Source organism: Nicotiana tabacum, chromosome 4, assembly GCF_000715075.1.
Source record: "Nicotiana tabacum cultivar K326 chromosome 4, ASM71507v2, whole genome shotgun sequence".
NCBI lineage: Eukaryota > Viridiplantae > Streptophyta > Magnoliopsida > Solanales > Solanaceae > Nicotiana > Nicotiana tabacum.
Genome location: NC_134083.1, coordinates 46,730,064 through 46,802,152, shown reverse-complemented (window position 1 = coordinate 46,802,152; position 72,089 = coordinate 46,730,064). Strand labels below are relative to the sequence as shown.

Here is a 72,089-nt window from a genome sequence, read left to right as displayed (position 1 = left end):
TCTATCTCATTTAGATCTTCGTACAAATAAATGTGAACAATAAGTTCAAAAGATCATTTATATGCAAAAATGTTGCAAATCAACTGCGAGATGCATTTACTAACCTTTCACAGGTTACTAAATCGCATATTCCAGCCGTAAATCTGGCAGTCCATGAAAAGCTTGATATGCGATTGATGGATGTTATCACAACTGTTACACCCTATATTTTCGTATGTAAAAATGCGTCGTAAGCAAACTAATGTAGGACAAAAAAATGAGATAATATTTAAAAGTATATAAAGTAAGTTAATCATGTTACCTCTGAGGTTACAAATATTGAAGATCATGAACAACAAGTACAAAGAGGGTTGGACAGTTCAGAAGCTAAAGCAATTAAATAAAACAATGTTTCATCGAAAGTCGACAAGTTGGGAATGTTATAACATGTACCTTTGGGGTGAGACTAGGGTGATTAACATGATAAAGAGATTATGTTATGATTTATATTAGTCGTATTACATCCGTGTGTTATGTTTTTAAGTCAAGCGAGTTGTGGAACAAAAGTCGATGAAAGTCATCACAAGTTACATTCATAAGTTTTACTGAAACTTTGGGTCAACTGTAACTGCAATTTTCTCCCAATATACTTAGAGTTATGGTGTGTTCCACCCATCAAATTAAAGATCTATGAGTCTATTTTCCAACGCATTAAACCATTTGTCAATACGACATCGGAGTAGAGAGATATGTGCATTTTTGCAATACTGCGCAAGCTGCTAGGTGACAAGTAGGTGTGTCACCTACTTGCTTAAATGAAAGCCCAAAAATGGGCCATTTCGGGTCGTCCAAAGAGGCCTTTTAAGGGCCTATTTTCTTCATATATTAGACTCAAAATAGAGCATAATAACCAGACATAAGCTCTGCAAAGAATCCTCCCAAAAATTTCCCACAAACCCTAATTGATTTTCTCTCCCTTTCAAGTTCCAATTGGAGGTAAAACTTAGAGTTTGAAGAACCAAGATAGGAGCTGAGTTATCCAACAAATAAGGTGAGTTTACTGCTCTCTTTCATCCATTTTTTCTTCTGTAAATTCAAGGTAAGTCGTTCTATACTTGTAAGAACTCACGGGATGGTGATCGGAAGCCGTGAGTTCGAGTTATTCACTTGTAGCGGACTGTTTTGTGGACTGTTTTGTGTTGCTGTTGGGCTGCGTGTTTTATTACTATTTTGGGGAGTTTTGGAGGAGGAAGGGGTTTATAAACACCATATAAATGTAGGGTGGTTGGCTGGTCGTTCGTCATAACATTTTCGGGTCGTTTGACACTACTACGGTGGTCGTTTTGTGTACGAAGAGATTGGGGTGTGTTGGGCTGTTTTGTAGTATTTGATGGTGTATATAGCGCTGGAAAATGATGTATATATGTTGTTATTGTTCTGTCCTTGTATTGTTGGTGTTATCTTGAAGTTGGAGGAAGGGCATATTATAGGGGAGATGCTGCCCGTTTTAATACAAAATAGGTTTGTCGTTCGTTGTGCGATAGTTGTACCTTTCGTAACTTAACGATAGTATTATTATCATTCTTGTAGATTAAGGTGCGAAGAGGTGAGTTCAACTTGGTGATTGAAAAGATTGTGATAAGGTATGTTAAGGCTAAGCCTTCCTTCATTTTGGCATGATCTCGTAGCTACATGTGTTAGTAATGAGACAAAAGAGAAGTTCATATTCATGAATTTATTCACACTATTCTAGTCTCATAAGTTACAATATTATTCCTTATCGAGACTCTATATTCAATTTTAGTATTGTCTTCTTTCAGTCAAGAGAGCAGCAAGCCTATATATACAGTATTACAGTATTTTCATTACCATCGAGCTATAATCGATGGGCAGGCCCCTATTGGGCAACCTCTGATCAGATGGAAAGTTATATACCGAGCCTACTGTGGCCGAGCGCCTATGAGCGAGCCCAGCATGGTCGAGATACATAGCCTAGTATGGCCGAGCGCCTATAAGCGAGCCTACTATGGCAGAGCAGTTATATATACCGAGCCTTATAAGGCCGTACAATTATTTTACTTACTATATTGAAGGAGTTGAGTCAGTATCAGAAGGTAAGTATATCTCCAGATCATCTTTGACTCCCAGTTAATTTCAGTTATCATATTATCAGTTCAGTTTCAGATTTCAGTTATTTTATTGCCTTACATACTCGGTACATTATTTCGTACTGACGTCCCTTTTTTGGGGGCGCTGCATTTCATGCGTGCAGGTTCAGACAGACAGACGGGTAGACCTCCTCAGTAGGTGTTTTCCGAGTTCCGCCTGATCGGTAAGCTCCACGTCTTTCGGAGTTGCCAGGACTAGAGTTTTGTGTACATCTTATGTATATCTGTATATATGTTATGGGTAGGTCGGGGCCCTGTTCCGATCACAGTACATCTATCAGTAGAGGCTTGTAGGCATATCCTGTTGGTTAGTGCAGTATGTTGGGTTTGTATAAATTGGTGGTTTGTCAGCTGTAGTAGCTATGACGGCCTTGTCGGCCTAGCTTTATATTGATATTTAGTTAGTGCTAGTTTCCATTCAGTTTTATATTTTGCTTCGCAAATTGTCTTGCAAGGTGGCCCCATGGCCAAAGTATGACATTATGTGTTCAGAGTCCCTTAGTCGCAATTTGGTACGCCAGGTTAGGTGAGGCACGGGGTGCTTGTCTCGCTCCTAGGTTCGGGGCGTGACAAACTTGGTATCAGAGCAGTTCTGTCCTAGGGAGTCTACAAGCCGTGTCTAGTAGGGTCTTGTTTATAGATGTGTTGTGCACCACATTATATAAGCAAGGAACTACAGGGCATTTAGGAGTTGGTTACACTTCTTTGAAATCTAAATCGTGCTATAGAACTGAGTTATAGGAAATTTGAATTAAACTTATGTGTTGGTGTTTGCATGCACAGATGACGGTGACTAGGAAGACTACGGCTAGCCAGAGAAGAGATACAGTAGTAGGTGAGGGGACCAACAGAGTACCCCCAGTAGATGGGGCCCAGTCTGAGGCTCAAGGCGAGACCCCTACTCAGCCATTACCGGCTCCTCCACCAACTACGGAGATTCCTAGGGAAACCGCACATCCAGTTCCCCCTCCACTTCCATCAGATCAGGACTTAAGGAGTGCGGTGCATTTGTTGACACAGTTGGTAGCTACCCAGCAACAGGCTAGGGCATCAGCTAGTGCAGGAACTTCTTAGGGGTCTGGGAGTTCAAGGGTCCGAGAGTTTATTGCTTTGAGTCCCCCAGAGTTCACGGGGACAGATCAGAGGGAGGACCCGCAGGATTTCATAGATCAGCTTCACAGGATCTTTCGTGTTATGCATGCCACGGAGAAAGAGGCAGTTGAGCTAGCAGCTTTTCGACTCCGAGATATAGCCATCCTTTGGTACGAGGGATGGGAGAGGTCCAGGGGACGTGATGCACCTCCAGCTATTTGGGAGAATTTTTCAGATGCCTTCCTTGACCAGTACTTACCACGGGAGATCCGACAGGCTCGAGTCGATCAGTTTCTAGCCCTCAAGCAGGGTAATATGAGTGTTCGAGAGTATAGTCTCCATTTTGACTCATTGGCCAGATATGCACCATCCATAGTTGCTACTATGCGGGACAGGATTCACAGGTTTATAGCAGGGTTAGCCCCAGAGTTAACCGAGGCATGTGCCACCGCTGCATTGCAGGATAGTATGGATATCTCCCGGATTCAGGCATTCGCCCAGAATATAGAAAGGGGTAGGCGTCGGCAGCAGGGTACAGAGAGGGCTGAGCAAGGGCAACGTAAGAGGATGAGATTTCCTAGGTCTCAGGAGCAATCTCAGGGTAGTTATAGGACCTAGTACTTCGAACGGCCACCTAGGCCTCCGCCACCTCAGTTACAGGGTTACGGGTATGACCGCTATACTCAGTCAGGACCAGGTGAGAGCTCACGGGCGTCGGGTTTGCAGCGACAACGAGGTTCTGCGCAGACATGGTCATTTCCTCCGCGGTGTGACATCTGTGGTAGAGGACACTTGGGTCAATGCCGAGCAGGTTCTGATGCTTGTTATACATGTGGGCGTCTGGGGCATATGATGCGAGATTGCCCAAATAGAGATTCTGGGGGAATGGCACAACCAGCGAGTTCAGCAACAGGATCGTCTATGTCCGTGCATCCTTCAAGGCGTGAGTCTTAGTCTTCGGCTGGTAGAGGTCGAGGCAGAGGTAGAGGTTCCAGTTCAAGTGGTAATCAGAACCGTATCTATGCTTTAGCGGGTCGACAGGACCAGGAGTCTTCACCAGACGTTGTGACAGGTATATTAACCATTTTCTCTCACGATGCTTATGCTTTGATAGACCCAGGATCTACTTTATCGTATATTACCCCATTTGTCGCGAGGAAGTTTGGTATAGTGCCTGAAATACTAAGTGATCCTTTTGCGGTATCTACACCGGTCGGAGAATCGATTATTGCTAGACGGGTTTACCGAGGTTGTACGGTGACAATTTGTAGTCGTCAGACCTCAGCTGACCTAGTTGAGCTAGAGATGATGGACTTTGATGCTATCATGGGCATGGACTGGTTGGCAGCTTGCTATGCCACAGTTGATTGCCGAGCAAAGGTAGCCAAATTTCATTTTCCGGGTGAGCCAGTCCTTGAATGGGTAGGTAATACACCAACACCCAGAGGTAGGTTTATTTCCTATCTGAAGGCGAGGAAAATGATCGCAAAAGGGTGCATTTATCATATTGTGCGAGTTAGAGATGCAGATGCTGAGATACCTACACTTCAGTCTATTCCCATAGTCAAAGAGTATGCAGATGTGTTTCCAGATGAGCTTCCAGGTATTCCTCCAGAGCGAGAGATTGATTTTAGCATCGATTTGCTTCCAGGAACTCAACCAATATCCGTCCCTCCGTATAGAATGGCACCTGCCGAATTGAAGGAGTTGAAGGAGCAGTTAAAAGATTTGCTGGAGAAAGGTTACATTAGGCCCAGTACCTCACCTTGGGGTGCACCGGTACTATTTGTGCGGAAGAAAGACGGCTCGCTGAGGATGTGTATCGATTATAGGCAGTTGAACAAGGTAACTATTAAGAATAAGTATCCACTTCCAAGGATCGATGACTTGTTTGATCAGTTGCAGGGAGCTAGATGCTTTTCCGAGATTGATTTGAGGTCGGGGTACCACCAGGTCAGAGTTCGGGAAAAAGATATTCCGAAGACAGCCTTCAGGACCCGATATGGCCACTTCGAGTTCCTTGTCATGTCCTTCGGGTTGACTAATGCACCCGCTGTATTTATGGACTTGATGAATAGCCTATTCCGGCCATTTTTAGATCTGTTCGTGATAGTATTTATTGATGATATTCTGGTTTATTCCCGTTCAGAGGATGAGCATGCGGACCACCTGCGAGCGGTACTCCAAACCATCCGTGATCGTAAGTTGTATGCTAAGTTTTCTAAATGTGAGTTCTGGTTGAAGTCTGTAGCATTCTTGGGGCATATTGTATCAGATGAAGGGATAAAGGTGGACACTCAGAAGATTGAGGCCGTGAAATCTTGGCCTAGACCTACCACTCCGACAGAGGTTCGTAGCTTTCTAGGCTTAGCAGGATACTATCGGAGGTTCGTAGAGGGTTTTTTCTTCCCTTTCGGCACCATTGACGAAGTTGACACAGAAAGAAACTAAGTTTCAATGGACAGAGGCTTGTGAGCGGAGTTTCCAAGAGCTTAAGAACAAGTTGACCTCAGCTCCAGTTCTAACACTTCCAGAGGGTCTAGAGGGTTATGCCGTGTATTGTGATGCATCAGGTGTCGGGTTAGGATGTGTCCTGATGCAACATGGGAAGGTAATTGCATATGCTTCAAGGCAGTTGAGGAAGCACGAGAGGAATTATCCGACCCACGACCTCGAGTTAGCTGCGGTTGTCCATGCACTTAAGATATGGCGGCATTATTTATATGGTGTTCATGTTGATATATTTACTGATCATAAAAGCCTACAATATATTTTCAAGCAGAAAGAGTTGAATTTGTGACAGAGGCGATGGCTTGAGTTATTGAAAGATTACGATGTTAACATTCTCTACCATCCAGGGAAAGCTAATGTTGTAGCAGATGCCTTAAGTCGCCGATCTATGGGTAGCTTAGCACATGTAGAGCCCGAGAAAAGACAATTAGCTAGAGATATTCATCAATTGGCTTCGTTGGGGGTTCAGTTAGTAGATTCTGAGGATGGTGGAGTTGTAATCCAAAACACTGCAAAATCATCCCTCATAGCTGAAGTCAAGGAAAGGCAGTACGAGGACCCAGAGTTGGTCGAGTTGAGAGAGCGAGTTCCGCAGCAGAAGAAGCCATTGTTAGAGCTCAAGGGAGATGGGGTTCTCAGATACAAGGGTCGTTTGTGTGTTCCAGATGTAGCAGGGCTACGAGACAGGATTATGTCAGAGGCAAATTGCTGCTATTTATAAAGATTGGCCATGTGTGGCATGCATAGTATATTTCTGGCTGCGTGCAGGTTGGTTTTAACCTAGTGTACGAAGGATACTCTGGAAAAAGTTTCCAAAGTCTCCAAGAGTAAACATTCGAGGACGAATGTTCCCAAGGGGGAGTGATGTTACACCCTATATTTTCGTATGTAAAAATGCGTCGTAAGCAAACTAATGTAGGACAAAAAAATGAGATAATATTTAAAAGTATATAAAGTAAGTTAATCATGTTACCTCTGAGGTTACAAATATTGAAGATCATGAACAACAAGTACAAAGAGGGTTGGACAGTTCAGAAGCTAAAGCAATTAAATAAAACAATGTTTCATCGAAAGTCGACAAGTTGGGAATGTTATAACATGTACCTTTGGGGTGAGACTAGGGTGATTAACATGATAAAGAGATTATGTTATGATTTATATTAGTCGTATTACATCCGTGTGTTATGTTTTTAAGTCAAGCGAGTTGTGGAACAAAAGTCGATGAAAGTCATCACAAGTTACATTCATAAGTTTTACTGAAACTTTGGGTCAACTGTAACTGCAATTTTCTCCCAATATACTTAGAGTTATGGTGTGTTCCACCCATCAAATTAAAGATCTATGAGTCTATTTTCCAACGCATTAAACCATTTGTCAATACGACATCGGAGTAGAGAGATATGTGCATTTTTGCGATACTGCGCAAGCTGCTAGGTGACAAGTAGGTGTGTCACCTACTTGCTTAAATGAAAGCCCAAAAATGGGCCATTTCGGGTCGTCCAAAGAGGCCTTTTAAGGGCCTATTTTCTTCATATATTAGACTCAAAATAGAGCATAATAACCAGACATAAGCTCTGCAAAGAATCCTCCCAAAAATTTCCCACAAACCCTAATTGATTTTCTCTCCCTTTCAAGTTCCAATTGGAGGTAAAACTTAGAGTTTGAAGAACCAAGATAGGAGCTGAGTTATCCAACAAATAAGGTGAGTTTACTGCTCTCTTTCATCCATTTTTTCTTCTGTAAATTCATGGTAAGTCGTTCTATACTTGTAAGAACTCACGGGATGGTGATCGGAAGCCGTGAGTTCGAGTTATTCACTTGTAGCGGACTGTTTTGTGGACTGTTTTGTGTTGCTGTTGGGCTGCGTGTTTTATTACTATTTTGGGGAGTTTTGGAGGAGGAAGGGGTTTATAAACACCATATAAATGTAGGGTGGTTGGCTGGTCGTTCGTCATAACATTTTTGGGTCGTTTGACACTACTACGGTGGTCGTTTTGTGTACGAAGAGATTGGGGTGTGTTGGGCTGTTTTGTAGTATTTGATGGTGTATATAGCGCTGGAAAATGATGTATATATGTTGTTATTGTTCTGTCCTTGTATTGTTGGTGTTATCTTGAAGTTGGAGGAAGGGCATATTATAGGGGAGATGCTGCCCGTTTTAATACAAAATAGGTTTGTCGTTCGTTGTGCGATAGTTGTACCTTTCGTAACTTAACGATAGTATTATTATCATTCTTGTAGATTAAGGTGCGAAGAGGTGAGTTCAACTTGGTGATTGAAAAGATTGTGATAAGGTATGTTAAGGCTAAGCCTTCCTTCATTTTGGCATGATCTCGTAGCTACATGTGTTAGTAATGAGACAAAAAGAGAAGTTCATATTCATGAATTTATTCACACTATTCTAGTCTCATAAGTTACAATATTATTCCTTATCGAGACTCTATATTCAATTTTAGTATTGTCTTCTTTCAGTCAAGAGAGCAGCAAGCCTATATATACAGTATTACAGTATTTTCATTACCATCGAGCTATAATCGATGGGCAGGCCCCTATTGGGCAACCTCTGATCAGATGGAAAGTTATATACCGAGCCTACTGTGGCCGAGCGCCTATGAGCGAGCCCAGCATGGTCGAGATACATAGCCTAGTATGGCCGAGCGCCTATAAGCGAGCCTACTATGGCAGAGCAGTTATATATACCGAGCCTTATAAGGCCGTACAATTATTTTACTTACTATATTGAAGGAGTTGAGTCAGTATCAGAAGGTAAGTATATCTCCAGATCATCTTTGACTCCCAGTTAATTTCAGTTATCATATTATCAGTTCAGTTTCAGATTTCAGTTATTTTATTGCCTTACATACTCGGTACATTATTTCGTACTGACGTCCCTTTTTTGGGGGCGCTGCATTTCATGCGTGCAGGTTCAGACAGACAGACGGGTAGACCTCCTCAGTAGGTGTTTTCCGAGTTCCGCCTGATCGGTAAGCTCCACGTCTTTCGGAGTTGCCAGGACTAGAGTTTTGTGTACATCTTATGTATATCTGTATATATGTTATGGGTAGGTCGGGGCCCTGTTCCGATCACAGTACATCTATCAGTAGAGGCTTGTAGGCATATCCTGTTGGTTAGTGCAGTATGTTGGGTTTGTATAAATTGGTGGTTTGTCAGCTGTAGTAGCTATGACGGCCTTGTCGGCCTAGCTTTATATTGATATTTAGTTAGTGCTAGTTTCCATTCAGTTTTATATTTTGCTTCGCAAATTGTCTTGCAAGGTGGCCCCATGGCCAAAGTATGACATTATGTGTTCAGAGTCCCTTAGTCGCAATTTGGTACGCCAGGTTAGGTGAGGCACGGGGTGCTTGTCTCGCTCCTAGGTTCGGGGCGTGACAACAACCTACTTATATGGCTCATTGGACAATGAAAGTTTTATGAAAATTCCTGAAGGATTTAAAATTTCTGAAGCACATAAAAGTTTAAGGGGAACTTGTTCAATAAAGCTTCAGAAATCCTTATACGGATTAAAGAAATAAAGGAGGATGTGGTATAATTGCTTTAGCGAGTATTTGCTAAATGAAGGGTACAAAAATGACTATATTTGCCCCTGTGTCTTCATTAAGAGGTTTGGATCTGAATGTCACGACCCAAACAGATGGGCCGCGACGGAAACCTGGTACCTTACTCAACCGAGTAACAACGTAATGTATCTTTCGTATCATACTATCATAGGTAATTGAGCCAGAGAGGTATGTCGTGAGATAAGTAGAATAAAACATGAGGAAATACTCAATATAAGGTAACCCAACTTGATATACCGACTTATACATATGACGTACTGGCCTATAAAGCCATACCAGTATCCGTATACCTGACATCTGTCTATAAGCCTCTAAGAGTACATAAATATCATAAAGGTTGGGACAGAGCCCCGCCATACCAAACAATACATATTCAAATCATACTGACCAAATAGGCAACTCCAGAGCAAGTGGAGTGCACAAATACCTTCTGCTGAGCTGATAGCCTACTAGGAGAACTCTCAACCTGTCTATCGGGACCTGCGGGCATAAAACTTAGCGTCCCTAGGAAAAAGGGACGTCAGTACAAATAATGTACCGGGAATGTAAGGAATGAAAATCAGTAAATCATAGACATGAGAGAAACATGGAGTAAAAGACTCGACATATAAGTCTGAATAGCTCTGTGAATCGTTTAATATTATAATGTCATGCATATGCGTATAAATGCCATACCATGCATAGGTATATGCATTCCTAACATCATCAAACCTCTGAGGCATCCCATCATATCATCTCGGCCACTGTGGGCAAATCATCAACGTATACCAGCTGATCAGGTGGTGGTGCGTATATAACGCCATAACCTCTTCCCATATCCCATATACATATAATATATGCGTATATAACTCATTTTGGTCATGGGTCAATGTACATGTATAAATGCATGAAATGCATAAGAAATACGTTAATAAGATTTCTCCAATATCATAAAATCAATATGCCTTTCGAACAAATTTTATCAAATACGTATTTTTCTGAGACCCATGAACAAAGGATATAATAATAATTCACATGGAGAATTAAGAATATAGACATCCCTAGTATTTCTATGAATAGAGTCATTTATGAAAGTTGCGTATTTGCTCGTTTCGTTTGTATCGTACGGATCATGCCAAAAGGAAAGGAGGGATAGCCTTAACATACCTTAAATCCGTTGAGTCCTTAATACCTTCCAAGAAATTCTTCAAACAAATCAATTAAATCTACCACATCATAAGGAGATTCAAAATCAGTGTTGAGTAAAGGCTAAGTCCTCAACTTAAACTAGTAGCTCGTTTACGAAAATTTGGGCAGCATCTCCCCTGTAACTAGGCCCTCCTCCAATACCATATACCAACAGTAACAAGAACACAACAATAACAATATTTAATCATCATTTTCCAACCTTATATCCATCATAATATACCACAAAACATCCCACACACCCTAATCACTTCATACATAAAACGACAACCAAAGTAGTATCAAACAACTTAAATAAACGTAGCGACGAACGACCAGCCCACCATTCCGTCATTATGTGGTATTTATCCACATCATTTTTCCTCCAAAAATCTATTAAATAGTAGAAAAATATACAGCCCAAAGGCAATACAAAACAACCCACAAAATAGTCCACTACAAGTCAAATAACTCGAACTCACGGCTTCCGATCACCGTCCCGTGAGTTCTAACTATTAGAAAATGAATTTATCAACACTACTTGATATTTAAGCACTTAAATACAGAAATTAGGATTTTTATTAACTATTAAATACATTCCAAAATTCAAACTACAAAGAAAAAGAGAGGCGATATAGCGATACTTACGTCGTATGGATCGTTTTAATGTTATCGCTTCTTGATTACGTGCCCGGGATGATAATATTCTTTGAAACACTATTAGAGAGCTCAAATACAGGTTCTATGGTGTTCTGTGGTCGGGTTCTATGTGAAAATGATGAGAGAGACGAGTTAAGACATAGTTATCAACGTTTGAAAAGTCAAAAGGTGCTAGCTTGGCACCCTCTCATTCGCCAATCTTCCGACGCTTATATCTTTTTATCCGAATGTCGTATGAACGAACGGTTAAGTGCATTGGAAACTAAATTCCAAGACCTTAAATTTGGTATATAATATGTCTCATAAAGACCTCATATAATACACAAAATATATTTCTCAAAAAGCTCTATTACCGGGCAAATCCTTAGTCGGGTTTTCCGCAACTTTAATCCGATTTTTTCTAAATTTCATATTTTCTATCCAAACATCATATATAGCTATATTATGACTTTAAAGTCATTTAAATAATGATTAACAAGTCTTCATTACGTCACCTTGGGACGCACAAGATGTAACACTGAATTTGTCATCATAACTTGTATGTTGATGACTTGAATATTATTAGCACTTCTAAAGAGCTTCCAAAGGCCGTAGAGTGTTTGAATAAAGAATCTGAAATAAAATATATTTGTAAGACAAAATTTTGTCTTGACCTATAAATTGAGCATGTAACAAATGGAATTTTTGTCCATCAAACAACATACACTGAAAAGGTTTCAAAGCGATTTTATATAGATAATGCACATCCATTGAGTACCCCAATGGTTGTAAGATCGCTTGACATAAATAAAGATCCATTTCGACCTCAAGAAAATGATGAAGAGCTCGTTGGTAACGAAACTCCATATCTTAGTGCAATTGGGGCACTAATGTATCTTGCCAACAATACCCGACCAGATATTGCTTTTGCAGTAAGCTTATTAGCAAGATTCAGATCATCCCCAACAAGAATACATTGGAATGGTGTTAAGCATATATTTAGATATCTTCGGGGAACTATCGATATGGGATTGCTTTATTCTAATGAATTTAAGTAATAAATGATTGGTTATGCCGATGCAGGTTATTTGTCTGATCCACATAAAGCCCGATCTCAGATAGGCTATTTGTTTACATATAGAGGTACAACTATATCCTGGCATTCAATGAAACAAACAATAGTTGCCACATCTTCAAATCATGTTGAGATAATAGCCATTTATGAAGCTAGTCGGAAATGTGTTTGGTTGAGATCAATGACTCAACATATTCAGGAAATGTGTGGTTTTCCTATGAAAAAAGATAATCCAACTACACTATATGAAAACAATGCTGCTTGCATTGCTTAACTGAAAGGAGGATACATCAAAGGAGACAGAACAAAGCACATTTTACCAAAGTTCTTTTTCAAGCATGATCTTCAACAAAATGGTGAAATTAATGTGCAACAGATTTGTTTATGTGAAAATTTGGTTGATCTGTTCACTAAGGCATTACCTACCTCAACATTTGAGAAGTTGAGACAGAAGATTGGAATGCGCCGTCTTCGAGAAATAAAGTGATGTTTTCATGAGGGGGAGTAAGATACGCGCTATACTCTTTTTTCCTTGGTTTTGTCCCATTGGGGTTTTTAACGAGATAACAAATAAAGGGTATTACAAATATGTGTACTCTTTTTCCTTCACTAAGATTTTTTCCCACATAATTTTTTCTTAGTAAGGTTTTAATGAGACATATTATCTATTTTTGGATATCCAAGGGGGAGTGTTGTAAAACTATTAGTAAATGTGGATATCCATTACTCCCACTACTTTCACCCATGATGTAAATAATCTCCCACTACTCATCACTATTATGATTGTAACTCCTACACCTCCATAATCCCTCCTCATGATCTCAATTGTTAATGTCATGTTTAAGACAATGCTTTTGTAACCTTTTATATAATAGTATAAATAGAGGCATGAAATATGATATGGGACATACTTGAACACTTGATGAAATAAGAAAGTTATCTCTTCTTCTCTTACTCGATTACTTATCTTCTTGTTTTATATTGTTACTTTAAGCTGCATTTCTTAATAGTTATCATTTTTTCTGTTATATTTACTTTTCTATAATACCCTTTTATCTATTAATAGTATGCTCATGTAAAATTTCTAAAATTATCAATAATAAGCCTAAAATTTTAGACCAAATATTTTAAAACTTTAATGCATCACGTATGATAAGAATATTATGTTACTTCCAGAATTAAAGATTTCATTCAATTTTATTAAAAGATATCCTTGTATATGTTTATTTCATTGCACAAAAGTTTAAATCTTTGTCATTTAATTATGAATTTATTAACCATGTATTAGTTTTTTCTGATATTTAAATAATAAAATATGCATATTTTTGAGATTTTAAATTTAAATAATATTTTTATGTTTTATATGTACCATTATGAAAGGAAAAAAGTTAATTTTTGGATAATGTTTTTATAACAATCAAATATATCTAAACTTTAAATGTTATTATGTGTATAACAACCATTTACTATAAAAGCAAAATAAAATATCGAAATAAATGATATGTTATAAAGATGTTTGACTATACTTGATTTTTATAGGAAGGTGGGGAGTTTTTGGAGGGAGAAGAGCTGAGGGTCTATCGGAAACAGTCTCTCTACCCCAGGATAGAGGTAAGGTCTGCGTACACACTACCCTCCCCAGACCCCACTAGTAGGATTATACTGGGTTATTGTTGTTGTTGTCTCTTTTGCTTTATTTTCCAGTAGTACAACAATTCTCCAGATTGAGTAGGTTCGTTTTTCTTTTTAACAATTTTTTTTCTAATACATCGATTGGGATCAAGGAAAGGACAGCTGGCAGTGAAAATTGAAAGCACATGGGAGATGCCCCCAAATCACATACTCTGTAGGTCTTGGTATGGATTTTTTTTGTTTTTGTTTTTGGGTAATACCACGATTAACATAAAAAGGAAAAATAAAAAAAATAAAATATAAAAAGACCAATATGTAAAATAAGCTGGTTAAATGATTGCTTTCAAGATCCATTCTTTCTTTTTCCGTCCAGATTTATTGTATCTTGGAAGTTCAATTAATTTACACATTCATATTTGGAGAAAGCATACAACAAAGTTCTGAGGAAGATCATATGGAGGTGTTTGGAGGTTAGGGGTATTCCGGTGGCTTACACTAGGGTGATTAAGAACATGTATGATGGAGGCAAGACACGAGCGAGGATCGTGGGGGAGGGGGGATTCATACCACTTTTCAGTTGTGATGGGGTTGTACCCCGGGGTCAGCTCTTAGCCCATTCTTATTTGCCTTGGCGTTGGACACACTGACGCGCCACATTCAAGCGGAGGTGCTGTAACGACCCGGCCGGTCGTTTCGAGAGTTATAGCCCCATTTTTCCCATTTCTACTTCTTTCTGTGTTATTCAACTATATTATGTTATATCAGGTTAGTTGGTTCGGGACCGAAGTGATTTCAGAGTAAATTGAGACACTTAGTCTCTTAAGTAAAAACTTAAGTTGGAAAAGTCAACTTGATGTTGACCTATGTGTAAACGATCTCGGATTTGAATTCTGATGGTTCCGTTAGCTCCGTTAGGTTATTTTGAACTTAGGAGTGCGTCCGGAATGTAATTTGGAGGTCCGTGGTAGAATTAGGCTTGAATTGGCGAAATTGAAAATTTGACGATTTTCGGTCGGCAGTGGAAAATTTAATATCCGGGTGGGAATGGAATTCCGAAAGTTGGAGTAGGTTAGTAGTATCATTTGTGACGTGTGTGCAAAATTTGAGGTCATTCAGACGTGGTTTGGTTAGTTTCGGCATCGGTTGCCGAATTTGGAAATTTAGAAGTTCTTATGCTTGAGTTCGAGGGTAATTTGATGTTGTTTTGAGTGATTCGAAGGTTTGACTAAGTTTGTATGTTGATATATGACTTGTAGGTATTTTTGGTTGAGGTCCCGAGGGCCCCGGGTAAGTTTCGGGTGATTAACAGATAGTTTTTGGACTTTGCAACATGGCTGATATGCTGGTATGAACTTTCTGGTTTCCTTATACGCGATCGCATGGGTAGGTCCGCGATCGCGTAGGCTTATTTGGGGGAAGAGGTGAGTTGTTCTGTGCGATCGCAAGATTTGGGACGCGATCGCGTGCGTTTGTGAAGTTTTGCTTTGCGAATGCGTGGACAGTATCGCGTTCGCGTAGAGGTATCGAACTGGTGAAGAGGCGAGGTGATTGCTCTACGCGATCGCCTGAGGTAGGATGCGATCGCGTAGGTTTGAGAGGCAGTGATACGCGATCGCATGGGTAATTCCGCGTTCGCGTAAGGTTAATGTGTGGGCAGCCTGCTTTGTGCTTCTCGATCGCGAGGCCATTTCCGCGATCGCGATTAAGGAAAATCTGGGCAGCAGTGTTAAATTCCAAAATCAAGGGTCCGGACTCATTTGCACATTTTGAGCTAGAGACCACGGATTTAAGCGATTTTTGGAGGGATTTTTAGGGAGTTGATTTGGGTAAAGTATTTCTCACTTGATTTTAGTTAAATTCCATGATTATATCTTGATTTTTATCATCTAAATTATAATTTGGGGTGAAAAATTGGAAAAAAGTGAAAGAATTCTTGAGATGTGATTTTGAGGTTTTGAAGGGGATTTTGTTGTCGAATTTTGGTAAATTTGATATGACTAGACTCGTGAGTGAATGGGCTTTTTAGTTTTGTAAATTTTGTCGGATTTCGAGACGTGGGCCCGGGAGGTCGGGTTTGAGCTAATTTCGGGTTTTTGGGCTAATTTGATAGCTTTCTTGTGGAATTCATTCCATTAGTGTATATTGATGGTATTGTACTGATTGTGAATAGATTCAGAGCATTTGGAGGTCGAGTCCAGAGGCAAGAGCATTACGGGGTAGAGATTTGACCGGTTGGAGGTAAGTAACGATTGTAAATCTAGACCTGAGGGTATAAAACCCCAGATTTTGTATCATTCTACTATTTTTAGTGACACACATACTAGGTGACGGGCGTGTGGGCGTGCACTGTTGGGGATTTGTGACTTGGTCCGTCCCGTAGCAATTGTAAAGTTGCATACTTTGTTGAAAATCATATGATACTTATATGTTGTAGAAAGAATTTCTGTAAATTGGGCTGAATGCCATGTTGGGGCCTTGCGCCAATGCTGTTTGGACCCTTAGGGGATGTTTCTTACCATCCTCTCATTATTTTCAATTGAAAATCTATACTCAGTCATATTTATACTTGTTTACCGCATAACTCAGTTTTATGACTCTATTTTGATGCATATAAATATTTTGGGCCGAATGCCCTGTTTTATTGAAATGCCCAAGTGGCTTGAGAGGTTTATGACTGAGTGAGCCCGAGGGCCTAATTTGTGAGGATGAGTGTGGATCGGGGCTGCCCGCCTGCAACATACTTTATTATTATAGCACATGAGTTGTTCGTGCAGCACGCGAGATGTCCGTGCTGATTATAGCGCTTAAGCTGAAGGAGCCCCTCTGGAGTCTATACACACCCCTAGTGAGCGCAGGTACCTACTGAGTGCGAGTGCCGAGTGCTGAGTGACGGGGAGGCATGATTGTTTGTGAGGTATGCCCGAGTGGCAAGAGTGATTGTGAGGTATGCCCGAGTGGCACGAGTGAATGTGAGGTTTGCCCGAGGGGCGGTATATGAGTGATGTTTTGCCCGAGTAGCTGTTTATGATTTCATCATTTTTGCTCACCTTTGTATTTCTCTCTATTTGAAAACTGTTGAAAAACATCTTTAAATGATTTTTACTGGAACTGGGTTTAAACGAGGTGTTTGATTCAAATTATGATTTTAAAAGCATGTGGTATTTTACTCAGATTTCCTGATATGACCGTTATATGCTTTCTTGCTCGTCACTACTGCTCAGTCTTTATTTATTGTTGTTACTTACTGAGTTGGCATACTCACGTTACTCCCTGCACCTTGTGTGCAGATTCAGGTGTAGCTGGACACGGCAGCGGTTATTGAGTGTTCTGATTGCAGATTTGTTTTGGAGATAGCAAGGTAGCTGTTTGGCGATCGCAGCCCCTGCTCTTCTCCCTCTTATCTTCCTCTAGTTGTATTTAGTTATTTTCCAGGCCGAGTTAGCCTTGATATTGTTAGACAGATTTGAGTAGATGCTCATGACTAATGACATCCCGATTTCGGGCTTTTCTTTTCCGCACTTCTGTTTTCTTTGATTTGAACTCCTTAAATGAAGGTTTTATGTTAAACAGTATTGAAATTACCTTTGAAATGAAAATATCATTTTGTTTGGAAATGAGTCGGCTTGCCTAGTTCCACGATAGGCGCCATCACGACAGGGTTAGTTTTGGGTCATGATAGATTGGTATCAGAGCCTAGGTTACATAGGTCTCACGAGTCATGAGAGGGTTTAGTAGAGTCTTGTGGATCGGTACGGAGACGTCTGTACTTATCTTCGGGAGGCTGCACAACCTTTAGGAAACCCCACATTCTTGAATTCTTGTCGTGCGAATCTGTTGATTATAGTAACTAAACATATGTTGTTTCTTTCTCTCACAGATGGTGAGGACTCGTACTACCGGTCAGGAGGGCCAGCCACCAGTACCACCAGCCAGGGCCGCGAGAGGCCGAGGCCGCGGTAGAGGCCATGGTAGGGGCAGAGGTGCAGCCCGTACAACAGCTGGGGCGGTACCTGCAGATCCACCGGTTGTCCCAGATCAGGACCAGGTTCCAGTTGTTGATGCACTAGCTCAGGCACCACCTGTGCCTATTGTGATTCCAGGCCTTCAGGAGGCCCTAGCTCAGATTCTGACAGCGTGTACTGGCCTTGCTCAGGCGGTCTCTATTTCGACGGCCGCAACCACTTCTCAGGCCAGGGGAGACACTCAGACTCCCGTCGCTCGCACACCAGAGCAGGTTATTCAGGGACTCCAGACACCGGAGGCACCACCAGCCCAGCCGGTTGCTGTTGCTCAGGATTATGTGGTTCCTGCTATGCCTGAGGATGATCAGTGTAGGTTGGAGAGGTTTGGGAGACTCTAGCCACCACCTTTCAGTGGCACAGAGAGAGAGGATTCTCAGGACGTTTTGGACAGGTGTCAGAGGATACTCCGTACTGCTGGTATTTTGGAGACTTGTGGGGTCTTATTCACTACCTTTCAATTTTTTGGGGCTGCACTCAGATGGTGGGAGACTTACGAGAGGCGTAGGCCTGTTAGCGCAGCACCCCTTACTTGGCAGCAGTTCTCCGTGGTCTTTTTGGAGAAGTTCGTGCCTCGATCTCGCAGAGAGGAGCTGCGCAGACAGTTTGAACGGCTTCGCCAGGATGATATGTCTATGACACAGTATGAGATGCGATTCTCTAAGTTGGCCCGTCATAATATCTGGTTAGTTCCCACAGACAGAGAGAGGATCATGAGGTTTATTGATGGCCTCACTTATCAGCTACAGTTGCTCATGACCAGGGAGCGGGTTTCAGGTGCTACCTTTGATGAGGCTGTCGACATTGCTCGGCAGATTGAGATGGTTCGCGGTCAGGAGAGGGTTGAGAGAGAGGCAAAGAGGCCTCGTGGTCAGGGTGGATTCAGCGGTGTTCCTTTTAGGGGTCAGTTCCAGCACGGTAGAGGTCGTCATTTTAGACAGGCTCAGTCAGCTAGGCCATTTCATCGGGGTGCATCATCTGGCCATGGTTCTCACAGTTCTCATCAGGGCCACTCATCACTTAGTGCCCTTCCAGTTCATAGTTCGTCCCGTGCTCCACCTGTTCAGGGCTCTTCCATGCCAGGTTCTTCTACCAGTCATCCCGGTGCTAGGGGTTCCCTTCAGTTTCCGCCGCCAGCACCAGGGAGTTATTTTGAGTGTGTGGAGCTTTGGCCATATGTGGAGGCAGTATCCTCGTCGTCATGGAGGTCTATCTCAACAGAGGAGTCAGCCTTCGACTTCAGCACCAGTTACCTCACCACCCACCCAGTCAGCTCAGGGTGGAGGTCAGTCAACTAGGGGTCACCCTAGAGGGGGAGGCAGATCAGGAGGTGGTCAGGCCCATTTTTATTCTCTCCTTGCCAGACCAGATGTTATTGCTTCAGATGCTGTGATTACAGGTATTGTCTCAGTTTGTCACAGAGATGCCTCAGTATTATTTGACCCTGGTTCCACGTACTCATATGTTTCCTCGTATTTTGCCCATTTTATGGATATTCCCCATGGGTCCTTAGTTTAATTTGTACATGTATCTACTCCTGTGGGCGATACTATTATTGTGGACCGCGTATATCGGTCATGTGTGGTGACTATTGGGGGTCTGGAGACCCGAGTGGATCTATTGTTGCTCAGTATGGTTGACTTTGATGTGATATTGGGTATAGATTGGTTATCTCCATGTCATGTTGTTCTAGATTGTCACGCTAAGACGATGACGTTGGCTATGCCAGGAATTCCGAGGGTTGAGTGGAGCGGTTCTGTAGATTATGTACCTAGTAGGGTGATTTCATATTTGAAGGCTCATCGCATGGTTGAAAAGGGTTGCCTATCTTATTTGGCTTTTGTGAGGGATGTTAGTGCAGAGACTCCTGTCATTGATTCTGTTCCGGTGGTGCGTGATTTTCCGGATGTGTTTCCTACAGACCTGCCGGGCATGCCGCCTGGCAGGGATATTGACTTTGGTATTGATTTGGTGTCGGGCACTCAACCCATTTCTATCCCACCGTATCGTATGGCACCGACAGAGTTGAAGGAATTGAAAGAACAGCTTCAGAAACTCCTTGATAAGGGGTTTATTCGGCCTAGTGTGTCACCTTGGGGTGCACCGGTTCTATTTGTGAAAAAGAAGGATGGTTCCATGAGAATGTGTATTGATTACAGGCAGATGAACAAGGTCACAGTCAAGAACAAGTATCCTTTGCCTCGTATGGATGATTTATTCGACCAGCTTCAGGGAGCGAGGTGTTCTCCAAGATCGATTTGAGGTCCGGTTATCACCAGCTGGAGATTTGGGATTCAGATATTCTTAAGACAACTTTCATGACCCGATATAGCCATTATGAGTTCTTGGTGATGTCTTTTGGGCTGACCAATGTCCCAGCAACATTCATGCATTTGATGAATAGTGTATTCCAGCCCTATTTGGACTCATTCGTCGTTGTATTCATTGATGACATCCTGGTGTACTCTTATAGCCAGGAGGAGCACGCTCAGCATTTGAAGATTGTATTACAGAGATTGAGGGAGGAGAAGCTTTATGCAAAGTTCACCAAGTGTGAGTTTTGGCTCAATTCAGTAGCATTCTTGGGAAACGTGGTGTCCAGCGAGGGTATTCAGGTAGATCCGAAGAAGATAGAGGTGGTGCAGAGTTGGCCTAGACCGTCCTCAGCCACGGAGATTAAGAGCTTTCTTGGTTTGGCGGGTTACTACCGTCGCTTTGTGGGGGGATTTTCATCTATTGCATCGCCCTTGACCAAATTGACCCAAAAGGGTGCTCCATTCAGGTGGTCGGATGAGTGTGAGGAGAGCTTTCAGAAGCTCAAGACTGCTTTGACCACAGCTCCAGTGTTATTTCTGCCATCGGCTTTAGGTTCTTACACCGTGTATTATGATGCCTCGAGGATAGGCATTGGTTGTGTTTTGATGCAGGAGGGTAGGGTGATTGCCTATGCCTCGTGCCAGTTAGAGACCCATGATAAGAACTATCATGTCCATGATCTTGAGTTAGCAGCCATAGTTCACGCCTTGAAGATTTGGCGTCATTATTTGTATGGGGTACTTTGTGAGATCTATAATGATCATCGGAGTCTGCGGTATCTGTTAAAGCAAAAGGATCTTAATTTGCATCAGCAGAGATGGTTGGAGCTTCGTAAAGACTATGATATCACTATTTTGTACCATCCGGGGAAGGCCAATGTGGTGGTCGATGCTTTGAGTCGTCGGGAAGAGAGTTTGGGGAGTTTAGCATATCTTCCAGCAGCAGAGAGACCTTTGACATTGGATGTTCAGGCCTTAGCAGGCCATTTTGTCAGATTGGATATTTCGGAGCCTAGTCGGGTATTGGCTTGTGTGGTCTCCGGGTCTTTTCTTTATGACCATATCAGGGAGCGTCAGTATGATGACCCCCACTTGCTCGTTCTTCAGGATAGGGTTCGGGGAGGTGATTCTAGGGATGTGACTATTGGTGATGATGGAGTGCTGAGAATGCAGGGCCGGATATGTGTCCCTAATGTAGATGGTCTTCGAGAGTTGAATCTTGAGGAGGCCCACAGCTCACGGTATTCCATCCATCCGGGTGCCGCGAAGATGTACCAGGATTTGAGGAAGCACTATTGGTGGAGGTGGATGAAGAAGGATATAGTTGGGTTTGTGGCTCGGTGTCTCAACTATCAGCAGGTTAAGTATGAGCATCAGAGACCGTGTGGCTTGCTTCAGAGATTGGAGATCCCAGAGTGGAAGTGGGAGCGGATCACCATGGACTTCGTAGTTGGGCTCCCACGAACTTCGAGGAAGTTCGATGTTATTTGGGTTATTGTGGATCGGCTGACCAAGTCCGCACACTTCATTCCAGTTGGTACTACTTACTCTTCAGAGCGGTTGGCTGAGGTTTACATCCGGGAGATCGTTCGCCTGTATGGTGTCCCAGTTTCCATCATTTCAGATAGGGGTACTCAGTTCACTCGCAGTTTTGGAGGGCCGTGCAACGAGAGTTGGGTACTCAGGTTGAGTTGAGCACAACTTTTCACCCTAAGATGGACGGGCAGTCTAAGCGTACTATTCAGATATTGGAGGACATGTTACGTGCTTGTGTCATTGACTTTGGGGGTTCAGGGGATCAGTTTATGCCACTCATAGAGTTTGCATATAACAACAGTTATCAGTCGAGTATTCAGATGGCTCCGTACGAGGCTTTATATGGGAGGAGGTGTAGATCTCTGGTTGGATGGTTTGATTCGGGTGAGGCTAGGCTCTTAGGTACAGACTTGGTCCAGGATGCATTAGATAAGGTGAAATTGATTTAGGAGCGGCTTCGCACGGCACAGTCTAGGCAGAAGAGCTACGCGGATAGGAAGGTCCGTGATGTGTCTTTTATGGTTGGGGAGAAGGTTTTGCTGAAGTTATCACCCATGAAGGGTGTTATGAGGTTTGGGAAGAGGGGCAAGTTGATCCCCCGGTTCATTGGGCCTTTTGAGGTGCTTCAGAGGATAGGAGAGATGGCTTATAAGCTTGCCTTGCCACCCAGCTTGTCGAGTGTGCATCCAGTATTTCATGTTTCCATGCTCCGGAAGTATATTGGAGATTCGTCCCATGTTTTGGATTTCAGCACGGTTCAGTTGGAGGGTGATATGACTTATGATGTGGAGCCGGTGGTTATTTTGGATCGGCAGGTTCGAAGGTTGAGGTCAAAGGATATAGCTTCAGTGAAGGTGCAATGGAGAGGTCAGCCTATGAAGGAGGCCACCTGGGAGACCGAGCGGGAGATGCAGAGCAGATATCCACGCCTATTCGAGACTCTAGGTATGTTTTTAGACCCGTTCAAGGACGAACGAATGTTTAAGAGGGGGAAGTTGTAACGACCCGACCGGTCGTTTCGAGAGTTATAGCCCCATTTTCCCCGTTTCTACTTCTTTCTGTGTTATTCAGCTATATTATGTTATATCGGGTTAGTTGGTTCGGGACCGGAGTAGTTTCAGAGTAAATTGAAACACTTAGTCTCTTAAGTAAAAACTTAAGTTGGAAAAGTCAACTGGATGTTGACCTATGTGTAAACGATCTTGGATTTGAATTCTGATAGTTCCGTTAGCTCCGTTAGGTGATTTTAGACTTAGGAGTGCGTCCGTAATGTGATTTGGAATTCCGTGGTAGAATTAGACTTGAATTGGCGAAATTGAAAATTTGGCAATTTTCGGTCGGCAGTGAAAGATTTCATATTGGGGTCGGAATGGAATTCCGGAAGTTGGAGTAGGTTCGTAGTGTCATTTGTGACGTGTGTGCAAAATTTGAGGTCATTCGGACATGGTTTGGTTGGTTTCGGCATCGGTTGCCGAATTTGGAAATTTAGAAGTTCTTAGGCTTGAGTCCGAGGGTAATTTGATGATTTGATATTGTTTTGAGTGATTCGAAGGTTCGACTAAGTTTGTATGTTGATATATGACTTGTAGGTATTTTTGGTTGAGGTCCTGAGGGCCTCGGGTGAGTTTCGGGTGATTAACGGATAGTTTTTGGACTTTGCAAAATGGCTGATATGCTGGTATGAACTTTCTGGTTTCCTTATACGTGATCGCGTGGGTAGATCCGCGATCGCGTAGGCTTATTTGGGGGCAGAGACGAGTTGTTCTGTGCGATCGCAGGATTTGGGACGCGATCGCGTGCGCTTGTGAAGTTTTGCTTCGCGAACGCGTGGATAGTGTCGCGTTCGCGTAGAGGTATCGAGCTGGTGAAGAGGCGAGGTGATTGCTCTACGCGATCGCGTGAGGTATGATGCGATCGCGTAGGTTTGAGAGGCAGTGATACACGATCGCATGAGTAATTTTGCGTTCGCGTAAGGTTAATATGTGGGCAGCCTGCTTTGTGCTTCGCGATCGCGAGGCCATTTCCGCGATCGCGATTAAGGAAAATCTGGGCAGCAGTGTTAAATTCCAAAATTGAGGGTTCAGACTCATTTGCACATTTTGAGCTAGAGACCACGGATTTAAGCGATTTTTGGAGGGAGTTTTAGGGAGTTGATTTGGGTAAGTGTTTCTCACTTGATTTTGGTTAAATTCCATGATTATATCTTGATTTTTATCATCTAAATTGTGATTTGGGGTGAAAAATTGGAGAAAAGTGGAAGAATTCTTGAGATGGGATTTTAAGGTTTTGAAGGGGACTTTGTTGTCGGATTTTGATAAATTTGATATGACTAGACTCGTGAGTGAATGGGCTTTCTAGTTTTGTAAATTTTGTCGGATTTCGAGACGTGGGCCCGAGGGGTCGGGTTTGAGCCAATTTCGGGGTTTTGGGATAATTTGATAGCTTTCTTGTGGAATTCATTCCATTAGTGTATATTGATGGTATTGTACTGATTGTGAATAGATTCAGAGCATTTGGAGGCCGAGTCCAGAGGCAAGAGCATTGCAGGGTAGATATTTGATCGGTTTGAGGTAATTAACGATTGTAAATCTAGTCCTGAGGGTATGAAACCCCAGATTTTGTATCATTCTACTATTTTTAGTGACACATATGCTAGGAGACGGGCGTGTGGGCGTGCACTGTTGGAGATTTGTGACTTGGTCTGTCCCGTAGCAACTGTAAAGTTGCATACTTTGTTAAAACAATATGATACTTATATGTTTTAGAAAGAATTTCTGTAAATTGGGTTGAATGCCATGTTGGGGCCTTGCGCCAATGCTGTTTGGACCCTTAGGGGATGTTTCTTACCATCCTCTCATTGTTTTCGATTAAAAATCTATACCCAGTCATGTTTATACTTGTTTACCGCATAACTCAGTTTTATGACTCTATTTTGATGCATATAAATGTTTTGGGCCGAATGCCCTATTTTACTGAAATGCCCGAGTGACTTGAGAGGTTTATGACTGAGTGAGGCCGAGAGCCTAATTTGTGAGGATGAGTGTGGATCGGGGCTGCCCACCTGCAACATACTTTATTATTATAGCACGTGAGTTGTCCATGCAGATTGTCCGTGCAGATTATAGCGCTTGGGCTGAAGGAGCCCCTCCGGAGTCTGTACACACCCCAGTGAGCGCAGGTACCTACTGAGTGGGAGTGGCGAGTGCCGAGTGCTGAGTGACTGGGAGGCATGAGTGATTGTGAGGTATGCCCGAGTGGCAAGAGTGATTGTGAGGTATGCCCGTGTGGCACGAGTGACTGCGAGGTTTTGCCCGAGGGGCAGTATATGAGTGATATTTTGCCCGAGGGGCTGTTTATGATTTCATCAATTTTGCTCACCTTTGCATTTCTCTCTGTTTGAAAACTGTTGAAAAATATCTTTAAATGATTTTTACTGGAATTGGGTTTAAACGAGGTGTTTGATTCAAATCCTGATTTTAAAAGCATGTGGTATTTTACTCAGATTTCCTGATATGAACGTTATATGCTTTATTGCTCGTCACTACTGCTCAGTCTTTATTTATTGTTGTTACTTACTGAGTTAGCGTACTCACGTTACTCCCTGTACCTTGTGTGCAGATTCAGGTGTAGCTGGACACAGTAGCAGTTATTGAGTGTTCTGGTTGCAAATTTTTCTTGGAGATAGCAAGGTAGTTGTTTGGCGATCGCAACCCCTACTCTTCTCCCTCTTATCTTCCTCTAGTTGTATTTAGCTATTTTCCAGGCTGAGTTAGCCTTGATATTGTTAGACAGATTATAGTAGATGCTCATGACTAGTGACACCCCGATGTCGGGCTTTTCTTTTCCGCACTTTTGTTTTTTTTGATTTGAACTCCTTAAATGAAGGTTTTATGTTAAACAATATTGAAATTACCTTTGAAATAAAAATATCATTTTGTTTGGAAATGAGTCGGCTTGCCTAGTTCCACGATAGGTGCCATCACGATAGGGTTAGTTTTGGGTCGTGATAGGTGCCTTGGTGTATGTTATTTGCAGATGATATTGTTTTGATTGACGAGATGCGAGGCAGAGTTAACGCGAGATTGGAGGCTTGGAGACAGACCCTGGAGTCAAAAATGTTTCAAGTTGAGTAGGACCAAGACTGAGTACTTGGAGTGCAAGTTCAGTGACGAAACTGAGGGTGCGGACGTGAAAGTGAGGCTTGATACACAAGTCATCCATATGAGAACTAGTTTCAAGTACCTTGGGTCTATTATCCAAGAAAAATGGGAGGATGTTACTCATCGTATTGGAGCGGGGTGGATGAAATGGAGACTCGCATCCGGTGTTTTATGTGATAAGAATGTGCCACCTAAACTTAAGGATAAGTTTTACAGAGTGGTTGTCAGACCTACCATGTTGTACGGAGCACAGTGTTGGCCAATCAAGCACTCTCATATCCAGAAGATGAAGATAGTAGAAATGAGGATGTTGAGATGGATGTGCGGACATACCGGGATTGATAAGATTAGAAATAAAAATATTCGGGGCAAGGTAGGAGTAGCCTCGGTGGAGGACAAGATGCGAGAAGTGAGGCTTAGGTGGTTTGGGCATGTGAAGAGGAGAAGCATAAATGCTCCAGTGAGGACGTATGAGAGGTTGGCCTTGGGTGGTCTGAAGAGGGGCAGAGGTATGCCAAAGAAGTATTGGGGGGAGGTTATTAGGTAGGACTTGGCGTTGCTTCAGCTCATTGAGGACATGACTCTTGATATGAAGGTGTGGAGGTCGATGATTAGGGTAGAAGGTTAGTAGGTAGTCGAGTGTGTGTCTTCCCTATACCTGTAATAGTAATTAGTCAGCCTTGTTTTTCGGTTATTGACAGTCTTGATTACTACATGTTTTCTTATTATATTGTTGTTGATAATGCATGTTCTCTTATAATCTTGTTATGGTTAGTGCTTGTTTCTTATTATCTTGTTATGGTTAGTGCTTGTTTCTTATTATCTTGTTATGGTTAGTGCTTGTTTCTTATTATGTTGTTGTTGGTATTACTTGGTATTATCGCTTTCTTTTTCTTTCTTTGAGCCGAGGGCCTATCGGAAATAGCCTCTAGGTAAGGTTTATGTACACACTACTCTCTCAGACCTCACTCGTGAGATTACACTGGATCTGTTATTGTTGTTTATATAAGTAAAACAAAATTCAATCATTTTATCCAGCTAGAAATTTTCCAAGATCTATCTTATTATTAATCAAATGTTGTTCATGATATATTAGTACAAATCTTGGTCATCATTAAGATTGAGAATAATACAATTTACAAGAATGAGAATCTAAACACTTCACTTAGTTGATCAAGATGTAATGATTCAAAATGTTGTGTTTTGGGTGCATACTTCCCAATTAATCATTTGCTAAAGCATATATAGTTAGGCGGATAATTCACTACTTTATTCCCTTTCCTATATATATGTATATGGTTCAAATTAGAACATCCCCAGCTCAATCAGCATTGGTAATGTTAACTTTGATATATTAAACCATGAAGACTCATATTTAATACCTCTTGAGACTCAATATCAATTTCCAAAGACATCAACGAGCTTGAGTAAAAAGTGGAATTAAAATACAAAATGTTATGGAGCTGCCCATATGGCCAGTTTTTGCAAATGAAATTTCTGTCTTTGGTCCCGAAATGAGGTTATTTATAAAACCTTTAGCCGTCTCCTATACCCTACAATACAAACTAAATTCTTAGTCGCCAACCACAAAAGGAAAACATAAACTTCTTTGACAATGGTATCATTTGACCAAACTCCTTAAATAAAGCCAATGAAAGTAAAGGAATGATTAATTCCATTGACACTGCAAGTCTGAATTCCGCACCGAATGAGTGAGACTCTAGGAACTATTAGAGAACAAAATGTCAAACAAAAAAAAAAAAAAAAAAAGAGGAAAAAATAGGAAGGAAAATTTTTCAACAATGTTTTGTTACAACTGCTGCCAACTCTAATCACTCCCATTGAAATCAACTCCATATCCCAATGTACATTATCATATAATCACAATATTATAATATACTACTAGTATATATTAAACTATCAAGAAAAACTTCATCCTATAAATGTATATGATTAAGACTTCCTAAAGTTTTATTATATAGCTGTCAACAACCACAATAATTATCATGCATATTTCAACTTCTCGCCCCAAACATCCTGCTAATCATACCAACTAGAAAATAGCAAATTGTTTTTTCAAACATCGTGTTTGTACGTGTCTTGTTAAATATAATTCTTTATTGTGTCCGCTTTCACGTCTTCATCTCAGAATCTTTAGCAGCTTTGCTTTGCCTTGTCTACTACGTCAAACCTGTCTAAAGTAATATTCCACATTTTATAGAAAGACAATTCTGTAATGGAGATCACTATAACACCAAATATTTGCATTGTTTTTTGAACTTTGAACCGTTTTGACAGTTGAAATTATACCCATGTTTTGTATCTTTTCAAGTTGTTCTTCGATTTCACTTCACCTACTACAGGTAAAATTTCAGGCTATTACTTATCTATACTCTTCAAAGTCAAGGGTGCCACGACCAGAATGAGAAAGTTGGCTCCTTTAACGCGTAGGATCCTATTTTTCGCGTTGTTTCTGGTGGTAGAATCAGCTGATCAGATCAATGAATTTTATCCAAATGAAAGAGATTCCTTATTGCAGCTTAGAGATAGTGTAAAATCAAGTGTGTTTGATTTGCATTCACATTGGACAGGTCCTCCTTGTTACAAAAACCAGAGTAAATGGGCTGGAATTGTTTGTTCTGATGGGCATGTCATTCACTTAGTTTTAGAAGGAATTCAGCTAATTGGTTCTCTTCCACCAACATTCTTGGAGCAAATAACTTTCTTGAAAAAACTCAGCTTTAGAAACAATTTCTTGTATGGTCCTCTACCTAATCTCACAGGTCTAGTTTATCTAGAATTTGTGTTTCTTTCAGATAATCGATTTTCGGGTTCGATTCCAGAAGGGTACATTGAGCTACAAAATTTGACAGAATTAGAGCTCCAGGGAAATGATATTGAAGGTTCAATTCCACCATTTGATCAGCAGAATTTGATTGCTTTCAATGTGTCTTCTAATAAACTTGAAGGACCTATACCTGAAACTCCTGTTTTGCAAAGATTTCCAAGGAGTTGTTATGGAAATAACTCAAATTTGTGTGGTGGGGTTGTAGGAATACCTTGTCCAATACCACCTAAAGCACCAATTCCTTATATATCTCCACCCCCACCAGGTGAAAAGAAGAAGAATGGTCTTAAAGTTTGGAGTATTGCTTTGATAGCAGCAGCAGCAGCACTTGTCCCTCTTTCCATTATGTTCATTTTACTTGGTTACTTTAGAAGATCTAAGAGAAAAGAAATACAAGGAGAACACAAGGAAGGTAAGACTTACATTTTATCTATTTGAAGGGGAGCCTTGGCGTAACTGATAAATGTTGCTGCTATGTAACCAGGAGGTCGCGGGTTCGAGCTGTGGAAACAGCCAGGGTAAGGTTGAGTACAATAGACCCTTATGGTTCGACCCTTTTCCCAACCCCGCGCATGGCAGGAGCTTAGTATACGGGGCTGCCTTTTTAATCCTGTCTAGTGCCAGTTTCCCGGGGAAAGGTTATTGCTCAGATCGAATTAGATGAGCAAGTTATCTGGTATAGGGCTGTTTTTTCGACCGGGAAAGAGACAAGGGAGTGGGAGTTGGCTGTAATTGAGACACATTTTTCGAATGTATAATATGAATTTTTTCGAAATAGTGACCCTTTTTTTAAACTGCTAGAGGAAGGTAATTCAGAACTCGTTGGCTCCAGAGGTGCTAAAGATGATTATTTTGCGACAGGAAGACAACCGATTCATTCCCATTATGACGTCAAAGTCAACCACTTCTAGCTCAATAAGATTGGCTCTAGTCACTCGGCTCTGAACCGTGACACCTACACATAGAACAAGATTATCTACTGAGTTGGACCTAAAGATCCACAACTATTTCGGGTTTTTTTGTTTTTTTATTCAATTTGGACATAATGCAAAAATATAGGAGGAGGATGACATGTGATGATGGAGTAGTTTATATTGTTATTGTTTCCTCTTCTAACATTTCCAATTTTAATGTTAACAGGAAATATTTCAACTGAGAATGTGAAAAAGAGAAGGTATTGGTCAGAGAGCACAGAAGATCCAGAAAGAACATTGGAATTGGAATTCTTTGACAAGGATACATCAGTGTTTGACATGGATGATTTGCTAAGGGCATCAGCTGAAGTGTTAGGAAAAGGAAAACTAAGCACAACATATAAAGCAATCCTGGAATCTGGTATTGTTGTTGCTGTTAAGAGACTCAAAGAAATGAATTCTTTGAGCAAGAAGGAATTTACCCAGCAGATGCAGTTGCTTGCTAAAATGAGACATGAAAACCTTGTGGAGATGATTTCATTCTACTTTTCCAAGGAGGAGAAGCTCATTGTTTATGAATATGTTCCCTATGGTGACTTGTTCGAGCTGTTACATGGTTGGTTCATTAACTCTCTTTTTTCCTTCTTTTTCTGGCAAAGTAAGTGTTATACTTTGAGACTATTCATATCCTTGTTATAGCAAATTGTCCCGTAATTTTACTTCTATTATAGTTTAGGGCTATTTATACTCTTTCCTTTAGCAAATCGTCTCGTATTTCTCTACCTCCAGCATGAACTCGACTGGATGAATTCAACGTGTCACATCCGGGAAAAGAGAAAGGACATTCGGGAAAAGAGAAAGGGGAACCATTGATGCTTGCATCAAGATAAGTTACCTACATCACATCCACTTGAGGTGCGGCCCTCCAGACCCTGCGTGAATGCGAGATGATCTGTGCACCGGGCGACCTTTTACAATAGGGCAAAGATTCAAATTGACACTCTTTTTTTAGTTATGGTTTAGTATTACCTCATGTTATACATTTGTACTTCAAGTTGGACTCTGTTAGGTTATAGAGCAAATATAAGACGATTTACTCGTAGCAAATCATCCCTTTTTCCCCTTAAAATTACCTTTTAAAAAGTAATGATTCTTGGTTGCAGAAAACAGAGGAATTGGGAGACAACCACTAAATTGGACAGCAAGAATATCCATCATAAAGGATGTTGCAAAAGCTCTTAATTTCTTGCACCAGTCTTTACCATCACATAAGGTGCCACATGGAAACATCAGATCAAAAAATGTCCTAATCGAACAAGACCCTCAGAACAAGAATTACCATTCCAAGCTAACAGATTATGGATTCTTACCTTTGCTACCATCTAAAGAATCCTCAAAAAAATTAGCAGTGGGAAAATCTCCAGAGTTCTGTCAAGGGAAAAAGCTAACAAGAAAAGCTGATATCTATTGCTTTGGGATTCTACTCTTAGAAGTGATCACTGGAAAAATACCAGGTGAATTATTCTCACCAGAAAATGGAGTTACAAATATTGTTGATGATGATCTTTCTGAGTGGGTTAGAACAGTGGTAAATAATGATTGGTCAACTGATATTTTGGATATGGAAATACTTGCACAAAAGGAAGGGTATAATGAAATGTTGAAACTTACTGAGTTGGCTTTGCAGTGCACAGATGAGGTGCCAGAAAAGAGGCCTAAAATGAGTGAAGTGTTTAGAAGAATAGAAGAGATTGAGGTTGAACAAAAGAGATCATGTTGAAGATGATTCAGTTTCTTAGTTGAAGTTTCCCTCCTAAAATGTAGCCAAGAAAGTTAGAAATTTAGGAGGAGGTTTTAGCTTAAAAGCAGAGCTAATTAGTTTTATGATATCATTTTCATTCTACAAGCTAATTCTTTGTAGATCTTTGATAGTAAGTATTTCCAATGTTCATCTTTTACTTGATGAAAATACCCATTTGAATTAACACATAGTACAATGTTTTTTTTTCATTTTTTCTTGGATAATGGTATTATTTGAATAAACTGAATAAAAGAATTTTGCCTGTGCGACTAATACCAAGTTTGGGCAAAGAGAAGGGTCGCAGTTGGTTAATAGCCAGCGTAAACCTAATCAGACACTACAAGTTGCATAAGGCCGCACTCACCTAGCCACGTGTTAGGTTGGCACCTATGTATGATGAAAAATAGGCAAGTTCTATGACATTGCCACCTAGAAGTAAGAGAGTATTCTTATATAATATTGAAATAAGATGAGCTTAAATGAAGCCATAAAATTCGTACAACCGACTTCTTGATTGGTATTAGGATATAGTAATTGCATTCCAAGAAAACAATTGTTCAGAATTCGTATTTTAATAGGAATACATCTAGAAAATGATAAATATAATCTCCTGATTTGAAAAAAGAGTGATCAACTTGAAGAGTAACCTCAGGATCAGTTATCAAATAAAGAAGTTGGGAGTGTTCCATTTTGTACATAATGCATGTAGTAGCCTGAGGTGGGGCCAATTGATTTTGGCAGCAAGCAAAAGGATGACGATAAAGTTTGAATAAAGCCCAACTTTTCTTGAATTTGTTGCAGTTGTGGATGAAGATGATTTAGCTGATAGGAAATACTAAAAGAGAAGCAACTCGAACATGGTTTCATTTAATTCAAGTATATAGTAGTGTGGATGGACTTTGGAAGTAAGTCTTTGGGTTTGAGCTTAGGTGGAAGAAGAGTAAGAAGAAAACGGTGTTAATTGGATTGAAACAGACACCTATGTAGTACGTGTCAAAACTCATGCACACTTTCACCCAAGTGTCCACTTCATTCCAAACTCCATTTTTTGTCTAACTTAACCAGCCATCTACTTCTATTATAACACCATATATCTCGTTCTTGGTTACCCTCATCTTTCTTTGAGCTCTTCATCTTTATCTTCTCTTCTTTCTTGATTTCTTCTGTGACTTCAATTCATATATTCTGTGTGACTTCATTCAGCTTTGATCACTAATATCTCAAGAAAGTTTCAGAGCAATAATCTTCTTACAGCTCTGATCAGTGGTACTAAAGCTGCTAATTAATTGTGAAAACTGTTGGACGTAAGAGAAAGACTAAGGAACGTAACAGACAATCATAATCTATGGCTATGCCAGAACGGAGATATGCATTTGGGAGGGCGGATGAAGCCACACACCCTGATTCCATGCGCGCCACCTTGTCTGAGCTTCTCTCCACCTTCATCTTCGTCTTTGCCGGTGAAGGCACCGTTCTTGCTCTTGGTAAGTGATACACTATCCGTTTCATTTTATATAGGATGGTGTGATTAATTAGGTACATCGTTTAACAAAGAAAGACTTTCAGGCACATGCTAGCTAGAAGGTAAAGTACATTCTGAACTTGTAGTCTAAAGCATATGCCATCACATTTCTGTAGCGATAGAGTAAATAACAAAAACGTACAGATTGAAAAGAAAGAGTGTATATACAAAGGAACAGAAGGAGTATCATCTTAGTTCTGTTATGTGTTATGCTGTCAATCATGATTTCTAACGAAAAGTTGATGCAGAATAGTTCTACCACTATCATAAGTAGCAGCGACACTCGTAATCATGCATGCATGCACAGAGGTTGTATCACTATGAATATTTGTTGTGCAGATAAGTTGTACCCGGAGACGGCATTAGGAGCATCAAGACTGACAGCGATAGCGCTGGCGCATGCGTTATCGTTCTTTGCAGCCGTAGCCTCAAGCCTGAATGTTTCTGGAGGGCATATCAACCCAGCTGTTACCTTTGGTGCGCTTGTTGGGGGCAGGATATCCGTCGTTCGTGCTGTCTACTATTGGTTAGCTCAGCTTGTAGGTGCTGTTGTAGCCTCTCTCTTGTTGAGGCTCGCTACTGATGGCTTGGTACATTCTTCTCTTTGTTGTTTTAACATCTTTACTCTTGTGTTCTATTTGAGATTGAGGCGTAATTATATTGTTGTTGATGCAGCGACCACTGGGATTCTCAGTGGCAGCCGGAGTTGGCAACTTGAATGCACTTGTGATGGAGATAGTTATGACGTTCGGACTAGTCTACACAGTGTATGCAACTGCCATTGATCCAAGGAGGGGTAGCTTGCACACCATTGCCCCTCTTGCCATTGCTTTCATTGTGGGGGCAAATGTCCTGGTGGGAGGGCCTTTTGAGGGAGGATCCATGAACCCTGCAAGGGCATTTGGGCCTGCTCTCGTCGGCTGGAGGTGGAGGAACCACTGGATTTACTGGTTGGGCCCTTTTGTGGGTGCAGCCTTGGCTGGACTTATCTACGAGTATGGAATCATACAGCATGAGGCCGTTCCGCGCCCGACCACCCATCAGCCATTGGCACCAGAAGATTACTAAATGCACTTCGATAGCAGTCTTCCATTTGTGAATAAGAGAGGATTGTGCTTAAAAAACTGAAACTTTTATGTGAAGTTTGTACTCCAGTCTATGGTTGCTTTTTAATTCCCTTTTCTAATGTTTTCTGCGTTGGATACTTCTTTATGTAGTTGCATTTTGTAAGTTCTCCAAAATAAAGACAATGATCCCAGTAATAGCTTTAAAAGGTACTTTTATCCCCGAGTCTATTCTTGGTTTTTTATTTTAATGGAATCATGTTTGTGTGTCAGTTCAATGTTTGGCTTTGTTCATAATATTCAGCGTCCAAAGTTGAGTCCCACAACACTTGTTATTCTTTCTGCGAAGAAACTTTCTTAGTTGCATACCTAAACTAAGAGAACTCAACATGGTACAATGCAGAACATTTAGCTTTTTTTTCCATTCAAAAAAATGACCTTATGCTAGGACGCGAAGATAAATTCAAAGGGATTTCATTGGTTTGTTGATAGGGGTACACACTAGTGAGTAGTGACTAGCAGTATAATATTAAATGTTCTCTACCTCTAGTGAACCAGAGGTCTGATCTAGTTACTTGTACTCCCTCTGTTCTATTTGCTCAAGAAACTCATGGATGTATGGAGCTGAGTTAATAAGTTAAACTGTTAGAAATTCCCTTTGCCAGTTGAGGTAAAAGTCTGAACGGAATATTTGACGACAGATGGTGGTAGAACTGGATGAATGCCATGGCTAGGTAGATGGAAACAAATTACAAAATGAAATACTGCAGTACATAAAATAGCATTCTTACTTAGAGATTGCTAAAGTTTGCCGTAGAATCTGGCAACCCATGGAGCAAGTTCAGTTACATCAGGGGTTCTAGGATTGGAGGCATAATAATCAGACCAATAACAAGGAGACATACTCTCTGTAAGTTTACTATTTGAGTAAATGCAAAATGGCAGCCAGTCTTCTCCTCCATTCATTCTTCTTTTCCGCTCTCTTGGATACGCTAATGGCGCCTGCACATACCTGCAGCCAAACAATCCCTCAAGCTTTTTTTATCCTCCAAAACGTGTTACCATAACATAACAACTCAGTTCTACTCTGTAATAGAATGGGGATATAACTTGACTAGTTCTTTTGAAGCTGCTTTATTCTGTTCTTCTATGTGAAGGTTATACTTTACATTTTGTAGGAGTTCAAAGTGATTCTAAATAAATGGGGAAGCCATTTGGATTAGTCCATTTGGATTAGTAAGTTACAGAAACATGATATGCTAAAGGCAATGAGATATTTAAAAAACTAAAATTCTTGCAAGATTAGTACTATTCAGGTTTCATCAGATATATTACATAATTTTTTAAAGGAGTATCTTCTTCGTTTCATAGAGTATGTTTCCAGCCAGATGCATGATTTTCACGGCAAGATCTAATACAATTAAGTTTGGCCGCATTTTCAAAAATTATACTATAATATTAAGTCACGTTTCCGTCTTCTCCATCAACATATTCTAAGACCAGAACTCAGAGGAAAATAATCTAACACTCATGCACACTACATTTTGCTTCAATTAAAAACTCCTTACAACTAGCAGGCATTTAATCTTACTAAGCTGGAACTCCGGGGCAAGCTTTACCACAACAAAGACAGATGGAAAATTGTCCCCGCAACTATTTGGTGGACAGTTTGGAAGGAAAGGAACTCGAGATGTTTTGAAGATATAAGCAACCCTCTCCAGAAAATTAAGATGAAGTGTATTCTGTGTTTTTTTTTGGTGTAAATCAGAATACATAGATGATCCTGTTTCAATTCTAGATGTTTTAAGCTCCTTGAAAGAAGAACAAGGATATTTATGGATATACTGAATATGTTACCTTCTCAAAAAAAAATAAAAAAACAAGCAGACATTTAATGTCTTTGAGCAGTCTAATGCATCCAAGAACAGAACACACCTGATACCGTCAAGCTGGACATCCCAGCAGAAGTGGGTGTGACCAAAAATATGACAAGCTTTTGTGCTCCCTCTAGCTCCATGTATGTATCTTATTCGGGCCTCAAGAAAGTCAGAACCAATCATCTTTGGAAGGTTGGGATAGAAAAGCATTCTCTTCTCTGGACAAAGCTCTAGTCTGCAAAGAGGTGACAATAAACAGTCCAATCAGAGTACAGCAACGAAATCATCAGCATAAGATGTTTAAGGACTGCAATCTATCGGACAAATATATTTAAAAGCTGGAGAATATACTACACTGTTCTGAGAAGGGGACTACATCTAATTTTAATTCAGTTCAAAGAATTTTTGTATCAAGCTACTCATGTACTTTCCCTGGAGAAATCCCATATTAATAGGAAAAACAACAAACAGAAGATAAATGATGCATGAGAGTTATTGAAACAACATGTAACCCACCAACCAAAGGGCCGAGTTTCCACATAGTTTTCTTGTTAAAGATAGCTAGCTACTCACGTTAATTACCTACATGGAGGACATATACCTCTCCCCTACATAAAGCGAGAAAAATCCTAGAGGAAGCACCATATAGTGATACAGTATTATACAACAAGTAATGCATGCCTCGTGACCACAATTGCTTTGGAAGGGGGAGAGACAGCAAGAGAAAAGGATGAAAAAAAGTGGTGGAGAGAAAGCACTATGATACTGTAGTTAGGTCCTGTAGTAATATTGGACAGTCAAGGGTGTATGCTCCCCAATACAACATTAGAGAGAACAGTAAAAAGGAGAGTGACGGAGATCTTTCAATGTATTCTTTTATCCTTGTTAATATGACAAAAGGATAAATTTTCAGCATTTTTTTTCATATTCTTGATCTCTCGACTCTCGGTATAACACATTGGTGACAAAAACTACTACTATCATTTAGCTTAGCACAACGTAATCTGAGACCATTGAAGAGAGAGTATTAATTATTAATTATTAACGCTTGACACAAGCTTGGGAGACGACACCAATGACAGTAAACTGTACATGCTAGTAAAGCATGTTGTTATCAAAGTCCATTAAGTTGGGAAATATGACGCGATGCTTTCATTAGAGTGATAACTCCTGTAAGATGCAATATTGCTGCCCTGAAAGATATGATTTTACACATAATCTTCTTGAACCTTGATTCTATGGAGTAAGCTAGTAGTGTCAGTGAGGTGGAATGTCCACTACTTTGAAGAATGTTAAGTTTTTAAGTATCCATTGCGCCCTCTTCTCTCTCCCATATCCCCCCCCCCCCACACACACACACACACACCACCACCACAAAAAAAAAACAACCCTAAGAAAAGGAAAAAGAAGTCCATCTATCTTGATGCATGTATTGATGAAAGGAGCAGTAAGCAAGACAAGAAAAGAGGAAGGCATTATTACATTCTATACCTAAAGATTTTTCAGAAGAACTGAGCAATCCAAATAATACCCTCGTCAAAAAATGGTACAGAGAAAATACACTAGATTCAAAACATTCTACCAAATGAAAATGAACGTATCAATATATTCTTTCAACTCAATACAAGAAGTCATGGAGGAGAAAGAACTACGTCCAGTAACAATAATCGTCAGACCAAAGAAGGCAGCACAAGCAGTGGCGGAGGTAAGATTATCACTAAGGGGGTAAAGAAAGAAAAAGTTAAAAATTAAAACAGACTGTGGGAATGGGAATTGAACCAGCAACCTCACAAAGGTTTTGAACTCCCTTGACCATTGAGCTATGCTTTTGGGTTGTGTCAATGGGGTTCAAAATATAATATATATAGACAAAATGGATTTTGTCTTATATGTACAGTGTAATTTTCCGGCGAAGGGGGTTCGGGCGAACCCCTTTCGCCCTCCTAAATCCGCCCTTGAGCACAAGTGAGTAAGATCTGTTCAGCATAATTAATCACTCTAAAGAAGTCATCTCCAGTCAATGAAAATGTCAATTAGCCCCACATTATGAAAACTTAAACATAAGTGTTCCAACTCATCTTGTTATAGTTTACGAAATTTATGCTCGCTTACGGTGGCTAGTTATGGTCAATAAGAAGCAACTGCAGTGAAATCACATTTTTAGCTGATAAAAAGTAATCCCTCATCCAGATAAAGTTGACCCACTGCATTTCTGGTCCGCCCTTCAAGAACATCGTGAAATCCTACAAGAAGCCTCTACTGTAGCGCAAGACTGAGGCTTTTCAACCATAATCGACCAAATTTTAGACTAGCAACCCAAAGAGATTTTGAAATAGCCTGATGTACTCACTAACCTTGGAACGAAGTGTGAGAATGAAATTATTTGATTGCATCTTGCCAGCATTTCCTGGAGTGTATCCTGATTCTTGTCATTCATGGCATCAAAATGGGCAGCAAGGGAGTTATCTCCATTTATAAGTCCATCAGGCCACTTGCATGCACGAAAGTCCTTACATGCCTGTGCAAAAATTGGTGAGGGTGAATTACACTGTACTAGCATAGAAGACACAATCAGTAAACTACTATCACATAAATCAGTTTCTATTAACTGTGTAATAGAAACTTGTTGAAAGAACAAAATATAACTGTCTGAGCACTGCAAACTCACAAAAAACATAGAGAAATGTTGCAATACAAGTAGCAAAATGAACAGGCTCAGAACAGTGAAAGTGCATCCAAAGCAACCACAAAAAGAAGAGTCACTAAGATAGTTAAACAAATAAAACGCAAAAGAAGATGAGCAATTGACTTGCAAATGTCAACTATTATCCCCATATACTCACCTACCCATCACGGAGAGTACTTGAAGTCACCCCAAGGTAATGGGCACATTTTCCTTGGAGCAATCTGGAATCTTTTATTGAAAAAAACGAATTGCAATGGAATGCACATCACTTCAGAGCACTATGTGAGATCAGAGATGGAAGAGCTATTGATTGACTTATTTTCAGGCGAATTTCAGTGATAACAAGGAGAGCTGTTCATTTCAGTTGTCAGTAAGCTAAAGATTGGCACACTCAACTTGCTCATCTTCTGTCTATCTCGAAACAAGGGACAAGGAAGAGGCTAACATATCATCGAATTAAAAGATTGTTAGTCCTTACAAGGAGAAAGAAAGTGAATCACCAGCTCCAAAGATGGAATGCGGATGCCGGTTATGTCCTTTTCTCTATCAAAGCTCTGGGATCAAGCAGAAATGACATCAAGATGTGCATAAAATGACCCAGCTGCAAAAAGGAAATAGTTTTGCTATTGTACAGTAACATTTACCTCGTGGTACCATGAGAATAGAGGAATAATTGCCAAACCATCAATGACACTAGGATTAGTTTCCACTCCAAGCGTCTGACATGCATCAAGCATTTTATTCAGCTTTTGAAGAGAATCAACCTGAATACAGAGGATGCATCACATTAATCACGTTGTATTGCTTTTAGTTTTACAAAACTACCATTATAGCAGGAAAAGCAGTACTCTACTTCAATGGCAGCAGAAGAGGGAAAAAAGAAAAGAGAAGAGGAAACACCACCAATGTTCATTCTTAAAGTGTTACTTTTTCTGCATGGACGAAGCTTTTGAGACCTAAACTTAATAAGACTGTCTAAAAGGCAATGTCGTTGACTGAGAAAGGGACATGCATAAGAAACTGCAGCCATAAATGCTTCAAAAGGAGAATTTCTGCTCAGTTAAAAATCCCTCCATTAGTGACGGGATTCCATAATGTCACAAAACCATTTTAACAGAATACAATGACACATGAATGCAAAATCACAACAACAACTAGTGACATATGATGCAATTCTACACAGTACATTTGAATTAAACTCTGTAAATCACATCTTCATGGAACGTTATGAAGAAAAGCTTGCTTACATAATTCTCTTTCTCCCTACGGAGCCAAAGGTCGTGGTTTCCGGGCACAAAGAACACATGCTCAAAACTAGCCTTCAAGAGGGACATTGTTAATACAAACTTCTCATAAGTCTCTGCAACATCTCCAGCAACGAGCAGAACGTCCTTTTTCTTCCCCTTTCTAGGTAAACCCTTTACCCACTCCATGTTCTCCGGGTATTCTGTATGCAAGTCTGAAACTACAAAAACCTCCAAACCAACTGTATCTACCCTAGCAGAAGGGACAATCTTATGCCTCGTAACATCCACCTCACTCATGAGATATCTCCCATTATTCTGGACTCCCATACATTTGGGAAGACATCTAGAACGTCCAGGCTGCAGAGTGAAAATCGAGCTGGACGAAATTAAGCATAGAACCATATTTTTATTGCTTTCTTCTCCTTTCCTATTTCCTCTACTCTTGAATCAACTAATCCTACATCAGAAAATCAAAGAATTTATTCTTGACCATGAATAACAAGCTCCTATAAAGTTGATCACTTTTAAGTATGATGCACGAAACATTTTTAATTTCTTAGAATTCAACCAGTGTCAGTGAGCATTGCTTTTCCTAGAAGAAACCCTTCATCTCAGAAATGCAAATACAAAGCCGCAGCCTACACATTATAAATGAATAAAATAGCGATAACTGGAAAAGAATAATTGTCAATTCATGAAGCCAAAACTGTGAATACAGAAATAAGTATAGTAGATAAGGTAACATTTACTTATATATTGTAGCTAATTCTGTAAAACCAATGATGAACTGAATAAGAACGGCTCTTTTGATGATAAAGGAGCAGAACAATTGACAATCCTACACTTACCTATCAACATCCATTAACCTAAAAATTATACAGTTAAAAATCACCTAGGGGAATATCATATTATCATTACAGGGAAGTTGAAATAGAAGATAAAAGTACCATGGTATCACTGCTAAATGATCCTCTTTTCTGTAGGTCGAATACAGAATTGTTGGAAACGGAACCCAATTATCCGTCGCCCCATCTGTTGGGCTGGGCGAAACTGAATGCGTTTTATAATTCGCACTAATTGAATGCGTTTTATAATTGAATGCGTTTTATAATTAGTACAATTTTTTAAGGAATTATATAAATTTTATTATTTGGGTTATTATAAAAAAAAGTTAAAGAAAAAGACATACTTTTTAAAATAATAATTATTGACCCCATTTATCTAATTATTTCAATAAAGAATGCACTATTTTCCTATACATATGCGGTATTTCCCTATTTATAATTTGTAGATGAGTGTTTTATTTTTGGACTCCTATTACATACGTATATAGCTACAACATTTATATATGTTTCCTTATTTAATTATATAAGTACTAAGTATGATTTAATGATTATCCCTTCATTTCAATTGGTTGTAGATATGTTCGGTAAAAGTTGGGATATTTTCGTTTGTATTCAATTTTATGTGTTTATTTGAATTGAAGTGATATTGTTTTAAATATTAGATTTTCTTAAATAGTTCATTTAAGGAAGAGTTTAATAAACAAAACTTAATTTATTTCAAAGTCTTAAAATTTTGGGAAATAATTAGATGACTATTTTGTCTAGTGTGAAATCTAATTTTAAATAGTAAAAAAACGAATGATATTTCGCTAAGGGCCTTCATACTTTTAATATAGTATAGATAAATTTTTATTTAAATTTCATCAATAAAAAATGACTTATTAAATTAAAAAACGGTTTATCCTCTTATAGTAACCCTTAATTAATGATTATTATTTATTTTGATAAATGTAGAAATTTACTGATGCATATACATACTTAATATTGATTTATAGTTGAATATTTTTGTAAAGTGTGTTGTGTTATATTGGAGAGTAACTCATTCCTTTGTATAGGGGAAACCATATTTTAAACTGGAAAATTATAAATAAAGAGCTAAAATATTTTTAAAAAATGTAATGATTAAGGATCTGAATAAGGATATTTTTAAACTCAGTTAGCAAACACAAATCGCAATCAATAAATTATAAAATACAATGCTAAATGAGAATTATAAATTACATATAGCAAATATGACTTATAAATTGTGTTCGAAAAATGCAATTTATAAGCAACATGCGGCGTATATGACTTATATGCTTTATCCTTAAGCCACATTCTACAAATATGTTTTCTATAAATTTAATATTCTATAAAAGGAAGAAGTAAAACACACACTATTGAAACTGTTGAACCAAAAGTCCATATTTTAGTGAAAATATCTTAATTTGGCATTCAATTACTTAGATCCAAAAAGAACTACTTAAATTCAATATAAAAAAATTAAATCCATAGATATTCAAGGAAAAATTTATCCTGAATTTTGCTTGAAATAACATATTGAGATATAGACAGTTAGTGATCATTTGATTTATAGGATAACTGATAGCAATCCTCAGATAAAAATGTAGCATTATTTTATTTCGTATTTGATTTAAATTCTTATTTTACCATTAACAATCCTAAGATTAGTTATAGCATAATTGTGGTTTTATTTTTATATCATCTTCAATATGAGATAACAATCATGGAATTAATAATGGTAGAATAAAATACTTAAATGACCAATATGGAATTCTTTAAGGCTTTCTCTCAATGTCCTTTAGTCTAAGGATAAATTAGAAATACAAATTTATAACAATTTATTTGGCATAAAATCAAACACATATTTCATATTATACCTCATATATCTTATTTTTCAAATAAGTCAAAAATCTATCAATATAAAAATAGTCACTATATAATTTTTTATTATTTAATTTTCATATTATAATTTTGATATAACTTATTCACCAACCAAACGATTCTTAATCTAATACATAAAGTATTTTGACTTTCTTTTTTTTGATAAATCATTTCTAAACATGTATGCCTTTTCATACACAATTTTCCTTCAAAAGTACATTTAAGATAAGGGCAATCGTATACAACTTTTTCAAATTAATGATGAGAGAAGCAACCTTGCTAGATATAATGTTGGTAGAGAGTGAAGCTCCTACGTCTCTCTAACTTTCTCCTCTTATTTCATCACATCAACACTTCCCAGTCACAGATCTTTTCCTTTATGCTACACTACTGATCATGGCCCAAAATCTCATAACTACTATACTCAATACTCCAGATCCTCCTGACATAACTAATATGCACGTCGACCAGCCAACGTCCCCTTCTACCATACCAACCTTCCTACAGATACTAGTCTCCAATACCCAACTCTCCACCTGCCCCACTGCTTACCTGTAACGACCTGAACTGTCGTTTTGCTTTCTAGAACCTTGTTCCCCTAAATAAAATTTCTCGTACATGCTTTTACTGATTTATGACTTGCGGGAATGGTTGGTTCGGGATTTGAAAGAGTTTAGGTTGAAATCGAAACACTTGGTTCCTTAAGGTTGGCTTGAAAAGTCAAGTTTGACTTCGGTCAACATTTTGAGTAAACGACCTCGAAATCGGGATTTGACATTTTCAATAGGTTCGTATGATGATTTTAGACTTGGGCGTATGTTCAGATTGGGTTTTGGATGACCTGGGAGCATTTTGGCGCCCAATAGTGAAAGTTGGTTCTTGAAGGTTTATAAGTTCTTTAAAATGTAGTTTGGAGAGGGTTTTGATAATATCGAAGTCCAAACGGAATTCTGAGACCGGGAATAGTTTCGTAGTGTCATTTAAGACTTGCACGCAAAATTTGGTATCATTCCGAGTAGTATAAGTACGTTTCGGCGCATTGGAAGTAAATTGAAGAACTTGAAGTTCTTAAGTTTGATTTAATTGGTTTTATGGTGTGATTCTTAGTTTTAATGTTATTTCGGGAGTTCCAAGAGTTCGAGCGAGTCCATTTTCTGATTTCAAACTTATTGGAACATTCGGACGGGGCCCCGGAGCCCCGAGTAACAATCGAACGAGGCTAGGACCAAGTTGGAATTTGAAAGCCAAAACTGAAGCTCCAGCTGCTGTCATAATCACACCTGCACTTGGTCAGCCGTAGGTGCGAGCTCGCAGGTGCGAGCCCTATGATTGCAGATGCGTCCCATCGTAGGCTGCCCAGCCATCGCAGAAGCGGAAGAAGGACCGCACCTGCGAAAGCGCAAGTGCGAAGGCAGGCATCGCAAGAGCAGGTAGTGTCGCAGGTGCGCGTCGTTTGTCGCTGATGTGTGGCGGCAGGTGCGATCACCTGGGCGCAGTTGCGAGATGAGGCAGATGGTCCGCACCTGCGCGAGTTGTCCGCATAAGCGGAATTGCAGGTGCGCCAATTTAACCGCAGGTGCGGAAGTCGCTGAAGGGCAGTGATGTTTTAAATCAGGGTTCGAGCACTTTTGCTCACTTCTTACTCTTCTTGGGGGCGATTTAGGAGCTGGTTAGAGAGGGAATTTCTATCAACTAGTTGAGGTAAGTAATTTCTATCAAATGTGAGTTAAATACATGGTTTATGGGTAGGTTATAACATGTAAATTAGTAAAAATTATGGGTTTAGAGGAAAACCTAGGTTTTTGATAAAAAATAGAGTTTTACCACGAAAATGATTATGGAACTTAATGAAAATCATATATTTATGCTCCTAAGGTTATGAGTAACAACTTTCTTCGAAATTTTTCAGAATCCGGACACGTGGGCCCGGGGGTGAATTTTAGGAATCTTGTATTTAGGGTTGGGAAATTACTTAAATAGTAGGGTTATGAACTCTTAAGCCTATGTTGATTAGTTTCTACACTATTTGAATAGTTTTGGATTGTTCGACACCAAATTGAGGGTTTGGGCATAAGCTTGGATCGAAAAGTAGGCCTTAAAGCGAGGTAAATCTCTTTTCTAACCTTGTAAGAGGAAAATTTCCCCATAGGTGAACTTAATTAATGTATGATTATTTGTGGGGGCTACGTACGCACGGAGTGACGAGAGTCCATACGTAGCTACTAATCTTGTTATGTTCGGGTAGTTCTAGGCTTACACCATACTTTATGAGTATCGTTATCTGAACATAATTGTTTATTTGCATTGGATGGAACTAAGTTGAGGATTTCAAGATTTCAAAGGTTTTAAGTAAATTAATATTTTGAAAAGAATTGAGAAAACTTACGTTATATTTATATTTAACCACGTCGCAAGTATATTCAACGAGCGGGGTGACTATTTCCAGTACTCTCATGGGAGCTGGTCGTTCGCCTCGGCAGGTTAATAGATGCATCTATGGTTCGCGTCGTTCGACCCTCGGCAGTACACAGTTTATATTTTCATGTTAGATCGGGCCGAACGTCCTCACTGGAATTTGTGTGTGATAATAGAAGTGGAAGCCTTTTTTATAATTGGTATAAATTTACTGTTTTAGAGATTATTTGTTTAAAATGAAGGAAGTATTTTGGTTTCTTAGATATGATGAAAGAACTGTACAGCTATTTCTTGTTATGAGTTTATTGTTAGTTTTGTGTATCATGCTTATTTAGAATCACATATTATTATATTGTTAGCCCTAGTGAGTGTTGAAGTTGACCCCTTGTCATTACTTCTTCGAGGTTAGACTGGATACTTACTGGGTACATATTTTTATGTACTCATGCTACACTTTTGTACTTGATTGTACAGGATTTGAGGCAGGTGCATCTGGCCACTAGTCCGGCGCATCGGCTGATTTCCCAGCTCAAGACTTCCCGGTGAGCTGTCCTTTTGAGCCGTTCTACAGCAGCTGGAGTCTCTCTTATGTTCTTTTATTTTCTGTCTATTTCCTTTCAGATAGTAGGCTAGCATTGTTTTGTATATTCTACTAGATTGCCCACATACTTGTGACACCAGGTCTTGGCACACACACTAGTAGACTTATGGTTTTGGTTTGCTCACATGATTACGATTACTACTAATTGCTTCCATTTATTTATGTTAAAATTGCAAACTCCTAAATCTTTTTTTTTTTAAATAAGGAAAAAGCTATCGTTTTCAAATCTATCTAAGCGGGAAGTTACTAGTTGATCAGTGTTGGCTTGCCTAACAATGGTGTTGGACGCCATCACTGCCTATAATGGAATTGGGTCGTGACAATATGGTATCAGAGTACTAGGTTCATGTAGGTCCATAAGTCATAGGCAGTCCTAGTAGAGTCTTGCGGATCGGTACGGAGACGTCCGTACTTATCTTCGAGAGGTTATAGGGTGTTAGGAAACTACTCTTTATTCTTCTCCTATCGTGCAATTGATGGTATACTAAGTTTCTTCCTTCTATTCTCTCACAGATGGTGAGGACGCGTACAACAAATGTTCCAGACCCAGGAGGAGCTGCTCCCCCCGTTGCTAGAGGTCGAGGCAGAGACTGGGGGAGGGCACCGGCCCGAGGGACGGGATGAGGGCGTCCCAGAGCTGCCCCAGTAGCACCAACAACGGATCTAGTGGAGGATCCCATCATGGAGGAGCAGGGCGAGGTGCCTGTTCCAGAGCCAGCCCCGGTAGATTTCATGACAGCACCGGGCTTTCCGGAGGTCATGGGCCGTATGCTGCGGTTCATGGACACTATGACTCAGACTGGTTTATTTCCAGCAGACCCAGCCACATCTCAGGCAGGAGGGGGTGCACAAACCCCTATTGCTCAGGCTCCTGGGCACGCAGCTGTAGTATATTAGACTCCGGGCACACTACCCGTGGGCGGGGCCCAGCCAGTTGCCGCAGCAGCACTTGAGCCTAGACCAGCTGTGGGCGGCGATCCGCAGAAGCTACTGGATAGATTGACTAGGCTACACCCTCCTATCTTCGTGGGTGAGCGGCATGAGGACTTGATCGATACAGGAACATGCTGCATAACATGAGGATATTGGAGTCCCATGGAGTAGATTTCACCGCTTTTCAGCTGGAGGGCAAGGCCCGTAGATGGTGGCAGTCTTACCTTCTTGGCAGACAAACGGGTTCTCCTCCCATGACTTGGGATCAGTTTACACGGCTTCTATTGGACATGTATATTCCACCCTCTTAGAGGGAAGAGTTGCGGTGTTAGTTTGAGCAGCTCGAGCAGGGTCAGATGTCTGTGACCGATTATGAGGTGAGATTTTCTGAGTTGTCATGCCATGCACTTATGATACTTCCTACGGACGCAGAGAGAGTGTGGAGATTTGTTGCGGGGTTACACCCCAGTATTCGGGCTAGCATGGCCAGGGAGTTTGAGATGGGTACTGATTATCAGCTAGTAGTAGAGATTGCTCGGAGGATTAAGGGCTACCGCTAGAGGGGTAGAGAGAAGATGCAGCAGGACAAGAGGACCCGATTCTCGGGAGAGTTTAGAGGTGCCCCGGCTAGGGGCAGAGGTCAGTTTGGGAGGGTTCAGCCTAGCAGGCCCACATATCCAGCACCACCACCTCCTCGAGGGGGTGCTCCAGCACGACCCTATTTCAGTGCTATGCGAGAGAGTTCTTATCGCCTACCAGTTCATCAGGGTTCCTCCAGTGCCTACTTCAGTGCCATGCCATAGAGTGTATACCGCCCACCAGCCATCCAGGGTTCTTCTAGTGGGTATTCAGGCCATCAGGGTCAGACTTCGGGACAACAGTCTATGACACTGCGGGGTTGTTATGAGTGTGGGGATCTGGGTCACATGAAGAGATTTTGTCCCAGACTTCGGGGCAAGGCAGTACAACAGGGTCATCAGCCTATGATTACAACACCAGCCATCCGACTGCCTAGAGGCACAAGACAGGCAGGTAGGGGTCGTCCTAGAGGTGGAGGCCAGGCAGGGGGAGGTCAGCCAGCTATTGTTCAGCCAGGCGGAGGCCAGCCAGCCGGTGCTCTAGCTAGATTCTATGCTTTTCCGGCCAGACCAGATGTAGTGGCCTCAAATGCCATGATCACAGGTATTATTTTTGTACGCGGTAGGGATGTTTCGGTATTATTTGATCCAGGGTCTACCTATTCATATGTGTCATCTCTGTTTGCTCATTTCCTGGTTATTCCTCGTGAGTCCTTGGGTACTCATGTTTATGTGTCCACTCATGTGGGCGATTCTGTAGTTGTGGATCGGATTTACCGGTCCTGTGTGGTTACATTCTGTGGTTACGAGACTAGAGCAGACCTTCTGTTACTTGATATGATCGACTTTGAGGTCATCCCGGGCATGGACTGGTTATCCCCATATCATGTCATCCTTGATTGTCATGCCAAGACTGTTACTTTAGCGATGGCAGAGTTGCCGAGATTAGAGTGGAATGGTTCCTCCGTTATTATATCTAGTCGGGTTATCTCTTTTTTGAAGGCTCGACATCTGGTCACGAAGGGTTTTTTGGCGTATCTAGCATATGTTCGGGATACCACCGCGGAGTCTCCGATGATTGATTCAGTGCTAGTAGTTCGAGAATTTGCTAATGTGTTTCCTTTTGACCTTCCAGGCATGCCGCCAGATCATGATATTGATTTCTGTATTGATTTGGCTCCAGGTACCCAGCCTATATCTATCTCACCGTACCGTATGGCTTCGAAAGAGCTGAAGGAGTTGAATGAGCATCTTGAGGAGTTATTGGCAAAGGGGTTTGTCAGACCGAGTGTATCACCTTGGGGTACACCAGTGTTATTATTGAAGAAGAAAGATGGAACTATGCGGATGTGCATTGATTACCGCCAGTTGAACAAGGTTACCATCAAGAACAGGTACCCGTTGCCGCGTATTGATGATTTGTTTGACCAGTTGCAGGGTGCTAGGGTGTTTTCTAAGATCGACTTGAGATCGGGGTACCATCAGTTGAAGATCCGGGACTCGGATATTCTAAAGACTGCCTTCCGTACCAGATATGGTCATTATGAGTTTTTAGTGATATCCTTTCGCTTGACTAATGCCCCAGCGGCATTTATGGATTTGATAAATCGGGTGTTCAGGCCTTATATTGATTCCTTCGTTATCGTCTTCATTGATGACATCTTGATTTACTCATATAGCCTGGGGGAGCACGAGCAGCATTTGAGAGTGGTACTTCAGACCTTGCGAGAACCGATGTTATATGCTAGGTTCTCCAAGTGTGAGTTTTGGCTTGAGTTTGTGGCATTCTTGGGGCATATTGTATCAGGAAAAGGTATTAAGGTGGATCCCAAGAAGATTGAGGCAGTTCAGAGTTGGCCTCGTCCCACTTCAGTGACTGAGATCAGGAGTTTCCTGAGTTTAGCAGGTTATTATCGCCGGTTTGTGCAAGGCTTTTCATCCATTGCGGCGCCTTTGACTAGATTGACCCAGAAGGGTGCTCCATTCCGTTGGTCCAGTGATTGTGAGGCGATCTTTCAGAAGCTCAAGACAGCTTTGACCACAGCACCAGTTCTAGTGTTGCCTTCCGGTTCGGGGATATAGACGATTTATTACGACGCTTCACGCGTTGGCTTGGGTTGTGTCTTGATGTAGGAGGGGCGAGTTATTGCATATGCTTCATGTCAGCTGAAGATCCATGAGAAGAATTACCCTGTGCACGACTTGGAGTTGGCCGCGATTGTCCATGCTCTTAAGATATGAAGGCATTATCTGTTTGGGGTATCATGTGAGGTTTATACTGATCATCGCAACTTACAACATTTGTTCAAGCAAAGATATATCAATTTGAGACAGTGTAGATGGCTTGAGTTACTGAAGGATTATGACATCACCATTCTTTATCATCCAGGCAAGGAAAATGTGGTCGCGAATGCCTTAAGCAGGAAGGCAGAGAGTATGGGTAGCTTGGCATTCATTTCAGCAGAGGAGAGGCCACTAGCTTTGGACATTCAGTCCTTGGCTAACAGACTTGTGAGGTTGGACATTTCAGAGCCTAGCCGAGTTCTTGAATGTGTTGTCCCCTAGTCCTCATTATTGGGGTAGATCAAGGCTCGGCAGTTTGATGATCCACATTTGGCAGTTCTCAGAGAGACGATACTACATGGTGGTGCCAAGGAGGTTTCTATTGGAGAGGATGGTGTTCTGCGACTCCAGGGTCGCCTATGTGTTCCTAATGTCGATGGCTTTAGGGAGAGGATTCTAGAAGAGGCACACAGTTCTCGGTATTCCATTCATGCAGGTGCTACGAAGATGTATCGTGACCTGCGACAACATTATTTGTGGCGGCGGATGAAGAAATACATAGTTGAGTATGTAGCTAGGTGCTTAAATTGCCAGCAGGTTAAGTATGAACACCAGAGGCCAGGTGGCCTACTTCAGCAGATGACTATACCTGAGTGAAAATGGGAGCGCATTACTATGGACTTTGTAGTTGGATTGCCGCGGACCTTGCGGAAATTTGATGTAGTTTGGGTCATTGTCGATAGGTTAACCAAGTCGGCACACTTCATTCCGGTTGTGACTACCTATACTTCAGATAAATTGGCCCAGATTTATATTAGGGAGATAGTTCGGTTGCACGGTGTGCCTGTTTCCATCATATCAAATAGAGGCCCTCAGTTCACTTCACATTTTTGGAGAGACGTACAGAGTGAGTTGGGGACCCGTGTAGAGTTCAACATAACATTTCATCCACAGACCGACAGACAGTCAGAGCAGACACTTCAGATATTGGAGGACATGTTGAGAGCATGTGTGATTGACTTTGGGGAACAGTAGGATCAGTTCTTGCCATTGGCCGAGTTTGCTTACAACAACAGTTATCAGTCCAGCATCGAGATGGCCCCATTTGAGGCTTTATATGGTCGGCGATGTCGTTCTCCCATCGGATGGTTTGAGCCCGACGAGGCTAGGTTATTTGGTACTGATCTGGTGAAGGATGCCTTGGAATAGGTAAAGTTGATTCAGGAGCGACTTCGCACAGCACAGTCCAGACAGAAGAGTTACGCAGATCAGAAGGCGCGTGATGTATCATTTATGGTAGGCGAGAAGGTTCTCTTGAAAGTCTCGCCGATGAAAGGTATTATGAGATTCGGAAAGAACGGCAAGTTGAGCCCAAGGTTTATAGGTCTATTTGAGGTGTTGAGGCGAGTTGGGGAGGTTGTTTATGAGCTTGCTTTACCTGCCAGCCTATCCGGGGTTCATCCCGTTTTTCACGTGTCTATGCTCCGGAGGTACCATGCCTATATGTCACATGTGTTAGACTTCAGCACTATTCAGCTAGATGAGAGCTTGGGCTATGAGGAGGAGCCAGTTGCTATTGTTGCTAGGCAGGATTGCCATTTGAGGTCCAAGAGGATTTCCGTGGTAAAGTTTCAGTGGAGGGGCCAACCAGTCGAGGAGGCGACTTGGGAGTCCGAGGTGGACATGCGGAGAAGATATCCACACTTAATCAGCAATTCAGGTATGAATCTAAACCCGTTCGAAGATGAATGTTTGTTTAAGAGGTGGAGAATGTAACGAGCCGACTGGTCGTTTTGCTTTCTAGAACCCCGTTCCCCTAAATAAGACTTCCAGTGCATGCTTTTACTGATTTATGACATGCGGGGATGGTTGGTTCGGGATTTGGAAGAGTTTGGGTTGAAATCGGAAAACTTGGTTCCTTCAGGTTGGCTTGAAAAGCCAAGTTTGACTTCGGTCAATATTTTGAGTAAACGACCTCGGAATTGGGATTTGACGGTTCCAATAGGTTCGTATGATGATTTCGGACTTGGGCGTATGTTCGAATCGGGTTTTGGATGACCCAGGAGTGGTTTGGCGCCCAATAGGGAAAGTTGGTTCTTGAAGGTTTTAGAAGTTCTTTAAAATGTGGTTTGGAGCGGGTTTTTGTAATATCGAGGTCCAAACGGAATTTCGAGACTGGGAATAGTTCCGTAGTGCCATTTGCACGCAAAATTTTGTGTCATTCCGAGTAGTATAAGTACGTTTCGGCGCATTGGAAGTAAATGGAAGAGCTTGAAGTTCTTAAGTTTGATTCAATTGGTTTTAGGGTGTGATTCTTAGTTTTAATGTTGTTTCGGGCATTACGAGAGTTCGAGCGAGTCCATTTTATGATTTCAAACTTGTTGGTACGTTCGGACGGGGCCTCGGAGCCTCGAGTGTCAATCGAACGAGGCTCGGACCAAGTTGGAATTTGGAAGCCAAAGCTGAAGCTCCAGCTGCTGTAATAATCGCACTTGCACTTGGTCAGACGCAGGTGCGATCCCCATGATCGTAGATGCATCCCAGCATAGGCTGCCCAACCATCGCATAAGCTGAAGAAGGACCGCACCTACAAAAGCGCAGGTGCGAAGGCAGGCATCGCAGGAGAGGGCAGTGTCGCAGGTGCGCGTCGTTTGTGGCTGATGCGTGGCCACAGGTGCGATCACATGGGCGTAGAAGCGAGATGAGGCAGTCTGGATTTGGTTCGCACCTGTGCGAGTTGTCTGCAGATGCGCCAATGTAACTGCAGGTGCGGAAGTCACTGAAGGGCAGTGATGTTTTAAATCGGGGTTTGAGCACTTTTGCTCACTTCTTACTCTTCTTGGGGGCAAGTTTGGAGCTGGTTAGAGAGGGTATTTCCATCAACTAGTTGAGGTTAGTAATTCCTATCAAATGTGAGTTAAATACATGGTTTATGGGTAGGTTATAACATGTAAATTAGTGAAAATCTTGGGTTTAGAAGAAAACCTAGGTTTTTGATAAAAAATGGAGTTTTACCACGAAAATGGTTATGGAACTTAATGAAAATCATATATTTATGTTCCTAAGGTTATGGGTAACAACTTTCTTCGAAAAATTCTAGAATCTGAGCACGTGGGCCCGAGGGTGAATTTTTGGAATCTTGCATTTAGGGTTGGGAAATTACTTAAATAGTAGGGTTATGAACTTTTAAGACTATATTGATTAGTTTCTACACTATTTGGATAGTTTTGGATTGTTCGGCACCAAATTAAGGGTTTGGGCATAAGCTTGGACCAGAAAGTAGGCCTTAAAGTGAGGTAAGTCTCTTTTCTAACCATGTCAGAATGAAATTTCCCCATAGGTGAACTTAATTAATGTATAATTATTTGTGGGGACTACGTACGCACAAAGTAATGAGAGTTCGTACGTAGCTACTAATCTTGTTATGTCCGAGTAGTTTTTGGCTTAAACCATGCTTTGTGAGTACCATTATCTAAACATAATTGTTTATTTGCATTGGAAGGAACTAAGTTGAGGATTTCAAGATTTCAAAGGTTTCAAGTAAATTAATATTTTGAAAAGAATTGAGAAAACTTACGTTATATTTATATTTAACCGCGTCACAAGTATATTCTACGAGCGGGGTGATTATTTCCACTACTCTCATGGGAGCGGGCCGTTCGCCTCGGCAGGTTAATAGATGCATCTATGATTCGCACCGTTCGACCCTCGGTAGTGCACAATTTATATTTTCATGTTGGATCGGGCCGAACGTCCTCGCTGGAATTTGTGTGTGATAATAGAAGTGGAAGCCCTTTTTATAATTGGTATAAATTTACTGTTTTAGAGATCATTTGTTTAAAATGAATGAAGTATTTTGGTTTCTTAGATATGATGGAAGAACTGTACAGTTATTTCTTATTCTGAGTTTATTGTTAGTTTTGTGTATCATGCTTATTTAGAATCACATATTATTATATTGTTAGCCGTAGTGAGTGTCGAAGTCGACCCCTCGTCACTACTTCTTTGACGTTAGACTGGATACTTACTGGGTACATATTTTTATGTACTCACGCTATACTTCTGTACTTGATTGTACAGGATTTGAGGCAGGAGCATCTGGCCACTAGTCCGGCGCATCGGCTGATTTCCCAGCTCAAGACTTCCCGGTGAGCTGTCCTTTTGAGCCGTTCTACACCAGTTGGAGTCTCTTTTATATTCTTTTATTTTCTGTCCATTTCCTTTCAGATAGTAGGCTAGCATTGTTTTGTATATTCTACTAGATTGCCCACATACTTGTGATACCAGGTCTTGGCACACACACTAGTAGACTTATGGTTTTGGTTTGCTCACATGATTACGATTACTACTAATTGCTTCCATTTATTTATGTTAAAATTTCAAAATCCTAAATATTTGTTTTATAAAATAAGGAAAAAGCTATCGTTTTCAAATCTATCTAAGCGGAAAGTTACTAGTTGATCAGTGTTGGCTTGCCTAACAATGGTGTTGGGCGCTATCACAGCCTATAATGGAATTGGGTCATGACATTACCAATCCATACATGACGACCTCGACCTGACAGATGACAGTGATAATAATGTGAATTCTGATACGTTCATCCCTCTCTCAACAGAAGATATATCCCGTCTTTACACCCGTTGAAGCTCTCCATCATAGTCAAGGTTTTTGGCAAGAAAGTGATACACCAGTTACTCAAACATAAACTTACCATACTGTGGAAACCTTTTGAGGATATACCACCCACTAAACATAGTGATGTGATACTTTAAAATTCAAGCAAGAGATCAACATGCACAAAGCTCTACATGGAGGCCGTGGTTTATATTCAACCATTTCTTCTCTGTACGCCATTGGGAACCTACTCAGCTCTATGGGTTCATCTCCCAGAATTGACCACTGAGTTTTATGACCTAGAAATCTTGCAACGAGTGGGCAACAAACTTGGACAACTTCAAAAAGTGGACACATGCACTTCAACGACACCAGGGGAAGATATGCTCGTATATGCATAGAAGTCCCTCTTGAAATACCTCTTAAATCCCACGTGCATATTGGCTCGCATAAACAGGTCCTACTTTCCAAAGGACTCAACCTATTATGAACTAAATGCAGTTGATTTGGTCACCCTAGTTGGAACTGTCGTTATACTATCACCCCGCCCCTCTCTCCCCTGCCCACAACACTTGATCCTTAACTTTTAATTCCATAATCTCACACTCACACTGTGGACGAGTGGCACCCTATCACTTTCCCAAAAAGATCCTACCACAGACCTAAAACGAATCTCAACATTGCAACATCCACAAGACATGGCCATTCAGATTCTCAGAGGGCGGCGGCACACATAAAGGCGACCACATCTACTTCTGTAGATAATCCAGGTATGTTCTTCAAACCTAATGGGCCTCCTCTTGGAAATCACAGTCTGGCCATCCCCACTCCAAGCCCACTTCCCCTAACACTAACAAATTCTCTGAACTAGCCCAACTAGACGACCAACTTAACACCAAATTGGCCATTCATAATTAACTCTATAATTGATACTAAGTCAGCGAACCACCAAAAAGCCCATTACCAAGTTCATAACCCAACATCTATTAATCTATTAATAAAGGGAAAAGCCCAGTAGACTATCATAGACTTCAACCCGACCACCCTAATTATAATGCACCTACACTTCTCACGATACTCTACATGTAGCCCACCAAGCTACAGTAGAGATGACCAACAAAATAGACACGGAGCTTAGCCCCCCAACTCTACATCACTACCAATTACCTCAAGTTAGCCATGTGACACCAATCAATGAACCACAAAGTGACACCTCAAAAGAATCCCTACACACTTCTCCTCATCATTATCTCTCCCAGACACTACCACCGTAACTTTGCATGCCGCAGTAAACCCTCCAATCGCTACCCAAGCTGTTTTGACGACTCACTATAATTCTATTCTCCCAGAACAACACAATGATGCCCACCCATGTGAAAAAAGTTATCAATATTGCTACAGCTACAAGCAACAGTCCATGCACGCATATTTCTAACCCCTCACCCACACACACACTCTTCACTATTGCAGTCACTCTCAGACGAAGATAAGCACTCATCTCCCTTCTATTCCTCTCTCATAATCTCTACTTCTACACTAACCTCATGTCACGGCCAAAATTCCCCTCCGTTGGGTATCGTGATGGCACCTAGTCTTAGGGACTAGGTAAGCCTAACATTTACTGAATAACAACAATAAATAAATAACATCTAACAATTTTTGAAATGGAAATCTCTATAAAATTTACAATTCTCAAAACCGTCCGGAAGTAGGATTTTTGATATTGGGATCTGAATGCGATTCCGAGAGTTGGAACAGCTCTGTTATGTTATTTTGGACTTGCCTGCAAAATTCGACTTTCGCCATTTCAAGCCTAAATAAGTTACAGACCTCAAATTCACCATCCGGACATGCTCCTAAGTCCAAAATCACCCAACGGAGCTAACGGAACCGCCAGAACTGCATTTCGGAGTTGTCTTCAACAATTCTAACTACGGTCAACATCCTAAGACTTAAGCTTCCGTTTTAGGGACTAAGTGTCCCAAATCATCCGAATCATCCAGTAACTGAATTCAACTACGCACGCAAGTCAATACACATAACACAAAGCTGCTCAGGGCCTTATACTGCCGAACGAGACTTAAATTCTCAAAACGACCGGCCGGGTCGTTACACCTCCCCTACCACAATCCATGCAACGCCCTACATTCACCCCCAATCGCCAAAACACAATCTTGAGAGATAAGCTCCGAAAGAACAATCAATACTTCCATCCATCCAGACTGGCCATGGTCGGTCTGCACCATCCATATCCCACCCCCATTAGTGTACACATCTCAAGACCATCCAATGGACCAACTACTACAATCTTGGTTGGATATGGGGCTGCAAGATTATGCCCTAACCTTCACAATGGAAATCCACAACCAAGAGGTCATACTGTTAGTCCAAAACCCCACACACCTAGCAGAAATAGTGACAGAGGGAATGCGACTGGGATGGATGCATATGGTCAGAGCCAATGGTACACTAAACACACACAACCCTCCTTGTCGATCACACTCGCCCGTCCTCATCCCAGAATCCTCCATGGAACTATGCAATGCATCCACCAGTCCAATAATCGAGCCCAATGATCAATCTCCTACCATTTTACCCCCCACACCACTCGGGGCCCATATATGCACCATGGTTCCAAACATAGTACTCCTTTAACCCAGCGACTCCCTACCCCTCACCCACTAGTCCATGCGACCCCCTCACACCAATGAACAGCCCACCTCACACACCACCTCAATCTCCCAACGTACTAGATGACCAAACACAATAAGAGATTGCAGAGATCATGGAAGAACTAAGGGAAACCATGATAAAGTTTCTATGGCTCAATGGCATTTATCTCTACAACCTAATACAGTACGCAAAAAAATTCATACTCATATACCCTCCCGAACTTCTAATATGCAGTCTAAACTTCCGACCCACTGTCAATCGCGGAGCGGGGAAATGTGCCATGGTTATAATTCTGACTTTTTGCAAGATGACCTCGACGAGTATACCAACCAAGGAAGCCCTACCAGCAGACCAATTGCCTCTCACTAATCCACTGACATTGGAATCACCTCTTCGCCCAATAATGAATATGATAATTTGGAACTGCACGGGTGCTCATAATGACAAATTCTGACGTCTGTTTAGGTCAATACTAGATAATCATAGGCCTGTGCTAGCCGTCCTTCTAGAAACCACATGCAGGAGCAGGATCATGCCACTATTAGGGATGATTTTAACTTCACCAATATGTCACAAGTGACAACAAACGGTTTATCCGGGGGTTTAATTATTTTTTTGAATAATGATCTCATCACAATGGATGAGCTCATTATGTCTGACCAAGAAATCCATTGCAAGGCTCAGGTATGGCCTAATCCTTTACAATGGTTATTCTCCGCTATCTATGCTAATACTTGTTACCAGGCTCGCAAGTTATTGTAATATATATATATATATATATATATATATATATATATATATATATATATATATATATATATATATATATATATATATATATATATATATATATATATATATATATATATATATATATATATATATATATATATATATATATATATGTCCTCTCGTGCCTCAGAAAAATTTGGAGGATGCCCCATTAATAATAGAAGGGTAGACTCCCTTATAAATTGTATTAATTACTGTAATTTAATTGATTTATGTTTTAAAGGTAGCCGTTATACATGGACAAATAAGAGACGACCAGGCTACACTAATTTAGAAAGACTATATAGGACTTTTGTTAATTATGATTGGCTAAAAAAATTTCCTAAAGCAACCGTCCGTCATTTACCTAGAACTCACTCGGATCATTGACCTTTTTTAATCATTCTTGAGCCGCCAAAACCTCCAATCCACAAATTGTTTAGGTTTGAAACAATCCGGGCCACACATCCAGATTTTAAGAATTTAGTGCAGCAAAGTTGGAGCCCTCACCAAAGCTTACTAGAAGCAACCAAGTCTTTTACTAACTATGTAACCTACTCGAACAAGCACACTTTTGGGAATATTTTAGAAAGAAAAAAACTATTCTAGCAAGACTTACTGGATTACAAGCATCTGTTCATTACCCTACAAGCTCTTTTTAACAAAACTTAGAACTAGAGCTTACCAATGAATATAATCACATCTTCCGTTTGGAAAGAATATTTTTGAAAACTCAAATCTTGTCTAACTTGGTTACATCATGGTGATGCTAAAACAAAATTTTTCCACATGTCAACAATTCACTATCGTGGACGTAAGTGAATTACTGCACTCAAAGATTATGTGGGAAATTAGTGCTAGGACTGCTTATCAGGTGGATCGGGCGGTTATTTATTCTTAACGGTTTGGGTTATCGATTATCGGCTTATAAATGTATTAATCCGCTAGACATCCGATAAGATATTGGGCAGATTGGTATCAGTTTAGCTATTATCGGGTCGTTATGGGTTTAGATTGTGCCTTTTTAATTAGTAAATTGTGTAATAAACCTAAGTAAAAATCTAAGACATACAGAGAGATAGCATTTCAGATCTGCACAAGTTCTAGCAGCAGCATCACATTTGAGACCTTTCTTCAATATAAAACTCGTTCTAGTGAACAAGCTTGATACCATTGAAACAGAATAAATATCTTCATCAATAATCTATCCAAATTTTTCTATTGAAATACACAAGAGAAGAATAACCAAATAAAAACAAAAACAGAGGGGGTAAACTTAGAAGAAACAACATCCCATTTCAATAGTAACACTTGGGATGTAAAACAACACATGAGCACAAGGAAGAGAAAGCAACAGTTGGAATGTCAATTTCAGAAGAAATCTCAGTGATTGGAGATCCATGAAATGGCTGAATACTTTGAGATGCTCTCTGATTTTAAAGATGTAAACAATAGTGAGGACCGAATATTCTGAAAACATTAGAAAGAAAAGAAACTTACCATTTGCTGCTCTGGCTATGGCGAGAGGGAGAGGCGAGACGACGAGTCGACAAGAGGGAGAGGCGAGACGGCGAGTCAGCGAGAGGCTGGCAGCTGGGTTGTGACTTGTTATTGCTAAGAATTTTAGATGTTAGGGTTTCTAAAGTCTAAATGTCTAATAGAGTAATACCGATTACTGGTCTGGAAGTGGAAGTATGGAAGGATTCGACCGTAATTATGAAAAAAAAAATAAAATAAAATATATATATATATATATATATATATATATATATATATATATATATATATATATATATGTACACTTAACGGGTTAACAGATTATCCGTTAAGAAAATTAAATAATTCGCCCCTAAACCGATATACCGTTAATAAAAAAAATTCAATTTGTTCCCCATCCGTTAAACCGTTAACCCGATACCAATAAGCCATTAAGCCATTTTTGCGGTTCTGTTTTCGATTTCGGTTTCGATTCAATTTTGAACACTCCTAATTGGTGCTACAACCCAATAGAAATTCGGCACATCATCCATCAGTACTACCACGGGCTTTTTACAACTACCTACTCTCAATCATCAAGTACTTATCCTGATGCTCACTCACAAGACATGAGCTCAATCGACCATACCAATCTTCAGAGTCCCTTACAGGATGTAGACCACTCTTTTAGAGTCCCTTCAGCGTTACACTCTTTTAAACCACTAAAGGCACCTGGACTGGATGGTCTACACCCTTTCTTCTACCAATGATTTTGGAATGAAGTTGGCAACACTGTCAAATCATTCTGCCACAAGGTATTCCAGGTCTCAGCCGTTCTCGAAGATAGCAATTACACTCACTTGTGTCTAATACCAAAAGTCACAACTGCATGCACAATTAATCAATACAGGCCGATCAATTTATGCAATACTATATAAAATTAATCACCAAAATAATTGTCAATTGGATAAAGCCTATTATTAATAAAACTGTTAGTCCCACACAAACTAGTTTTCGACAAGGAAAACGAGCTCCAGACAATGCTATCATTGTCTAAGAAAGTTTACACTTCTCCAGGAAAAAAAGTCAAGAACAGTCACATGATGCTTAAAATTGATTTAAAAAGGCTTTTGACTAACTAGAATGGTCTTTTATAAAGCGTACATTAGAATACTTCTCATTTCCTCCTTCGTTTGTTAAATTGATCATGTCCTGTATCATAACTGTGTCAACATCTATTCTGACTAACAATACTCGTATCCCTTTTTTCTCACCGTCTAGAGGAATTAGACAAGGTGATCTCCTCTCATCTGGATCTGCACACGAAGTGCAGGGTGTAGTATGAGTACAACCAACTTGTAACGACCCGACCGGTCATTTTGAGCTCTAGCGCATCATTCAGCGGTTTGAGACCCTGAGCATCTTCACTTCAGGTATTATGACTTGTACGCATAATCAGAATTTAATTTTGGGAAGTTCGGAGTTGATCTGGAAAGAAAATTCTAATTTCAAGAGCCTTAAGTTTGAGGAATTGACTAAGTGTGATTTTTGAGTAGACCACCTCGGAATCGGAATTTGAAGGTTCCAACAGGTTCGTATGATAATTTTGGACTTGGACGTATGTCCGGATAGGGTTTTGGATGACCCGGTAATATTTCGGCGCCTATCGTGGAAGTTGGTATTTTGGAAGGATTTCATAAATTTGGGTTGGAATGCATTTCAATGCTATCGATGTACGTTTGGGATTACGAGTCTGGGAATAGCTCCGTATGGTAATTTTGGTATTGGGAGCACGTCCGAAAGTGGATGTGGAGGTCCGTAGGTCATTTCGGAGTCATTTGGCGAAAGTTGGAACTTTGAAGATTTTTGAGAAGTTTGACCGGGAGTGGACCTTTTGATATCGGGTCGGATTCTAATTTCGGAAGTTGGAGTAGGTCCGTAATGTCAAATGTGACTTGTATGCAAAATTTGAATGTCAAATGTTAAAGTAACATTGTTAATTCCCGGTTGAAATTGATTTGACTCCATACTAAGGTCAGCCTGACTAGGTGTACTTGTCCCCTCGACCAAAGCTTTCATACAAAAATATCTAGCTTTATCTTGAGGGTATAACAATATGTGTCTAGTCAAACTTCCCGTCCCCCCACCCGACTTCCAACATATTTAAAAACTAACTCCTTGCCACAAGTTTTACACTTAGCCCTATTTTTTCTCTTAGTTGAGTAAAAAATGGCCAAACAAGAGATGTTTCTGCCCTTTTAGAAGCTTGTCTAGAAAAAGTAGGGGCAGTAACATGAGGGTCAGACGGGGGATCATTTGGATTATTATTAGTTAGGTTAACTTCAGGAGCATGACTAGTGGGTGTATCGTTATCCGGTGCGTTTCATCAAAATCTATTTCTTCATCATCATTTTCATCAATAGTTGGATTACCATAAAGAACATTCATATATTCATGGTTTAATTATTCACTGGGTGCAATATTATGGCAAAATTGACTCTCGGTAAATTGTAATAAACTATTATCGCTATCAAGAATAGGAAGTGTAGGACGGGTAACAGGTTTGGGCCGGGGAGCCGGGGGAAGTGGAGGAGGAACAGATTGGCCACTAGATTCACCACTCTTGGATTTTCCCTTATTTTTACTAAACATCTTTTTTAAGGAATAAGCCATCTTAATTAATCAAGCAAAGTAAATAAAACAAACAAAACTATAATATTAAAACTTAAGAGTTGGAACAAGTTTACCGAATTGACGAACAACTTGTTGAAAAATATATATCGTTGAAGACTTCAATTCACCAACTTCATAATTTTGCACAAATTGTAACAATTAAGTAAGCAATTATAGAAGAATATTAGAGAGAGATTGAGAGAGATTGATGATTTTGTGAGAAAAATGAAAGAATGAGGGGGTATTTATAGTTGAAAATAGGGAAAAAATATAATTATAAAAAGTTTGGGATTAAAACAAAATTTAAGGGGTTAAATGACTATTTTGCAAATAGCCAACGACTATTTTGGCAGACCAAACAGCTAGTTTTTAAATGGCCAAACGGTCAAATTTTTTTTTAAAAAAAATTATCCGTTGGGCCCAGATAGGACCGTTTAGGACCGCTTGAACCAGCATGCTTCTCAGTCGGTCCCGGTCCCAAACGGTTCCGGTCTCGCGGGCCTCACCTATGAGACTGGCCCACTACATGGCCCACCACCCCACGGTCCCGATCCTATCCGTTTAGGACCGTTTAGGCCCACCGCCCATGTGGGCTTGCGGTTCTGGGCCGGTCCCGGTCCTAACCGGCCCCACATGGCACCCTTAAATTTTGAGATTAATCGGACGTGATTTGATAGGTTTCGGCATCGAATCTAGAAGTTTGAAGTTCTAAAGTTCATTAATCTCGAATTGGGGTGCATTTCATGATTTTAATGTTGTTTGATGTGATTTGAGGCCTCAATCAAGTTTATGTTATGTTATGGGATAGGTTGGTGTGATTGGACGGGATCCCGGGGGCCTTGGGTATGTTTCGGGGTGATTTCGGGTCGAATTTGGATGAAAGGTTGTTGCTGGTTTGCTGGTGCTGGTGTTGTCTTTCACGAACGCGGGGGTAGGGGCGCAGTCGCGAAGAAGGATTCCTGGGCTAATGATTTTGCCCTACGCGAACACGGTGAGGGGCCTGCAAACGCGTAGGTGGGCCTGGCAGTGCTTCGCGAACGCGGAGGCCCAACCGCGAACGCGAAGAGGAGATGAGAGAGCTTGGCCTGGAGCAATTGGCCTTCGCGAACGCGAACGCGAAGGGTAATGGTCTCAAATGTTCGCGAGCGCGACCAAGATGATGCAAACGCGAAGAGGAAATTGGAGGCAGTGTTTCTTTGGCCTTCGCAATCTCAATGGTCTTTCCGCGATCGCGAAGAAGGTCGCCTGGGCAGTGAGGTTTTTAAAAAGAGAGTTTGGCCATTTTCATTTCATTTTCCTCCATGGGAGCCGACCTAGGAGAGATTTTGGAGCACTACTTTCATCACCAAGCATGAAGTAAGTGATTTTTACTAGTCGTTAATTTCATAGATTTAGGCATGAAAATTTGTGAAATTTTGAGATTTTGAAGAAAAACCTAAAAATTTATATTTTTGGATTTTGACCACTAATTTAGTCATGGAATTGAGAATAAATCATATATTGAGTTTGTAATGTTTATCTTCGAAAAGTTTCGGAATCCGGGCACGTGGGCCCGAGGGTTGCTTTATCGACTTTTCGAGCGGAGTTGGAAATTTGTCTAAATTGATTTGTTACGAGTATTAGAGTATATTTTTATTGGTTTCCACATTGTTTGACTAGTTTTGGAGCGACAGGCTTCGGTTTGTGGTGTTATAGGGCTTTGGAGCCAATTATGGAATTTCGGAGAGAGGTAAGGCTCCTGTCTAACTCTGTGAGGGGAAAAACTACCCCTAGGTGATGTATTTAATGTGTGCAACTTGTTGTAAGGACTACGTACACACGAGGTGACGAGAGTCCGTACGTAGTTAGATTCATGTTATTGTCCGATTAGACTTAGTCTCACATCATGTTATAGCGGTACTATTTTAGCAGTCTCTCACCTATTTAATTCCTCTATTTTACATTTCTACTTGAGACTAGAATTGCTTTGTATTGATTTCACGAGTTCATGATTGTCACTGAATAATGTTACTCCTCTTCTGGCATGTTTCCGGGATATATACATATATGTTTCATTGAAAGGTTTTTGTTAAAGAAATTACAACTCAAACGTTTATTCATGAGTGGGGTCAAGGACCCGTCAAAGCTTCTTATTCTTATAGGATCGGTTTGTTCGCCTTGGCAGGATTATGTATTTCACTCTTATGAGATCGGGCCGTTCGCCTCGGCAGGATTTATGTACCACACTCTCATGGGAGCGGGTCGTTCACCTCGGCAGTTTAATAGATGCATCTATGGTTCGTATTGTTTGACCCTCGATAGTGCACAATTTAAACTTTTATGTTGGATCAGGCCATACGCCTCGATATTTCCTATATCATATCCTCATATAATTGTGCATAATATTCGGCAAGAAGCCAGGGTATCTGTAAATTTCCCCTGATTCGAATTATAACAACCTTCTATATATATATATATATATATATATATATATATATATATATATATATATATATATATATATATATATATGTGTGTGTGTGTGTGTGTGTGTGTGTGTGTGTGTGTGTGTGTGTGTGTGTGTGTGTAAGAGCTTGAGTTTATTGTAAGGGGGATAATTGTACCATATATTTACACTTGTTTATTTCATTTATTTACTCTGCCTCATATTTGTTCACCTCCTTACTGTACCTGATATTATTGGACCACTAGTGAGTGCAGATGTCGACCCCTCGTCACTACTTCTCTGGGGTTAGGCTAGATACTTACTGGGTACACGTTGATTACGTACTCATACTACACTTGCTGCACATTTTTGTGCAGGTACATATGTGACTAGTGGCCTTGTGAGAGCAGAGGCGCATATGCATGCGGGGACTTACGTGAGTTGCATTCCATATTACGACCCGCAGCCGGCAGAGTCTCCTTCAGAGTATTTATATTTCTCTTGTCCAAATTTGTATTCCGGACAGATGCTGTATTTTATTTTGCATTCCTAGTTGATGCTCATGCACTTGTGACACCGGGGTTTGGGGTGATTTGGGTTGTCCTGTATTGAAATTGTTAATAATATTATTATTTACTCTGTAAATTCCATCTTTTACCATTTAATTGAAGGAAATATGATTTCAAAAATATTAAAATGAGAACCTAATTAAGTATTTATTTTTGGCTTGCCTGACAGTGGTGTCCGGCGCCATCACGACCTTTAACGGATTTTGGGTCGTGACAACATGGTATCATAGCGCTAGGTTCACTTAGGTCTCACGAGTCATGAGCGAGTCTAGTAGAGTCTTGCGGATCGGTACGAAGATGTTTGTACTTATATTCGAGAGGCTACAAGGTTGTTAGGAGCACTTCCCTTCTTAATTCCTCATCGTGCGAATTGATTCTTTTGAGGCTTGTACCTTTATTGCATTCCTATTCAATCTTATGCGACGTGAAGCGCTTGTTATAGATTGGGAATCGAGGAATTGTCATGGTACTACAGAGTTGGTGCAGGATGTCTCTTCCTGCGTGTTTGATTAGGCTATTACCGTCGCCTTGCGGAAGGCGGTCCTGTCGTTTCAGCACAACGTCAGTATTTCCTATGGTTTTGAGATTTGGCATTGATTGTTATGACGATTCGTGCATTGTTATCACGCCGTGTTTGTGTAATGGTAGGATTCATGTCTATGCGTCGAGGCAATGAATGACTTGAAAGGAGGTTTTGCTCATTGCATGATTCAGAAGTTCAGCATTTATTTACGGCAGAGGAAAGGCAATCGGACTAGGAATGTTTAGATTTGGGTTGATGGAATAACGGGACTTGGTATTTTCGAGTGCGGTAGAGTTCTCAATTGTGATGTGGTGTCATCGTCCTTGTTGAACGCGTTAAGGTTCGCCGATGTTATGGTCTTTTTCAATTTGCCTTGGGGGCAGGGTGTTGTGAAATGGTTCCTGAGATGCGGTTGACAGAGTAAATCCTCTAAAAATACTATACAGCTCTTCACAATTAAATTAAAATTTAAAGACAAAACTATTACTATAATAAAGGTTCTTAGATTTTTTTATGTTAATTTGAAAAGTTTTTTTTTGGTAGGAAAGATAAATTTGCATTAACTAATGTAAAGCATGTGTATAGAGAGGACGATGCTTGTCTGTCACGACCCAAAATCCTAACCATCGTGATGGCGTAGGCAAGCCGACAACATCAATAACCCACAATTTCTTTTAAATACGGAAAAACATAATAATTTGAGTTTAAGAGAAAACCCCACAAATATTGGATATAAATACACTCCCAAAACCCGGTGTCACTGAGTGCATGAGCATCTATACATTACAAGTTTGTAAATCACGGTCTATAATAGTCTGAGACAAAATACAGTAAATAAGGAGATAGGGAAGGAGAGACAAGGTCTGCGAAACACAACAGCTATCTCTGAATCTCCGAAAAATTAACTGTGCGAAAGAATCAACACCCACTGTATCTGGGATCACCTGGATCTGCACATGAAGTGCAGGGTGTAGTATGAGTACAACTAACTCAATAAGTAATAATAATACATAAGAACTGAAAGTAGTGACGAGCTTCACAGCTAAGTCCAAACACAGTAATTTTCAACACAAAAAGGGTAGGCATGCTCTCATGTTCAACATTTAAAATTCCACAGTAAGTTCATAACAACTTCGACTGAAACGAAAGATAATGTCTTTCAAAAATTTCTAAAACAGTGATATATAACAGCTGAAATGCAGCAATAATGAAATCAGTGCATCATCTTAGTGTAACAGTCACTCAGTCCTGCCATTCACTCCAACCTCACAGTCACTCTTTCCTCACAGTTACTTTTTCTCACAGTCACTCATTCTTCTCAATCACTCAGCACTCGGCACTCGCACTCAGTAGGTACCTGCGCTCACTAAGGGTGTGTACAGACTCCGGAGGGGCTCCTTCAGCCCAAGCGCTATAACAAGCCAATCATGGCATAAATCAATGAAACATGATGCAGCGTGCAACCCACTCCCATAAATATCCTCACAATTAGGCCCTCGGCCTCACTCAGTCATCAACATCTCCAGTCTCTAGGGCTCTCAGAAATCATGATAAGCAGTCCAACAATAATGATATGATGCATCAATAATGAATAAGAGAGACTGAGATGTAATATGCGAGTAAAAATCGTGACTGAGTATGAAATAATAATTTAGCAGATAATTCAACATGTACACGACCTCTATGGATCCCAACAATGTCAACACACAGGTTAAACATGATTTATAGTTCGATTTCTCTAATTCGTGGAAAATGTACGGATGAATATCAACAGATTATTCAACTAAACAGTTTCATGGAATTGACCAAGTCACAATTCCTACGGTGGACGCCCACACCCCCGTTACCTAGCATGTGTGTCACCTCAAAACCAATCACATATCACAAAATTCGGGGTTTCATACCCGCATGACCAAATTTAGAACTGTTACTTACCTCAAATTGTGTAATTCTTTATTCTGCAATGCCTTTGCCTCGCGAATCAACCTAAAAGGCCTCGAATCTAGACACAAATAATCTGATTTAGTCAATAAAAATTATAGGAATTAATTCCATATAAAAATACAAAATTTCCATCAAAATCCAAAATTTCACCCGAAAATCGCCAATGGGACCCACGTCTCAGAACTCGACAAAAGTTACAAAATCCGAAAGCCCATTCAACCATGAGTCTAACCATACCAATTTTACCAAATTCCAACATCAACTAGACCCTCAAATCTTCAAATTAAACCAAGAGGGTTTACTAAAATTTCCAACTTAATTTACCGATTAAATGTTAAAAACAACAATGGATTCGGGTAATTTGACCAATATTTAGTTAAGAACACTTACCCCGTTATTTTCCTTGAAAATATCCCAAAGATCGCCTCTTCCCGAGCTCCAATTCGTAAAAAATGGAAGTCCCATTTTCATAACTTAAACTTTTCGTCCATACCTCTCTTCTTCGCGAACGCGAGAGGTCCCTCGCGTTCGCGACGCACGAAATTGTGATGTCCAAATACTACCCTTCGCGAACGCAACTCACTGCTCGTGAACGCGATGCTTTACCAAGCTCCTCTTCGCGAACGTGAGCTCCCCTTCGCGAATGCGAAGGCAAAAATCCATACCAACTATTTTCCCTTTTGCGAACGCGATGAACAACCTCGCCTGACCCCAACTCCTCTTTGCGAATGCTAGACCCTCTCGTGAACGCGAAGAGAAAATCTTGCCTGCCTCAAATTCCCCTTCGCGAACACGAGAACCCACTCGCGAACGCGAAGAAGGAAACCAGACACAGACATCAAAAAATTCTAGCAACTGTGTAAGTCCAAATATCTATCCGTTAACCATACGAAACTCAACCGAGGCCCCCGGGACCTCAACCAAATACACCAACAAGTCCTAAAACACCATACGAACTTAGTCAAAACCTAAAATCACATCAAACATCGCTAAAATCACCAATCACACCCTAATTCAAGCTTAACGAAAACTAACGAATTCCAACTTCTACATTCGATGCTGAAACCTATCAATTCAATTCTGATTGACCTTAAATTTTGCACACAAGTCATAAATGGCATAACGGAGCTATGAAAATTTTAGAACTGAATTCCGACTTGGATATTAAAAAGTCAACTTCCCGGTCAAACTTCCAAACTTAAATTTTTATTTTAGCCATTTCAAACCTAATTTAACTACGGAGTTCCAAATAATTTTTCGGACACGTCCTTAAGTCCAAAATCACCATACAGAGCTATTGGAATTATCAAAACTCTATTTCGGGGTCATTTACACGTAAGTCGACATCCAAACACTATTTTAACTTTAGCTTTAAACCTTGGAACTAAGTGTTCCAAATCATTCCAAAACCTCACTGGACCCGAACCAATCACCCCAGTGAGTCATATAACAACTATAAAGTACAAATTGAGTAGTAAATGGGGGAATGGGGTTTATTACTCAAAAACACCGGCCGGGTCATTACATTGTCACGACCCAAAATCCACTATAGGCCGTGATGGCGCCCAACATCTCCGTTAGGCAAGCCAACACTTAATTATTCATTTTATCATTTTTAAAATCATGAATCTTTCTTAGATAACGAGGTTAGTGCATTAAAATAAATCGTAGTTACGTACAGTTTCGTTAAAATAATAAGTGAAAGTGAATCAGTGTAAAACGATCCATAACAAAGTTTAGAACACCTCTAAAACCCGGTGTCACAAGTGCATGAGCATTTACTAAGGAGTTAATAATAACACAACCTCTGTCCGAAATGTAAATTAGACAATATAAAGTAAATGGTACGATGGAGACTCTATGGGATGCGATACGTAGCCTGGAATAAAGCTCACCATAAAGTCTCCTCACCAACTGCGCCTGCGCGCCAAAATGACCACCAATTGAACCTGTCAGATCCTGCACATTTAGTGCAGAAGTGTAGCATGAGTACGTAAATCAACACGTACCCAGTAAGTATCTAGCCTAACCCCGGAGAAGTAGTCGCGAGGGGTCGACATCGACACTTACTAGAGGTCTAACAAAGCAATATAATAAATCATAAGCAGATGTAAAGCACACATCAATAATGGGATAAATGTGTAAGTTACCTTATCTTCCACGCATTTCTTTTAAAGTATGAATTTCTCAGTCTTGTATTCTACCTCAACAGCTCAGATGTATCAAGTACCAGTAGACAGCGGATAAGAAGTACCATATAAAATGTGGGGCATCAGTGGAAAGATAATCTCGTGAATGTTCGGACTGCCAGCGATATAACGCACGATTATGTCAAGGTCGTTCGGCCCGATCCAGAATAATGTGTACACTACGTCGAGCGGCACGAACCATAGATGCATCTATTATACTATCGAGGTGTTCGGCCCACTCCACAAGAAAGGAAGGAACTTATCGAATTACGAGACACGTGCTTACAATACAATACATGAGCATAAAGTGAATATAACCTTTACTGTTTCTCAAATAACTTGCCAACAACTCAAGGTGATAAGCCTCGTCCCATATATATATATATATATATATATATATATATATATATATATATATATATATATATATATATATATATGTATGTATGTATGTATGTATGTATGTATGTATGTATGAAACTAAACTAACAAGTTGAGTTCAAATAATACAAATATTGCATGATAAAGTCCTAAGTCTACCCGGACATAAACATGCTTTAGCCAGGTACGGACTCTCGTCACTTCATGCGTACGTATCACCCGCAACTAGTAGCATATAACAATTACATCACCTAGCGTAGTTGCCCCTCACAAGGTTAGACTATGCCGAGGTCGTTCGGCCCGATCCAGAATAATGTGTACACTGCCGAGGGTCAAACGACACGAACCATATATGCATCTATTATATTGCCAAGACGTTCGGCCCGCTCCACAAGAACGGAAGAAACTTATCGAATTACGAGACACGTGCTTACAATACAGTACATGAGCATAAAGTGAATGTAACCTTTACCGTTTCTCAAATAACTTGCCAACAACTCAAGGTAATAAGGCTCGGCCCAATATATATATATATATATGTATGTATCTTTAAATCAATTTCAATTATAAATTCAATTAATTAAGCCAGCAGAATGAGTTCAAATATTACATGATAAAGTCCTAAGTTAACCCGGACATAAACATGCTTTAGACAGGTACGGACTCTCGTCACCTCGTGCGTACGTAGCACCCGCAACTAGTAGCACATAACAATTACATCACCTATGGGTAGTTTCCCCCTCACAAGGTTAGACAAGAGACTTATCTCACACCAAAGTTCCATAACCGGCTCCAATGCCACTTTAACTTCTCGACTCAAAGCCAAACTATCTGTAACTAGTCAAATAATATGAAATTCAATCAAATATATTCCAAAGCTCATAATTAATCAATTTATAACAATTTTCAACTCAGCTCGAAAAGTCAATAAAGTCAACCATCAGGCTCATGTGCCCGGATTCCGAAATTTTTGAAGATAAACCTTACCCATAACGTTGCGAACTCAAATATATAATTTATTCCCAATTCCATGTCCAAAATCGTGGTAAATATCCAAAATTATCAATTCTAGATTTCTCCTTAAATTTCTCCTAGTTTCCATGAATTTCCATGTTAAAAACCTTTGTAAAATCCAAGTATTTAACTTGTAATACGAGTTGCCTAATGAAAACCCCCTCAAAATAGCTCCCTAAATTCGGCCATCTAACTGAGAAATTAGAGCTAAGTGTCGATTTAAAAGAACCCTTCTGCCCATCGACTTTCGCACCAGCGGACATCCAACCACCCCTGCAGTTTCGCTTTTGCGACAAAAACCTCACTTCTGCGGAGAAGCACTGGAGGCCATCTCTCGCACCTGCGGAAAAATTCCGTGTCACGACCCAAAATCCACTATAGGTCGTGATGGCGCCTAACGCTGCCGTCAGGCAAGCCAACAGTGATTTACCAATTTAATTACTCATTTTAGTATTTTTAAAATTGTGATTTTCCTTAACTTACCAGTGTATCATAGAATTTACAAAATGAATAAAACATATTAACGTGAACCACAATAATGAATAACCCGAAGAGAAACTCCAAAACCCGGTGTCACAAGTGCATGAGCATTTTTCTAAGAGATACAACAACAATACGACATCTGTCCAGAATGTAAGTAAGACAGGATAAATTAAATAGTACGATTGAGACTCGGTGGACTGCGATGCATAGCATGTAGTACAATTCACATAAAGTCTCCTCAACAGGTGTGCATACGCGCCAAGATAATCACCAAATGAACATGTTAGTTCCTGCACATTTAGTGCAGAAGTGCAGCATGAGTACATAAATCAACGCGTACCCAGTAAGTATCGAGCCTAACCCCGGATAAATAGTGATGAGGGGTCGACATCGACACTTACTAAAGGTCCAATAAAATAATATATTAAAACAAGACCAGATATAAGGCATACGTCAATGATGGGATAAATCTGTAAGTTACATAATCTTCCAATTTACTTCTTTTAAAGCATGAATTTCTAAATCTTGTATTCTACCATAACAACTCAGAAAAATACCAAGTGTCATTATCAAATAAATAAGGAATACCATAAAAAAATACCGGGCATCAATGGAAGAACTTGCTCGTGAATATTCGGGCTACTAACGATATAACGCACGATTTTGCCGAGGTCGTTCGGCCCGATCTAAAGTACACTGCCATGGGTCAAGCAACACGAACCATAGATGCATCTATATACTGCCGAGGCATTCAGCTCACTCCACAAGAAAAGAAAGGAAGTTTTCCGGAATTTCGAGACGCGTGTTTACATTATAGCACAAGAACATAAAATGAATATAATCTTTACCACTTTTCAAATAACTCGCCCACCACTCAAGTGTTAAAGCTTGGCCTAGTATACATATTTTTATTTCTAAATCAATTACATTTATAACTTCAATTAAGTAAGCCAGCACAATGAGTTCAAGTAGTTCAAATATTACATGA

At 40.4% G+C, this 72,089-nt stretch overlaps 4 protein-coding genes across 5 annotated transcripts; 3 read left to right on the top strand and 1 right to left on the bottom strand.

The window, feature by feature from the left end:
* The first annotated feature begins 11,913 nt into the window (after positions 1-11,913).
* Positions 11,914-12,480, top strand: LOC142179896 (secreted RxLR effector protein 161-like). Its single transcript, XM_075250786.1, has 2 exons — positions 11,914-12,115; positions 12,215-12,480. Exons 1-2 carry the CDS (start codon positions 11,914-11,916, stop codon positions 12,478-12,480), a joined length of 468 nt encoding a protein of 155 aa, XP_075106887.1.
* Positions 12,481-27,730: 15,250 nt separating this feature from the next.
* LOC107811184 (pollen receptor-like kinase 1) lies at positions 27,731-31,593 on the top strand. The gene is made up of 3 exons (XM_016636067.2): positions 27,731-29,128; positions 29,857-30,246; positions 30,794-31,593. The coding sequence occupies exons 1-3, from the start codon at positions 28,291-28,293 to the stop codon at positions 31,408-31,410; spliced, it is 1,845 nt and encodes a 614-aa protein (XP_016491553.1). The 5' UTR covers positions 27,731-28,290; the 3' UTR covers positions 31,411-31,593.
* A 780-nt stretch (positions 31,594-32,373) lies between these two features.
* Positions 32,374-34,243, top strand: LOC107811185 (putative aquaporin TIP3-2). Its single transcript, XM_016636068.2, has 3 exons — positions 32,374-32,915; positions 33,293-33,543; positions 33,629-34,243. The coding sequence occupies exons 1-3, from the start codon at positions 32,777-32,779 to the stop codon at positions 34,019-34,021; spliced, it is 783 nt and encodes a 260-aa protein (XP_016491554.1). The 5' UTR covers positions 32,374-32,776; the 3' UTR covers positions 34,022-34,243.
* Positions 34,244-34,754: 511 nt separating this feature from the next.
* LOC107811186 (uncharacterized) lies at positions 34,755-40,896 on the bottom strand. Of its 2 annotated transcripts, none has more exons than XM_016636069.2 (7): positions 40,775-40,896; positions 39,828-40,284; positions 39,225-39,344; positions 39,081-39,134; positions 38,249-38,412; positions 35,953-36,129; positions 34,755-35,029 (listed from the first exon to the last, which is right to left on the bottom strand). In XM_016636069.2, the coding sequence occupies exons 2-7, from the start codon at positions 40,227-40,229 to the stop codon at positions 34,819-34,821; spliced, it is 1,128 nt and encodes a 375-aa protein (XP_016491555.1). In that variant the 5' UTR covers positions 40,230-40,284; positions 40,775-40,896; the 3' UTR covers positions 34,755-34,818. The 2 variants fall into 2 exon arrangements, with proteins under 2 accessions (XP_016491555.1, XP_016491556.1); XM_016636070.2 differs by lacking the exon at positions 40,775-40,896 and adding an exon at positions 40,676-40,771.
* Positions 40,897-72,089: the final 31,193 nt, after the last annotated feature.

Coding starts and splice junctions, on each gene's coding strand:
- LOC107811186 (XM_016636069.2), bottom strand. CDS start 40,229: ATGGTTCTATGCTTAATTTCGTCCAGCTCGATTTTCACTCTGCAGCCT. Junction 38,413..39,080: donor GCATTCCATCTTTGGAGCTG/GTGATTCACTTT, acceptor ATTTTTGCACAG/GCATGTAAGGACTTTCGTGC. Junction 36,130..38,248: donor TTCTCACACTTCGTTCCAAG/GTTAGTGAGTAC, acceptor ACCTCTTTGCAG/ACTAGAGCTTTGTCCAGAGA.
- LOC142179896 (XM_075250786.1), top strand. CDS start 11,914: ATGGTTGTAAGATCGCTTGACATAAATAAAGATCCATTTCGACCTCAA. Junction 12,116..12,214: donor AACAAGAATACATTGGAATG/GTGTTAAGCATA, acceptor ATGCCGATGCAG/GTTATTTGTCTGATCCACAT.
- LOC107811184 (XM_016636067.2), top strand. CDS start 28,291: ATGAGAAAGTTGGCTCCTTTAACGCGTAGGATCCTATTTTTCGCGTTG. Junction 29,129..29,856: donor ACAAGGAGAACACAAGGAAG/GTAAGACTTACA, acceptor TAATGTTAACAG/GAAATATTTCAACTGAGAAT. Junction 30,247..30,793: donor CTTGTTCGAGCTGTTACATG/GTTGGTTCATTA, acceptor TCTTGGTTGCAG/AAAACAGAGGAATTGGGAGA.
- LOC107811185 (XM_016636068.2), top strand. CDS start 32,777: ATGGCTATGCCAGAACGGAGATATGCATTTGGGAGGGCGGATGAAGCC. Junction 32,916..33,292: donor AGGCACCGTTCTTGCTCTTG/GTAAGTGATACA, acceptor TTTGTTGTGCAG/ATAAGTTGTACCCGGAGACG. Junction 33,544..33,628: donor GGCTCGCTACTGATGGCTTG/GTACATTCTTCT, acceptor TTGTTGATGCAG/CGACCACTGGGATTCTCAGT.